Source organism: Rhipicephalus sanguineus, chromosome 8, assembly GCF_013339695.2.
Source record: "Rhipicephalus sanguineus isolate Rsan-2018 chromosome 8, BIME_Rsan_1.4, whole genome shotgun sequence".
NCBI classification, from domain to species: Eukaryota; Metazoa; Arthropoda; class Arachnida; order Ixodida; family Ixodidae; genus Rhipicephalus; species Rhipicephalus sanguineus.
The window spans coordinates 58,584,808-58,645,755 of NC_051183.1; the positions used below are offsets into that span (position 1 = coordinate 58,584,808).

Here is a 60,948-nt window from a genome sequence, read left to right on the forward strand (position 1 = left end):
TAAAAGGCATCCAGGATTTCCACCAGCTGTACTATACCTCGCACTTAACTACACTTAGACCCCTCGTAACCGCGATCACGAACAGATGCGATTAACAAGTCCGGTGCAGCTGCTGGTGCTCACTGATCACAGTGATGATGACCTTGTTCGAGAACTGTAAAAAACCCCTTCTACACATACACACGGGTTCGTGAAACGTGCGTGCGTTCTCCGTCATAACGGACAAGTATAAGCATTAGAACTGTAACTGTGCATGTAACGTACGTGCAGTGCGCCTGCGCGTGCCATTCGGCTGTGTATATATCTAGGGAAACTTTCCTGAATGAAGCTTAGTTGTCACTTACGCCTGCCCTGTGCGTCTGTGTTCCTTCTTTGTCCAGTTCGGATTCGCGCTATCCAGTATTGACGAATATAATCACTACATATCATTTTACCGCGCCTGGTGTTCGTAACACCCATGTGTCTGTTGCAATCGCTACGCAACTGTAAACAACTGGTTATATAATAGATATGCGACTCTTCAACATATGAGTGTGCGTATACCACTTCCATATTTCTCTAGCGTCATTCCCTAGCGTTTCACTCAATGTGTCACCATCCCACGCATGCTTCGCACAACATCGACTCCCACGGTACCTGGGATCTGCCAAATTTTTTTTTGTAATTATCTACTCAGTTAGCAATACTTCTTGAAACACGAGCAAAAATCAGGCATGTAAAACGCGGTCGGCTGAGTCATTGGCCGCGAGATCGAAGAGAGTCGGCACCCAGCGGCGAGCGGAAGAAACCCCGCCGTGTGGATGGCTCCTTGCGTCGTCTGCTAGCCATATGGCGTTCGTATGTGAGCGTACGCCTTGCACCGTCCTCAGAGGGTAGCTCATTCCGTTGTGTTAACACAGTATGATATGCTTGTACGTATGCTTATACGACATATACAAGCATTTCGTCGTCCCATACTTGTATGCACTCCAATAATGAATGCATGCGCGTTTCGGTATGACGCTAGGTGTAATAATCGTGCCGTCCATTCGCCAAAATCATTGCAATGTGGGTCCCACTTTGTAGGTCAAGAACATCACATAGTTCATTTGGCATCCTCCTAAATGAAAGAAACACTGAATGTCGAGGTATGAATGTGGGATTTTAGCGACACCACCTGGTAAAGTGTTGGCCATTTCGAAACCCTTGTGATACCACAAAGCATGAACTAACGTCTGCAAAGGCTGGTTAGCTGTAAAAAAGACATCAAGCCATTCGTTTTTATGCAAACAGAAAAGCAGAGTGCACAAAGTTCTACTTAATCTAATTACGCTGAAATACAGGCTTTTTTTAGCCGCTAGAGCAAGAAGTAAACACTTAATGGGCTCAGCCGCGCAACACTATTTATATTGTGGTATAGGCAGAACACAAGTTGAACTCGTACAAATAAACAAGAAAAAACATCGAGCACAGTGCAGCACACGACTGTGACCGAAGGCCCGCACCCCACTGATTGGCAGATTGCGCTTCTCTCACACGTAATAGTCACGTTAGGCCGGCTTTGTGCATTAACGTGGGAAAGGAGGGCGCATATACCACAATTAGGATGCAGTCAACATGCTTCATTTGCCAACAATCGACTGAAACCGCCTACAGCAAAGCGCCGCTGCGTACATTTGTATACGCACCGCCGACCGCATATCCACACTAACGCGGTGACGGTGCCGCCACCTACAGCCCGATCTCCTGGCGAATAGCAAATAAGAACAGCGGCAAGGACTGCATAATTGCGCGACAGTCTTGACTTTATTATTACGGACGAGTTCGCAACAAACGGTTGTGTGTATACACATTTTTACAGTAATATTGTACAATGAGCCCCATCATGCACTTCACGCCATCTCGAGGAACTCGTCTCTCTGCGGCGTGAATTTGCAGCTAGCGAGGGCGTTAATATAGCCGTTACCGAAGAGCCTTCTACCAACAGAGCCATAGTAGTAATTGCGCGTGAGCGCGTAGCGTACGAAACGGCCACCGCACTGGTCCACGTAATTGTCGCCATCAAAGTCGTGTAAGAGGACGCAGACATGCGACGAGTCACCAGGCGTCGATGCCAACGTCGTCACGTTAATCTCCGTCCAGTCCAGTCGCTTCTCCACTTCGCTTGCGTCATCGATCATGATCATCCGGTCGGGAAGATTGTCCATGGACGCTTGTTTCGCGAAGTGCAGAACGCACGGAAAGTCCAGCCGCAGGGATCTGACAGACATTGGGCAACCTGCACTTCCCACTGTATGGAATCGGCTCTCAGTTCGTAAGCGGCGTAGTGAAAAGTATTCGAAGTTCCGTTATGGACTAGTTCGCCCCGTACTATGGAGGGAAACAGGCTGTCGGAGAGGCAGAGCTGGGACCGCCGGAGTGTTTTAGAAGGCAGGCCGCTCACGAACATCCGGTAGGCAGCGTGTATCGCCGTAGTACGAGCCTCACAGATTTCATAGAAGGCGCGCTGTGTATATCGGCCCTCGTGCTGGGTTGCCAGAAAGAAGTGGTCAACCACGTCGGCAGCTTCCTGGACAACTAGCTGGCTGGCCCTATTGAGCTCGAGTATTATGGTAATCATGACGTCGGGCAGCATCCTGTCGTTAAAACATGTGCGAAAACTGTGGAGAAGAGTTTTCAGCACAGTGACATCATCGGGACCATCGCAACCGGCGCGAGCCTCGACCCAATGGAGGGTGATGCCATTGAGACCAAACATGTTGAGTGCATCGGCGACGTTGCCCATCAGACGCCCCATTACTTCTTTGTCCCATCCCAATCTTGAAAAATGCGGTGCGTCTTCAGGGTAGCCACCCAGCGCCAGCAGGATCTTGATGGTGTTAAAATTCAACGAGTCAACTATCGCCCTCAGCCGACCCAGGCCATAGTGCTCGTCAAAGCTAGGCTGCCGGCTCGTCAGATTCCCGTCCTCGATGCCCACCGACCAGTAGACTACGTAAGGGCAGAATGCAAATGGCATGGTCGCGAATACGTAGTCCCACCGGCTATTCGTGATATTTCGCCAGACGTTGACACGCGTGTTGTTGTACAAACAAAAGACTGGCCTTGAGCTTTCGTTTGACGGCCCGAACGAGTACGGCGCGCTTACATTTAGACGAGGTGGTAGCGTTGACCAGGCCACAGGTGCAATGCAGGCGGAAGGAACGTTCGGCCACGGGCTAGTGCTGGTCAGTGGCACAGCCGTCGTCGTAAAAGGCGTCGATGATACCGTGGACGTGGTGTACTGCGACGTAAAGGAGAACGGTGGTCGTGTTGTCCAGTTGGCGTGAACAAAGAAGGGAACCAAGACAAGCCACGCCGACAGTATCAGGGGGAAGGCGAGAGCAGCGCCCACGACCCAGAGAACGATACACACGCGTTCGTCTTGTAGCTGCGTGTCCTCTGTCGCACCATCCGGATGGCGCTGCCCTGGTTCGTTGCCTCTCGAGACTCGGCTCCTCTGCGGTGAAAGAGCTACGAGCTCGTGAGCCCGCACCGGTGTCGGCGAGGGGCTGAGCGATTCTGGTGATGGCCCATCTATCGGCGACGAGTGACTTGTCGGTGCGTCGCTGTGGTCCGCTTGATCTTGGGGCCTCGTTGCAAGTAGGTCTTGTTGGATCACCCGATGTGGTTCGGAATGTCGCCATAGCTGAAATAGGTATTGGTCTTGCAAGTTAGAGCAGAGCGACACCGCGTACATTCAAGGGGAAATCTTCTTCTTTTGGTCGATCGCTGTCAGGAGCACGTGGTAGTAGGTTCCACGACGGAACGCGCTTTGCCGTGATGATGATAGATTAGATTTCAGAGGCGGGCGATAGTTGAGCGTAAGAGCCAGGATATTGCGTGTAATAACTCCCTTGGTTGCTTGGTTGATTCCTATAGGAATGGCTCAACCCACCATGGGGATCGGCCATGAATCGTGCGGCGGTACGATTGGGAGAAAAAAGGATAATTCTAAAAAGATAATATGTAGCTGGGTGGGGACCTACCTAATTGGCCCGCTGCCTCGCCTCCCAGGACCACAATAAAGTTATTTGTCATGTCATGTAGGCAAGCGAAAATATTTGTTTTGCTTACGGTTTCTAGTATTGAATGCTAAAGAGAGAAAATGAGAGTGAGAGAGTTCAATAAAAGAAATAAATAAATATTAAAAACAAATGAAATAAAGTAAATGAAGAAATAAAATAATATGTACTTGAAATTTTACCATAGCAGTCTTTTTGATTATTTTATGATAGTTAAATACCGCATCACATATGTCCCTGTTGCAGTGACCCAGTGCCGACGCCCCCAGAGAGAGTAATGCCTTTATGGAAAGTTCAAGCCCAAGTTTTCAGAAAGGAGGTTCGAGAAATCTTTGCCTGAGATTTTGATACCTGCGACGTTCTGTGAAAAAAAAAATGCTATATGGCTTCTGTTTGCGTACAATAAAAACATTGAGGGGGCGGAACAAAACCAAGCCTGGGTAAATAAAAATTTAAAGAGCGAATTCTGCATCGCAATTTAGTTAATGTAACTTCTATTGTCCTTGTGCCACACCATGAGCTATACCATGGAAACCTAAGGTGCTGAATATCTGCACCGTTTAGAACTGAAGATTTTGTGTGTTCCTCTCGAATACAAAAATTTCGAAATCGTGCGATATTATTTTGGGAGGAGGGTCTTCGAACCTTCAGGGCCGGGCCCTGAATTGATGCTGTCGCCATTGTGCCCGCTGCTTCATTTATAGTTATTCCAGTATGCAGGCACCCGAACCAAACGGACAATACCACTTATCGGGCATGTAGGTATATAATTCTGATAGGCACCGCCCTTCACTCCATTCAGTCGAACAACTTCCTTTTCTAGAAATGACTATTAATTCGCTTGGTATGTCGGCAGTATTACAAAAATTATTCAAGGCAGCTTGATGCTACAAATCATGCGGGTTTCAGTGGATGCAGTAGAGCCACCTGAGTTGATAAAAAAAGAATTCGTGAGGCAAGCACAAAGAAGTTTCTCTATGAGACAAAACAAAACAAAAAAGTCACACGTTCTTTTCAAGATTCTTGCGATCGGTCCCCTCCCTCCGTCCACTGGGTTTTCGATGAGCTGATGTCGGCTTCTACCAAGAGACCAAGCGACCTGGTGTTTTGGAGCAATCTATTGGCGCTCTTGGCGGCGCGTGTCTCCTGTGTCGGGCGGCACTGTTCTTGTAATTTTTTTTATTTTCTTGTTTTCTTATCTGCTTCTAATGTGTGTGCCTAGTGCCTCTTTCCTTTCCATGGCCTCTCTTTCCAATAATGACATACTATCGAGGCTGTTTTTGGCAGTGATATACACAGCGTACCAGTTACCATAGTGCCGACCAATGGAGGATTATACAGGGTGTTTCAAAAAATGTGTCCAGTATTTTTTAAAAATCACAGAAAGGAGGTATCTGCGTGCTACCTGCGGCGTTACCTTTACTGTGGAAGAGGGCATTTTGAAATGCGTAGAAACATTAATTACGATAGTAATTATAGAAATTAAGAAGATGAACTTTTTCACCTGTGGAAATAAGTGGTCGAGTCAAATGGGCGAATGGAAGCAGTTCCTGAGAATAGCCCATAGCCGCTTTGAAATTTTCGAAAGGCGGCCACTGGTAATCACCGCGGAGCGATGAAATCTGGCTAATTTTGCTGGCGATACCGAAACCTACGCACCAAAAAGCGCGTCTGCCATTGACTGCGGAAACGCCCTCAGTGATGACAATGTTTCCCTCGCACGGGGGGTAGGAGGATCAGCGAGCGCCGTTATCATCCGTTGATCTAGATACGTCGTTTCGTTGCTGAGCGAGCCCCCCTCCCCCCCTCCCCGTGCGAGGGAAACAGTGTCGTCACGGAGGGCGTTTCCTCAGTAAATTGCAGACGCGCTTTCTGGTGCGTAGGTTTCGGTATCGCCAGCAAAATTAGCCAGATTTCATCGCTCCGCGGTTATTACCAGTGGCCGCCTTTCGAAAATTTCAAAGCGTCTATGAGCTATCCTCGGGAACTGCTTCCATTCGCCGATTTGACTCGACCACTTATTTCCACTGGTTAAAAAGTTATTCTTCTTAATTTCTATAATTACTGCCGTAATAAATGTTTCTACGCATCTCAAAATGCCCTCTCCCACAGTAAAGGTAACGCCGCAGGTAGCACGCAGATACCTCCTTTCTGTGATTTTTAAAAAATACTGGACACATTTCTTGAAACACCCTGTATGGTGTGTGAAGAATCCGAAGATAAAACACCTACCTCGAACAATTTTCACGCAAACCTATTGGAGCGGTTGCAAGTAAGAATCCATGATATCATTTTCTCACATGTACTCAATCATAAATCAATTATATAATTTCATTATATATTTGCAAAAATGGTAAACTATTGCCGATTACGTATTTGAACGGATTGTTGGAAGACCACCTTAAGAGTCTGCAGACAAGTTCAGTTATAGCCAATTTATGCTTCTCGTACTCACGAGCTGATGCGATGGCAGGGGTGGGCATTTATTTAGCAACATTAAAACTGGTTGCTTTCGCTTCGACTGCCCAACCTCACGCCAATATTCCGGGCAGAGTTAAAGGGGTACTGACACCTTTTTTCGAAGGCGAGTTTACTCTGCCATGCAAATCTCCTGTATGCAGAGATGGCTCTGAGATGGCTCTGAGCAAGTGTGAAGCTCAGCAAATGCTGATATTTTAATTTGATATTAAAGTCAATTTTTCCATGGCGCACCTACTGACATCAACACGAGCTTGACGTCAGGCTACAGTACAAATTCTGGTGACGTCACGCAGCAGTCTGGCTAGTTGTGATGACGTTATATACCAAAACTTCCAAGATAGCCGCTTGTATGTCATCCACAACTTTCAAAATGGCCGCTTGTGCGTCACCAACAGAACCACGGTGCGGAGCGGCCGTGGAAATGTCACTATATATTGCGCGAGCACGTGACGAGAAGCTCATACCGTGTAGTGACGTCAGGGTACAGTAGGAACCGAAACTAGCTTTTAAAAACGTACTGTGATTACTTTTTCAGGGCGCACCGCTTAGCACTGCCTTTTCCAGGCTCTTGAGAGCTTGACCTTTCATTTGGCGCCAAGAAACGACAAATGAAAATATTCGTGTCAGTACCCCTTTAATGGCAATTATTCTGGCACTCCGCGAACTCCCAACCTATATTTCTTCAGCTGGTGATACTGACCGACTCCTTCTCCGTTTGCGCTACTTTGACATTACCAAAGTCATTGTGCTGCCTGTCAGAAATCTATACATATATACGCAATCTTGTACGTATTGTCCGTTTGATTTGGGTGCCAGCATAGAGTTTCCTAAAATTAACTAAAGGGGACACTGGCGCTGCGATCGTTCAGCCACCAGGGGTATGATGGGTAGTACACAAATTCGCCTAGTCTTCGCACTTGCGGGCTTCGAACGCATTTGTGTCTTTGTTTATTGCTGTGTTTTGGTTTTCTTTCGGATAAAATAATGGATCATTGTGAACTTCGTGAGCAGATTTGAATTGGTGAGCCTAAAAAGTTAAGTGGTGAAGTGGAACTGTTGAACGTTTGTTGAATTTTGTCTTGCGACAAAGCGGATGCAGGCGACGCCCTATCCAAACGGAGCCGAACAGTACGAAGTTTAGACAAATCCGTGTACTACCCATCATTCCCATGCTGGCTGAAGCGCCATGCGTTGCAGCCCCCATAGACACTAGCGCCAGAGTTCCCTCTAGTAAGTATTGTAGGTAACTCTCTGCGTGCCAGGTCACATGAAATGACTAATAACATGTGAAATGACTCAAGCTTTTCATAGAAGAGGAGATCAGTGCGTCAGCCAACCTTCAGTCTTGTTACACAAGAAAGAGTTTCTTTTACTTGATAGCATTTCTTCATAGTTTACCGCCATCCATACATAACCCACATGCAGGGCGCTGCCACTCCCGAGACGAGCGGCGCACCCATGGTTACAGGCACGTTTTCTCATCAGGGCGCGCAACAGTTGTCCCTGCCACAGTCTTCGAGGCCATTCAAGTCGCCATAGATGTCCTCGGAAATTGGAGCACATTTCTCGAATCCATTCTTCATTGGTCTCTCTGCAGCGGCCAAGCGCCGAAAGCGATCGCTACCTGAAGTTGGCGGCGCCAACGCGCGCTTCAAGCGCAATTTTCTCACCCTTCTTCAGGCGATTTCCTCACTCACCTCTCTCCTTGTCACTTCCTACCTGAAGGCCGACATGGAAATCTTGGCCCCAAATGAGGTCAGACAGAAATAAAGCAAGCCAGTTTGGATAAATTAGCAGCAGTTATGATAGCGGTGTTCCGAAGTACAAACGTCTGCGAACAGACTTTCTCAAGAATGAAATTGATCAAACTAAAGTGGCGTTGAAGACTACTCGATTAATTCCTCCACGATTTTCAGCGCCTGCCGGTGAGCAACCTTGATTTAGACATTTGCATGTTGGGTAAGAATGTTCATCACCAAAAGTCGCATTGAAAGAGAGAGGGAAATAACTTCTACTTTGGTAGCCGGCAGATTAGTGGGGGGAGAGGGCAATTCCACCTGTCTGGCGGCCAGCAACCCTTGCGCTCTGGCAAATAAACAGTTTTTTTCTTTTTTCCTAATAACTTATGTTTATAAATTGCAAGCTTGTGACATGCGTGCTGAGAGTAAACGTCATCTTTAGTCCACTTTTATACATTATTGTCAATTAGCTGAATGTTTTCTCTTTGCATACAACCCCGCCCCCGCTCCCCCCGATTCGCCGTCGGGCCCCCGCCGTATCGGCTTCCTGCAACACGGCACTCCACCTTAAAAATTGGCCGGTCCATGTCATAAGGAATTCCGATAATGAAAAATACTTGATAGCAAGGGTACCATTTGAAATACCCAGACCCTCCTTTGAGAGCGTCCTCAGCCCACGCGACGATTGTCATTCAGGTTATCTGTGAAAGTTACGTGTGTCTACCTGTCTTCTACGCTGCGTTTGGCGGGCGCAAAGGCTGGGCGAGTCGAGAAGGCTGGTCGATCCACATGCACTGTCGTCTCCCGCTACTAGCGTTGGAGTTGTCATGTTTTTATTGTCACGTTCTGTATGGGCCCAGATCTCGAATAGTAATCTTGATCATTTGTAAGTTAGCGCTGGTTTCTTCCAGTTTATTTTTGTGCTCCGTCAAAACGTTCGCGCTGTTTCCCCTTCCTTCGCAACCATGAGCCAACTAGCCCTAGCTAGCTGGAGGTCATGTGCATTTCCTGTGCGCACTGGTAGAGGGGAGGCAGGGGAGGGCGGTGTATCCACCCTCATCACCTATGAGGGGCGAACCTAACAGGCGGCGTCCCTCTAATCACCCTTAGGTGATTAGTGGGACGAATAACCTCCTCCCCCCCCCCCCCACCTAATCTGCCCCATACATTTACTCAGCCGGACCTGTCCCGCAGTTGCTTAAAGAGCAGGGTTACGGCCACGCAGGTTTTTTGTGGACAAAGGCGGCCGATGATTCCTGATGTTGCCTTCCAAGAACTGTTGACTACCCATCTTTACTCCATGAAAGCCAGGGAGCAAAGGCAGGTCATTGTCAGAAGCACGTTATAGCTTTATTTTCATTTTGTTTCATCGATTGTGAGGCGTGTCGTTTTTTTTTTTTATTTGACCAACGAGGGTGGGAGAGACGGGAGGCGCCGCCATGACACCTCCCCTCCCCCTTTATTGGTGCACCCTGCGCGGGCCCGTTGTCATGTAATCTCGAGTTTCGGAATCTTGTGTTCAGGGGCAGGCGACAGCCTTCACTCACTGCTACATGCGCTTATATTCACGTCCGCATTTCCTCTGAAAGGGCCGTAGTTCGAATCACGGTACCGGTGTTGTTACCAAAAAAAAAACAATAAGTCATGCGGTGGTGTGGGTACCGAGACAACAACGCGCATGTCCACTTTTTAGTTTTAACCGTGAACTCCGGTAATGCACAGACCAACTTCTAATCAATGCATTCCGTGCTGTGCCGGTAGCTGAGTGTGTATGGTGTTCAGTTAATGACCAGAAGGTTGGTGCTTCGAATTACAGAGCTGGCATTGCTGAGACACCGGAAGTTATACCGTGAACTTGCTGCAAAAGTTCAAGTGCACGTGATGGCACAAAATTTGTGAACCTGGAAAGAAGTAATGAGTAGAACGACTGTTAACAACATTGGGGTCGCCCGATAGGCTTAGAGGTTTGGCGGGCCTCCTTTTTTTCATAAAAAAAAAAGAAAACGTCGTTTTTATAATAAAAGTAGGGGGCACGCAACAGACGACATGGGACCGGAAGGCCAGGCGGTACCACGCCGTGGTTCCCACAAAGGGGTGTGCCCCTTTGTGGGAACCACGGCGCAAATGCTGCGTTTCCATATCTGAGCATCCATATACGCATCACTAATCAAATTTAGGTCGGATTTTCATCAAAGCTATGTCAGGATATCATTTTCAATAAATCGAAAAGTTCAAGGTTTCCAAAGGCTATACACTTACCGTTTTGGTGAGAAATGGTCGAAAAAAACGATTCGATCCAAATGAGAGGAAACTTCGAAAATTCGAAACAATCGAGATTTCCAAAGGCTATGCTTACCGTTTTGGTGAGAAATGATCGAAAAATCGATGTGATAAAAATTGAATGTGCATAATGTACAGACCAACTTTTAAACGCTCTTATCACAACCATTGCAGTAGCCTAGTCAGTAAAGTGTTCAACTCGTAAACGAAAGGGCGGTGGTTCGAATCACGGGGCGATGCTGTTACCCCGCCCCCTGCCAAAAAAAAAGCACTGACTCATGCGGTAGTGTGGGTACCAAGGCGAAAACGCGCGTGTTCACTTTTTTTTTTAACCATGAGCTGCGGTAATGCACAGACCAACTTCAAATCAATGCATCCTGGCCCCGTGCTGGTAGCTCAGTGTGCATGGTGTTCAGTTCATAACCAAAAGGTTGCTGGTTCGAATGACAGAGCTGGCATTGCTGAGACACCGGAAGTTATGCCGTGAACTTGCTGCAAAAGTTCAAGTGCACGTGATGACACACAATTTGTGAACCTGGAAAGAAGTAATGAGTAGAACGACTGTTAAAACTGTGCGGTTGCCCGATAGGCTTAAAGGTTTGGCGGGCCTCCTTTTTTTTCTTAAAAAAACAAAGGAAACGTCGTTTTTTATATTAAAAGTAGGGGGCACGCAACAGACGGCATGGGACAGGAAGGGGCCGAAAGGCCAGGCGGTCCCACGCCGTGGTTCCCACAAAGGGGTGTGCCCCCCCGAGCGATTTAAGCATCGTACAGCCGTAGCACCACCACGAAGCCCGCCCGTACCTAATTTTAACGGAGGTACCCGTTGAGGTGCGCACCCATAAATAACCGAGCGCCAGGTCCGGGTGCTCCTCTGCCTTTCATTAATCCGGTGGCCTCCGGCCGGCACCGGGTATCGAACCCGGTACCTCCCACATTGGAAGCGGACGCTCAACCACTTTGCTACCGCCGTGGTGGGAATGTCGGTGTAAAATGGTCTATATTAATTTTATTGAAGTACGACGAAGCTTTACAAAATAGAAAAATTATGGATTTTAAAGCTGCCAGCACCTTTCTTTGAAACGAGGCCGACAGCGGGATTCGAACCACTGTCTTGCCGGTTACGAAGCGAGCACCATACCTCTCGGCTACGGGAACGCCACAGTAAACAGGGTTTTCAAGTTGGGCTGCATTCTTTCACCACATAGTTTAAAGCAAATGCTGCGTTTCCATATCTGAGCATCCATATAGGCATCACTAATCAAATTTAGGTCGGATTTTCATCAAAGCTATGTCAGGATATCATTTTCAATTAATCGAAAAGTTCAAGGTTTCCAAAGGCTATAGACTTACCGTTTTGGTGAGAAATGGTCGAAAAAACGATTCGATCCAAATGAGAGGAAACTTCGAAAATTCGAAACAATCGCGATTTCCAAAGGCTATGCTTACCGTTTTCGTGAGAAATGGTCGAAAAATCGATGTGATAAAAATTGAATGTGCATAATGTACAGACCAACTTTTAAACGCTCTTATCACAACCATTGCAGTAGCCTAGTCAGTAAGGTGTTCAACTCGCAAACGAAAGGGCGGTGGTTCGAATCACGGGGCGGTGCTCTTACCCCGCCCCCTGCCAAAAAAAAGCACTGACTCATGCGGTAGCGTGGGTACCAAGGCGAAAACGCGCGTGTTCACTTTAACCATGAGCTGCGGTAATGCACAGACCAACTTCAAATCAATGCATCCTGTGCCGTGCTGGTAGGTCAGTGTGCATGGTGTTCAGTTCATAACCAAAGGGTTGTTGGCTCGAATGACAGAGCTGGCATTGCTGAGATACCGGAAGTTATGCCGTGAACTTGCTGCAAAAGTTCAAGTGCTCGTGATGACACACAATTTGTGAACCTGGAAAGAAGTAATGAGTAGAACGACTGTTAAAACTTTGCGGTGGCCCGATAGGCTTAAAGGTTTGGCGGGCCTCCTTTTTTTTCTTAAAAAAAAAGAAAACGTCGTTTTTTATATTAAAAGTAGGGGGCACGCAACAGACGACATGGGACCGGAAGGGGCCGAAAGGCCAGGCGGTCCCACGCCGTGGTTCCCACAAAGGGGTGTGCCCCCCGAGCGATTTAAGCATCGTACAGCCGTAGCACTACCACGAAGCCCGCCCGTACCTAATTTTAACGGAGGTACCCGTTGAGGTGCGTACCCATAAATAACCGAGCGTCAGGTCCGGGTGCTCCTCTGCCTTTTATTAATCCGGTGGCCTCCGGCCGGCACCGGGTATCGAACCCGGTACCTCCCACATTGGAAGCGGACGCCCAACCACTTTGCTACCGCCGTGGTGGGAATGACGGTGTAAAATGGTCTATATTAATTTTATTGAAGTACGACGAAGCTTTACAAAATAGAAAAATTAAGGATTTTAAAGCTGCCGGCAACCTTTCTTCGAAACGAGGCCGACAGCGGGATTCGAACCACTGTCTTGCCGGTTACGAAGCGAGCACCATACCTCTCGGCTACGGGAACGCCACAGTAAACAGTGTTTTCAAGTTGGGTTGCACCCTTTGACCACACTGTTTAAATGAAATGCTTCGTTTCCATATCTGAGCTTCCATACACATATCACTGCACAAATTTAGGCGGAATCTTAATTAGGATGTTATTTTCAATAAATCGAAAAGTTCAAGATTTCCGAAGGGTGTACGTTTAGCCTTTCGGTCGAAAAGGTAAATAAATGAATTTTATCAAATTGCGACAAACATCGAAAATTCGGAATTCGTTAAGGCTATCGGCAAACGCTTGCCATTTTGGTTCGCCCATATATCAATAAAAACGACAAAACGTTTTTAAAACTCATTAAGGATTCTAAAGGCTGCTAACGAAGGCTTTTTGAAAACGAGGCCGACAGCGGGATTCGAACCATGTCCCTCTCAGTTACGAAGCCAACACTTCAACCCTCGGCTACTGGAACAGCACGTCGAACACTGTTTTCAAATTGGTCTGCACATTTCTTTAGCCCGTAATTGAAATGAATGCTGGGTTTCTATATCTAGTCCTTTGCACGCGCATCACTTCACAAGCAATGTTTAGGTGGAATTCTTAAAGGGGTAGTGACAGCAATTTTGGCCTCGCGTTTTTTTTTTTTTTGTTGCAATTCGATTCTGGGGTCCTGTTAGTCATAACACGGCACATCGCTTGCTGCAGCGCGCGACAGATAATTAATTACAGGCTCCTCATTACCGACCAGTGTCAGTTTCGGTTTCAATAACGACACTCCTTCGGGTGCAACTATCACCACCTAGCGGGTGCAGTGCTCGACACGTCAGCACTCAGAACTGTGACGCACTTCCGCACGGTTAGCGAGCAGCCGCCGAGAAGTAGGTTGCTGGAGCAAACGCAGCAAAAAAACGTGGCGGCTATGACGTCATCATAACTTGTTGCAGCGTGGTCACGTTAGGAAAGTAGGGGGTCCCAAAGGGTCCACTTTGAGAGTGTCAGTAGCGCGAGGATGTCGATAGCTCACGGAAACTTCAAAATTCATTTAAAGTAACTTCCAAGCTATATTCGCTGTTGGTATTTTGCAGATGATATACGCATGTTCATTGGAATCGATCCCGCAGGCTATCTCGACCGCGAGATGTGTCAGTAGCCTTTAAGGAAAAGGTAAGGCTATAGGGGGTTATCATTTTCATGAAATTGAAAAAGCCGACCATTCTGTCGGTAATTAGCCAGTTTTTTTTACAGTTTGGATGAATCTTTGAAATATCGAAAAACCGACGAAAACTATAAGTCTCTGGAAACTTCAAAAACGCTCGAAAAATCGATTTGATGAAAATGTGAGAAAGCTTGAACAAAAAAACGAAATATCCGAGCTTTCCAAAGGCTGTAGGCTTAGCGTTTTTGTCAAAATGTTCCAAAAATCAATTCGATGAATACGCGATAAAACTGCAAAAGATCGAAAAAATCCAGATTTCCAAAGGCTATTGCATTACTCTTTTGTCAAAAATGCTGGAAAAAATTGATTTAATGAAAATGCGAAGCAGCTTCAAAAAATCGAAAATTTTTACTTTTCCAAAGGCTTACACTGTTTTCATGGAAAATGCTGGAAAACTCGACCTCATGAAAATTCGAGGAAGCATAAAAAATGGAAAAATTCATTTTTTTTTCGAAGGGCTACTGTCTTACCCTGCTTGGTCAAAAGGCATCCAACATTTATTTTATGTATAAACAAGGTAACTTTGAGACATCGAAAAATGCAGTATTTTTAGCCAAAAGGCCCCCAAAGTTTATTGTATCGAAATGCAATGGAACTTCAAAAAATGTAGAAATTCAGTGTTTCCAAGTGCAATCAGTGGCAATGATTCCGCAGATAACGCCGCTCGCACATCACATCGGGAAGCACACATCATCCAATTCCGCTTTCGAGGACAGACGCCATATGGCAGATTCGACAGCTGGCCCGCAGCCTGACAGCAACGGAGTTTAACATGTGAAACCCAAGGTTTACCAGGCTGCATAATCTGAACCCTCACTACAACTCCGACCTCCATCCGGCCTTCATCGACGCGAAGCTTCGCTTCTGTATTGCCTGTGGTTGGGATTAACACGGTGTGGGTTCGAGCTAGTTGGTACTCCATGATCAACTACTACTTGCGCAAAGTTTCTTGGACAAAAGACGAAACAGAAACAGACAGGCGCAAAACAGACACGGTTGCGCCTGTCCGTGTCTGTTTCGTTCTTTATCCAAGAAAGTTTGCGCAAGAAGTATTTGGTTGGGACTTGCCTTTACGAAACCATGTACAACGCTAATACTAATGACCGACAGTGCGACATGCAATGCTTGCGGCACCGAAGAAAACATCGACCGGTCGCTGTGCCCTTGTCGTCGAATTGCCTCGGAGAGAGAAATACTTTCCAATGCACTGCGACGACGGGACGATCGGTCACTATCCGTACAGGTGCGACTAGAACACCGTTCCATTTCTTGTCGGTCCAAAAAGGTAGTGAAGGCAAAAAGGTAGTGAAAGAAAAGCGGGGAGAAAAGCAGACTCGCGATGAAAAAAAAACACAAATTAATAAAATGATGAATAAAAGGAAGGAGGTAGAGCGGGAGTACTATAGCCTACTCAGGCCACTGGCACGCAAGAAGTTCACTAAGGCCTTTAATTGATTTCCGGTGTGAATACAGTTCGGGTCGGCATTCTAGCATTGACTGGCATGTGCCCAAGCCACGTTAGAAGTGCCATTTAAAAAAATTGGTTTCATTATCGACGAAGAGTTAAGACTGTACCCTCCATAAAACTTGTATTCTGTATTTTTCGGAAATATGGTTTCACTTCGATAAAACAAATCACAGAAACAGTACTGACCAAAAGGTAATCCTAACACTATGGTCAAAAATACCGCTCAAATAAATTTCATCTAAGTCCAACAAAACAACGCAAAGTCGAAAACATCTAGATCTGCTAAAACTATAGTCTTGCCTTTTTGCTGAATAATACAACCAAAGCATAGTTGACGAAAATTTGACGAAATTTTGAAAAACCGAGAAATACAAGTTTTCTAAAAAAATACAAAATTAGGCTTGTCATTGAGTCTGAAAATTGTCCTAAAAATCCTCTTTCATCGAAACACGACGAAACATTGAAAAAGTTGAAGAATAGAAATTTCCAAAGGCTATATATCTTTTTGTCTGAAAATGATCCAAAAATTGAATGAATCAAAATGCGACTAAACCTTGAATATCGTAAAATACAAGACTTCCAGAGCCAAAACGCTAACTATTTCGTCCGTAAATAGATCAATATTCTCAAAGAAATTCTGGAGCACAAACAAACAAGGACGAGAAGAGACTCACAGAAACGTCGATACTGGGCTCCGGAATGGCTGAAATCTGGGCGCAAATTCTGAAATGAGGAGCTTTAGGAGCTTGCTTCCTATGCTCGCGCCTTGTCCGTGTTCGCCGGTGTGTACACTCTCCGGTGATTTCAAGAATGCTCACTAGATGGCGCGCCTTGTCCGTTGTCGCTAGAGTTACTGTATATGCTACCTTTAGGTAGCAGAGTTGCGCATAGGTCTGGCTAGCAACCACAGCTGTGCGGTGAAGTCGCACTCCGTTTTTGCAGGCGACATGCCTGCCATGTCGCCGATTAACATGTCTGGTGTATGGAATACCGGCAATAAACATTGACTGTCGATGATTAATGTTAATTCAGTTCGCTGAGCGGCGGCGCCGAAAAATGCAGAGATTGGCCTGAGCGTCAGCTTCTCTGCAATGTATGGTTGCTAGCGGCGTTTGGAAGACAGATGCGCAACTCTGCTACCTAAAGGTAGCATATACAGTAACTCTAGCTGTCGCCGGCGTGTACAATCTCCAGTGATTTCAAGAATGCTCACTAGATGGCGCGCCGTCGCTCAAGGCGGCGCACACCACGCTCGCGCATGCGCTAGTTAGATAAGTGACCGCTAGAGGGCCGCGCCTCTCGTTTGGCGCTCGCGTTTGGCGCTCGCGTTTCGCGCTTCCTTTCTCTTCGCCGGGAGCTCACTCAGCGAACACTCTTCGTTGCCGCTCTGCAGCATGAACACCCCAGCCAAGGAGTGGTGTTCATGCTGGTGCGTGGCGGGCTCGCCGCCAAAACCCTGCGGTGCGGGAGGCCGAAGCGAAGAGGGCTAATGTATATAAAATAACGTTGTCACGTCTATATATGATGGTAGAGGAATGTGTACGGAGGATCCGTGGGTTACCCGGTCTTCTCCGAGCAGCTCCTCTATCATGATTCACTTCGTGGATATGGCGGTGGTTTTTTTGTTCCATTGTTATGTTTCAACATGGTGACCGCATTAGGTGCCTCACGGAAAGAATGTTTCAGACCAGTCATGTCTGTGCAGCTCATGAACATACTTAAGAAAATAAAAAAGTACGGGACGAAGACAGTCATGTGCGGGCCGGGCCACCAGCAAAAGGTTCGCGGGCAGCATGCGGCCCGCGTGTTTGAGACCCATGTTGCACACTATCACAGCACTATATTGTGACCAGGACACGAGCCTATGTTCGGACACCAGTGGGTGGTCACTCTCGATCACGAAGCCAACATCCGAGCATAGATGAGACTCCAAAAACCGCGGAGAAAGCCCCGTCTGTTATTTTGGAATGCCAGATTCAAACTCGCCACTTTTATGCCCTTTCAGCCACAGCTTGAAAGTCGAGCGTTGCTGATATCCCCGAAATGTACACGTACTTGCCCCCATTTACGCCAGTGGCCCACCATTAGGCTAGCATGGTTAAGGGGCGACTGCCTCTTTGCCATATTACGTGGGAGCTCATAGCGTAACAGAAAAGCCATAAATTCTAAATTCTTAAGCGAGAAGTGCCTAAAAACGAAGCCGTGCGGGTCATCATCACCCGGATTGACCCGCAGGTATGGAGAGGCCTGACAGGACCGGTCAACAGAGAGGAAACGGCAACTTGACTTCTGCCCAAGAGCCGACTCGTGAAACCCTCCATCACGGAATGTTTCATCTACTCCAGTCTCACATCCTTATGCTCATCTGCATTCTGTGCTATATATGGTCGTTCAGTACAATAAAGAAAGTCACAGTTTCGCCGCAAGCACGAACCAATGAATGCGATAGCAACGAATTGTGTTATTATACGAAGTGAGGCTGGCAGCTAACTCATATGGATCCGATCTCGCGTAAATTTAGAAAACTCTGGTGTAAGATAGTACGGCCTCTCCAGGTACAGATGCTCTTTCCGCACAGTCATCGCGTTTAGAGCGCAGCGCGTAGAAGGGTATAAGGGCCGCCTGCTGATGGCTGCTGAGATAGCGCGCGCGCCAGCGATCGGGACCGCGCCCTTAGAATCAAAGATCAAAGTTGCTGCGCGAGCGACACCTTCCCCCTCACCTCACGTCTTTTCATGTTCGTTCAAGACGGGCGGGGCGTTTCCTCTCTGCTTCGACGTCAGGCCTCCCGAGCGGGCTGATATCGCGTGCGGCCCCCGAGCAACGGATATGGGTCGGCTCGTTCGATTTCTGGTTCAGCCGCTTTCGCCGCCCCCAATCGCGCGCTTTTACGCGGGGTAGAACAAACGATGAGGAAGGGACGTCATCAATTTGGACTTTACACGGGACATGACGGTGACAACGACGGCCAAAACCCGTCTTGCGTGTCTATGCCATTGCTATCGCAATGAAAAATATGCCAGGCATGCATTCAAAACGCAGCAGAGTCACAGCGAAAGCTGTAAGAGCGGCTTTCTCTAGAGAACTTTGCAAACTCTCTTGGGGCCACTACTACAAGTACACTTGCAAGGTACCTACTGCGCCTTAAATCATCATAGTTTTTGCGAAGCATGGAAGCATCCGCCTTGTCATTATTCGTCATTCTGCGGAGATTCGAGGTACCCGCTACACATCTGTAAGGCAATTTGTGGATGCTGTGACTGATGACGAAAAATTATGCCTGACATTTTTGCAATGCTTTGGAAGCTTTAAACGACGCACTTGTTACCCAGTTCGCAATGTGTGATGCCTAGTTGTTATTTCGGTATTATAACACGCTATATTTCGTCTGTTAATTCGATTCCTTGCCTGGCATGACGCCTTTACAGGGTCTTTTTGCTAAAGTGTTTCGAGCTCAGGGGTGGCTATTTGGTAGAATACTCGACTGCCACGCAGGGGTCCCGGGTTGAAATCCCAACCGATCCTGGATATTTTCTCTACTTTCGCGCAATAGCGGTTATGGACACCGGCAGCGAAGAACTACACCACCAAAATCGGCTGCTGTTGTTTTCAATCTCCCTTGCAAAGAGCCGCGTACAGAATCCGGAACTTTACGACTTGCACCACTTTATCGAATCAGTACGAAGAGCGATGTTCAAGTGCATCGACGTTGCAGAAAGCGCCGCTTCACTTACCGATTCTTGGGAATCGATCAGCGGAGGCGCAGGCAGCGTGACGTTGATGCTATACTTTCCCTTCTCAATGGGGCAGTTATTGCTCTGCCGGCCTTGTCCAGTACTGGGAGTTGTAAAGCCGCACATTTCATAAGCGCTGCGAAAAGAAATATTTAAAAATTGAGGCATTTTCACACTGATGGTGCCAAGCATGAAGGAATTGCGGAGCTGGGTGGCCTTCTTTGTTTCTCTCTATTTTTATCTTTCTTTCGTCCTCTCTTTCTTTCTTTCTCCCTTTCTTCTTTGTTTATTTCTATTTATTTTCCTCTCTCTCACTCTCCATCCTATTTCTTCCTCTTCTTGCTCTTTCTGTATTTCTTTCTTCCCTCTCTCTCTCTCTATTTCTTTGTCTCGCTTTCTTTGATTATCTCTCTTTCTCGCTCTGCCTTTGTTTCTGTCTACTTCTCTTTCTAATTCCTTCTATGCTAAGCTTTACTGTCTCCCCGCCTCCTATCGTTCCTTCTTAACCTCACGTCTCTCCTTCTCGCACTCAGCTTTCTTTCCCGCCCCCTTGCAAGACTGTGCAATACAAGCCTATGCTATGCTCTGGTAGCGTGCCTGAATAACCGACAGGTTAGGACGCTCGTTTTCAGATCGCGAGTACGTGGGCTAGAACCACGCCTTGAGAAGAATTTTTTTCCGCCAAGAACAGTTCCCTTTCTTTCTACCTCCTCCTTTCTTTTTCACTCTCTTTCTCTCTTTCCCTCTCTCTCAGCACTCGTTGTCTCGCCCATCAGAGTTATTGCATCCCGCGCCCGAGAAATCGGCACAAGTGTTCTGGGAGCTAAGCAGAAGAAGACGACGACAATGAGGAAAAAGAGGACGAAGAGATCGCGTGCCGGTTTATGGTAACGATCATTTATGTTCACCCGCCACAGACCAATTCTCGCCTCAAACAGATCCGCTGTTAAAAATAGAAACTGCGCTTTGACAATATTGCCACGGTATATTGGGTTAGTACTGCACATAGATGGATAGAACGGCGGAGATAATATATGAGAACATAAGAAAGTTGTGACATAAAAGAACAACAAATATATAGTAAAGCTGAACAACCATCACCAATTTGCCTATAGAAGTAGTGTCCTAACAGCATCCAGCTTGCGATGAGCAAAACACTGGCTGTTTGTTGTTTGTTTGTTTTAAATGCGAAGCGTTTCTGCGAACCTCAGGCACTTTGGCCGTTTCTATCTATCTATCTATCTATCTATCTATCTATCTATCTATCTATCTATCTATCTATCTATCTATCTATCTATCTATCTATCTATCTATCTATCTATCTATCTATCTATCTATCTAGCTGCCTACGTTTGGGCGCTCTCCTAATCGTCTCTATAACTCCTAATATACCAATGATGGCATAGCAGGGGATTACTGTATGACGACCACGATTCACTGGTCAGGACCTGAACCAACGCAAAACGCCTCTGGCGTACGTCATGAAATCCTTTCCCTCTGTCGCGTGTGGCACATGCCCGCATACCACAGTTCCTGCTATGCGGGTATGTGCCGCAGCTCATTCACAGTCTCAATCCACACGTCAACGGCGAACACACACACTGAAACGCAAGGCAAGTGAGGGAGCTGAAGACGGAACACCCCTGGACGACGCTCCCTCACGCCAAGGAAACACCACCAGAGGAGGTAATGGAAACCCACTTTTCCAGCTAGACTGATGATTAACTGACAACACACCGTACGAAGTGGTGGCAGACGCGCAGCTGCAATCCCAACTTCCAGGACCGAGTCCCGTGGCTCACTGTGGAGGTAGCGGCAGCCTACCTTTTCAGCTAGACCGACGATTCACTGGCCTCATGGCGCACGATGTGGTGGCGGACGCCTGCTGTCACTCGATCACAAAGACCACCCTCTCTCCTTTTCTGCCCCTCCCTTTCTTAAAAAGGGAAATATAGTTTATACACTGAATCACTGAAGAAGGCTACGAAGAAGATGAAAGATGTCGCGTTAATGCCACTCGAAAACAATGTTGCAGGGAGCGCCGCTACTATGATTACACTTAAAAAAGTCCGAAGGAAGATTCTGCGAGGAATCTCTAGAGCTTCTATACTTACCAGGTTGCTCCAATGTCTTGGCAGACGTCCCTGTAGTACGGAGGGTGCGTCATGTGGATTGCAAACCAAGGATTGTACCTCAGCGTCCGACCAACAAGTGCTGTGAAATCCAGAGCCAAATGTGGCCCCGATGACGCGTAGCTGATTGACAGGTCTGAAATCTGGAAGTATTCGGCAGCTGGCCGAAAAAAAACAAGGAAGCGCCATGTGGGCTGCACAAGCCACGCCCAATTTCATAGACAAATGAACAGCTTTGATACTTTCTCATAACTGAGGATACTTTTGGCGCAAATCGAACCAGGACACATAACACAAAGGAACAGGACGGGCGCCCTCCTGTTCTAAGGACACCACACAGCACTCGTGTGCCTGCCATCTCGTGTCTGTGTGTCGTTTTGGGCTACATCAAAGCTGCTGAGATGATTCACAAACAGGCATAGATAGATAGATAGATAGATAGATAGATAGATAGATAGATAGATAGATAGATAGATAGATAGATAGATAGATAGATAGATAGATAGATAGATAGATAGATAGATAGATAGATAGATAGATAGATAGATAGATAGATAGATAGATAGATAGATAGATAGATAGACAGATAGATAGATAGATAGATAGATAGGGCCTAATTATCTAATAATGTTAGTCATACTAACAACGTTTCAACCCAAATTTGCATTTCGTATATTCAAAGTAAAAAACCATTCGCATGATTGGTTTAGGCATAACTTCTTTTCTTTATTTCTAGCCAACACTTACTCGCAATTTAGCGCCCGAGACTTGCATCACCACGTGAACCACTTGCCTAAAATGCACAGAGCAGTAAGATATCACGCTGCGCTTGTTTGTCTCGCTCCTTTAATCGTGTCCCGTCCCACCGCGCAGTTAGACCAAAAACGAGTCCTCGCCAACTTGCCCAATTTTCTACGAAGATATCACGAGGCGTCGCACACTTGCCTAGATTCGTACATTCACCCTTAAAATATGCTCTGGTAATTTGCGCATGTAGACTGTTAAATACTAAGAGAATAATACTTTCGCTTCTGAAATTAGCACTAAATTTATAAAGTGCGCGGATAATTTTCTTCCAACGTAGCTTCTGCGGCGCACTCTGCATTGTACGATAATTAGGTGAAGATGGTGAAGAAATCTTAATCTCGCTAGGAGCAACTGAGCCGCATATCATTATACAGTTAACGATCGGTCTAACGAGAGCCCATTTTACGAAATTCCCGATTTAACGAATCAATATTCATTACCAGGCAAATACCCATCCTGTTCGGTGTTAAGTGTTGTCATCAATCCGAATTAATTATAGTACCTGGGGTTTTACGTCCCAGAACCCGGGTATGATTATTAGAGACGCCGTAGTGGAGGGCTCCGGAAACTTCGACAATCTGGTGTTCTTTAACGTGCACTGACGTCGCACAATGCACGGACCTCTAGCATTTCGCTTCCATTAAAATGCGACCGCCACGGCCGGGATTGAACCCACGACCTTTGGGGCAGCAGCCGAACACAATAACCACTGTTCCACCGAGGCGGACCGTCAACCCGAATTAACGAACTAATCTGGCCACCCCACCCACTTAAACGAAGTTTTTCCTGAAGTAACTGAGTGAAAAGGCAGTGATTTCCTTGTAATTTTTACCGAGACGAGTTTTTCTTCGAGCGTGTGCTCTGAAGCTATCTCGTTAAAGCATTTATGCGTACTAGTTACTGGCCTAGCTCTTCTTTAACGAGGATGCACGTTAAGCCCATGCGGGTCTGCAGTGGATCTCTTGCCTATCAGATGGTGCGTAAGGCAGCGGTTGTTTTAGTTATTTCACGGTTTTTGCGACAGATAGCACTGATCACCTTCTCGCATCTTTCTCGCTGGCATGTTTGTGTACAGCGCGAGGATCGACAAAGACGGAAAGAACAGAAGGAACACGGACAGCGCTCGTCCGTGTCCCTTCTGTTCTTTCCGTCTTCGTCGACCCTCGCGCTGTACACAAACATGCTACCTCACCAACTAGCTCAACTTTCAATAATATTGCAATATATTTCTCGCTGGACCTGCTCGCACAATCAGTGCATTCGTCCTTCGCGTTATCGCATATGGGTAGCCTTCACGGGACCGTTTTCCTGGCCTGAATCGCCCGGCCATAGTGTCTCATATGTCTGGGCTGCGCTCCAGCGCATTTCAGACGCGCAGCCGTGGGTCGCCGGCAAAAACAATGCCGGGTAGTGGCTTTTACGTGCCGCTACGCTTCATCTTTTTTTCTCGATTTCAACTCTCATCGCGTTACAAACAAATTTCTCGATTTTGCGAAATTACCGATTTAACGAAATAATTCTGGTGCAATCACCACTTCGTTAAATCTAGTTTCAACTGTAACCAGGTGATTGCGGTGGAATGGTGATTATGGCTGTAATCACTGCTGCCACAAGCAAAACGCTTGCTGGCGTGTTTTCACACTGTCTTTGCTTGGGCACATATTGCTAGCATCGGAGATATGCAGTTTATCCTCTTTATCGAAAATTATTTCTTGCCACATTAGCTAAACGGCATCAGCCTGAAAAGGGACCACTCTTTAGTAAGACCACTCCTTATCTAACAAATTATAATCACCATAAGCATCCTCACCCGTTACGATCGCTCATCCGGACGAAATACTTGCCAAGTGGTCTCTAATTTACCGTTTCCTGCGCGAATAGCTTCCATTTTATGGCTTCGAACTTCATAATTTGGTCGCATCCCCTAAAAGTTCTTTCTTCCGTCCTTTTCTACGTATCCATACCACTCGTAGCGATGCCGTTGCTCTAAATGGGCTAACAAAAAGCGAAAACAATCCTGACATGTTGCGGCATCAAGTTCAGAGTACTATTAAAGGGGTCCTGAAACGATTTTTGAAGAGTGCGCCAGCACTTAGGCTACTGTATTATCAAATCATTCGCACCATAACTTAAGCTACGCACTTTGTATTAAATCATCTACTGGATGGTGGCTGTTATAGCCTCCGTCCTACCTCGGTGTTTCCTCAACTCGCCGACAGCGCAGCCATTGATGGCGACAGTAGCGCCTCCAGCAGCCATCGCTTGTGCTTGGTTAAGCTGCATTGTCATGCCAAGAATGCGCTCGAACTATGTATATATTTCAGGCAATATAGTTTAGCTCTGCGCCTTCAGGTGACACAACGATTAACGCCGCTGTAGGGTGCAACGACCTCTGGCCGCTCACATTTTCTCCAGTACGACGATGACCTACTAACGCTAAGAACTACGCGGACAAATTAGAGCTCTGTGACAGCTATCGCCGATAAGCTTGAGTTCCGGAATTGTGCTGGCACCTTTGCGGGTGGCCTTACGGCTGCAGATGTGTGGATACTGCCGTCAACCGGATAGCGAAAGCCCGACTTTACCGACGCGTTCCAGTGACTCCGCTCGCCGGTTGCCTTGCACAAGCGCACGGTATCGCAACTTCACATATCACAAATCACTACACTGGCAGCGCGCAACACAGCAAGGGTGATTCATGGTATCAAAAAATAGTAACCTCGATATCAGCACTGGTCGTGTAGCTAACGCCAGCATGCAGCACGCTGTAACACAGACAGGCGACGATCGGCATCCGGTGGAAGTTGGGAACTGCAGAAGTAAATTGTGATTGCGCATTCTTTTAACGTGACAGCGTTAAGAAGCTCGTTTTGCAGAAATTGAGGTGTCGGCGTCGTTGGTTGTGAGCAAAAAACCGCGCTGCCCGTTAGCGAAAAATGGAGATAGATTCAAACAAATTAAGATGTTCGGCTCGAGTGGGATTCGAACACAGGCCTTCTGCGTGACAGAGCGGCGTCTTACCACGCAGCCACGCCACTGATCCAAAATGCTTCAGAATATACCCTTATACAGATCCCATGCAGTGCAACGAGTCCCATTACAGTTGTAATATTGCATGGCAGAATGGTAGAAGTGCCCCAGGTGCCACACCATGTGGATTTCGCAACGGGTGGTCCATTTAAAGGCCCACCCATTACAAAGCACCCAGGCATAAATAATAATCAGCCAGAGCAGTAACATGGTGTACAGCTGCACGTGTTGCGCTATGGACAGGTAGCGGGTACTTCAACGATTTGCGATATGACGAATTATGGGGTAGTGGGCACTTCGCCACTGTACTTGCAGTAGGCATCAATTCTAGGAGAGTTTCAAACGGCCATTATTTTTGTAAGTTTTCTAATTACAATAAACTATAAAGCCTTCCAACTGCTATGAACAGTGTTTTTTACGAGTTGGAAACGCTCGCAGTGACCTGCATGGAGCATCCAATCAGATCGGTTGCCGGTGTGATGTCACCTCGTTTTCTGTTTCTGCAGCTTGTCTTCATTTCACCAGACTTCCCTTGTGATTGGGCAACATCTTGCGGGTTTCCATTAATGAAAAGTGAATACCTTATCAAAAGAGCCTCTGTTCATAAATATTGTTACGTGAGTGACGAGTCGCTTTTACAAGTCGCTATTCACAAGATATATTTGCAAGAGTGGTTGCAGCGCTGACCAGTCCGGCTCCTAGCTCGAGCAACGAGCGACCTTCGTCCTCTTCGTCGGGCGCACACGCGCGTCGACAATATGAATTCCGGCAGCCCACATGTAGCAATATTAGATCAGCATGATCCCTGTCACGACGCACAATAATCGGTAAGGGTAATAATAGTTCGAAAAAAATGATGCAATTACCTGAGCACGAATTCACGTCAGGGTGCAAGGTAATAGTTAATGTCCCTGAGATCAAGCAGAGAACACAGAAAGGAGCGAGAATACAAAAATGCGCCGTAATCGCCATTTAGAAGCCTAGTTCGCGCTTTAAAACGCAATTACTTGCCTCATTTTTATTGCGAAACTGCCCGTCTGGCGTTCCATGTTTCTTTTCTCAGTAACTGCGTTAATAATAAGTGGACGGGTATATATCGAAGGAATGGAACAAAAAGCTTCAAAAAGCGCACGAAAGCCTCGAGGGCCTTACTTACACGCAACGCTTGCCTGGCAAAAGACACCGCTGATTTCAAGCGTACGACTGCGCAAGTCTCTTCGGAGGGTGTATGTAAAATACGTTCCGACACTCGCCTCTGGTTTGTTTTGCTCATCAGAAAGTCGTGCAGCCCACTTTACCGTTAAATCCCGTCAAAGTATGCAACCACAATAATTTGATATTTGTATACAGTAATATGCTTGTTGGATTTGCCAAGAAACCATGAGGTATCGTATGTAGATTAATACTCGATAATGACTGCACAAGCGAAACGCATGGCACAGTTTCAAAGCACACGCGGGAATGGCGCCGAAATTTTGTATTGCGTGAAAGACTTTCCTGCATACGTGTATACATTGTACAGCCAACATGCGCATTCATGTATATGTGTGGGAAAATCTTTTAACATAAAGATTTCAGCATAACAATGAAGATAGTTGCGAGTTGTCGCCTGCCCTGTTGTGCATGTACTTACCTGTCTCATACCTAATTTGCGCTCTTCAGTTTACCATAATGAACCAGCTATCCCAGCAACGGATTCTCTTAAGTTCACAGGGCTATTTGTCTCTAAATCTAGTGCCACAAATCCCAATACAGAACGATAATCTACCGATAACGCTAAGATAATTTATTAACTTCTTACAACATACTCGTTTATCGCTAGAAGTGACGTCACCTAGAAATGATAGCTCCAGCAGCGCACACCCCATTGTTCCTCTTGTCACGCTTCAGTCACGTCCAGACACAGCAAGGAAGCACGGTTCTTTCGATTACGTTAGGTTATTGAGAGAACACGTGTCTTCGTGCGCCATCGCCTTGGACGCCGGGCATCGAAAAGCTCGGCCGAATCGGGGTGAGTTCCTCGCCACGACGTTGACAAGAGCACGCCCGTCCGCACTACCGCAGTGGCCGTGTGCCCAGAGGTGAAAGAAAAGCTGCTGGTTCGTGTGGTTGGCGTGCAGAATGGTGTCGTCTCCGACAGATTTGGCCAGCCTCTTTCTGTAACAAAAAAAAAGTCTCGATCGATTGCCTGACGAATGCATCCTGCCAGTCCCCCACTGACTATAAATGGCACGCAGTGCGCTTTATATGATATAAGTCACGGGTCTTAAGCTTACCCCAGCTAGCGGGCCGCAGGCGTGACATTTAGTGCCGCGAGGGCCGGGACAGTGACCAAGGTAGAAGCGGGGGGGGGGTTAACTCTGTACAAAAAACCAGCTCACGTTATCATTTGAAAGACCTTGCCCATACCTTATATATGGTCAACGGGGTTATTGGCCCCAGGATTCCAACACGATATCGATACGGATCTGAAATGTTCCTGAAATATGGACGCCGATTCTGAAATAGAGTTGTTCTTTGACGGTTATGTATCAACACATGGTGACCGCAGGGGGTGCCTCTCGATAAACCTCTCGGCAGGTGGTGCCTCTGTATCTCATGAACATACTTATGAAGTAAACATAGAAAATATGGGACGAACACAGTAATGTGTGGGCCACGTGTTTGAGAACCCTGAATTATATGTCGTTCATTTTGCCAGGCACTGACTAATTGACAATCAGAGTACATTATTTGACAAAGTAGTCTGATCTGACTTGGATGCAGCCACCGCCAGAGGCGTTCGCTGTATCCAAGTTCACTGCGCGTTCGCGCCGAGAGATCCTATATACGGCGCCAAGCAGCGTGTCTGAGTTGCGTTGTGGTGAAACACGCTGGCTCCCTTGTCGCGGCCGGTGCGCTAGGGTAGTAGTCAAACCGTGTAGACAACTCGACATCCTTGCATAAAACAAGACATGCGACAGAGTCAAATCTCTGCAAACCGATGTTCTCGTGTTTTCCCAAAGCAAGCAAAATGGAGCTTTCGCTAGACAAACCCCGTTTAAGCAGGGATACTGCTTTTCAAAAATGTTTAGTTTTTATTTATTGATCGATTTTGATGAAACGTGATTAGTTTATGTATATTTGTGTGCAAATTTCAAATATGCGATTATTTTTCTTGTATAATAAGTAGTTTTTAAAATGCAAAATATTTGATGTACCTTTTGAGGAGCAAGATTTTTCCTAAACTGAAAGACTTGCAAACTTAATCAGCGCATCACGATAATCTGGAACCAGAACTGTGTGCAGTGCAACAAAAATGCATGTCCTAAACCCATTTCAACAAAACGTATGTTCGACACTCGCGAGTGAACCAGTTTCAAGCTGGGATTTCACTCGCGAATGTTAAACATGCGAGATAACTTTTGTTCTACTGAGTTAAGAACATCCATTTTTGTCGCACTGCACACAGTTTTGATTCCAGATTATCGTGATGTGCTGATTTACTTTGTAACTCTCTCATTTTAGAAAAAATCTTGCGCCCCAAACGGCACATGAAAGATTTTGTATTTTAAATATTACTTATTATACTAGAAAAATAACTGCACATTTGAAATTCGCAAACAAATATAGATAAACTCAGAAAGTTTCATCTAAAGCGGTCAAGAAATTAAAAAAATATATATTTAAAGTGCCATGTCCCTCACGGCTGAATTTTTAGTACGTTGCAGCCTTGCAAACATACGCGTGGCGTGATCAGGAGTCGCATTGTACCTGTATAGCTGGAATAGCGGCTCCAGGATCACGACCTCAGCCGCCACCTCGGCGCTCAAAGGCTCGCTGACGTTGATCCACGTCGTAAAGCAGCGCGACAGCTTGTCCAGAATTCGCGCTGACGGTGCTGCCTGCGAGAGTGCCTCCGGTTTCCAATCCGCGAGCATGGCTCGCAGCAGCGGCTTCGCTAAAGCGGGCACCAGGAACGGTTCCACGCTGGACGAAACATTCACCAGCAGACCCAGAAGTCCCGGGGCAACTAAGAGCAAGCGTCGCCGATTGCTCTCGACTAACCGAGCCTGAAAAGTTTGAGATGAAATGGTTATCCTAGCCTAAGATCGTGAGTGTTAAAGCTAGTTGGTATTTCATACTCAACAATACTAAGTGCAAAATCTTTCAGAGAAGAGTCGGCAACAAACACGCATAATGCTCGTCCCTTGCTTGTTACCTTAAATGCCTCATCAAACACGAAAATTGACCGTCGTCGGCGTCGGGGACATGTAATGCAAAAAATCATCACTTGATGACGCCTCCATAAGACGTCATTATGACGTCACAGACCGCCATCATCAGTGACGTCTCTAAACGTCAATGTGACGTCACGTCGCACAATGACGTTATCCCATGACATCGTAGCTCGGTGAAAGGTGGGCCGATCACGGAGGCAGTGTAAAACCAACTGAGGTGCCTCCGATCATAGAGGCAGTTAGGTGCAGAAAGTTAGGTGCAGAAAGATTTCGGAGGGTGGCGGGACAGGGTAAATGCAATCGACTGCGAAGCAAAAGAAGATGGCGTTCACCTTCGAGTCGTCTTAAATGAATGCATAGGACACTGCGAGCTTGTTTCCGTCTGTCTGAAATCTGTCGCGCTAAGTGTTGTTGAGATTATGCTAGCCTTCTTTACCGGCGTCTAATTATGTTTATAGTATAATTATAATGCAGCGAACACCAGCGCTCATCGCGCATGTCCTAGCACGGCAGCCGGTTTCCATAACTCTGACCAGCTTATTTCAACACCGTGTCAAAGTATTTTCTTGGAGCAGCGGACAAGTGGCGAAGGTTTTTAAGCGAAGCTTTCATAACTCGCAGATTTCGGCGCGGTACGCAAAAAAACCGTTGCCCGCGAACAAAAGGAGTGCTGTCATCGAAGGCTCGCCGATAACAGGCGTATTTGTACGCGCCATTTTCCAATAACTGATGCTCCATTGATCGTGGGCTTGTGTGCGATCAGTCGTTTCTGATATGGCAATCTCATCTTTCATTGAGATGACGTGTCATTTCATGTTCATGGTCGTTGTTGTTGCCTGTTAGGAGATGAAGGGTCAATTCCCGGTATGGAGTAAGAAAAAAAAAAAAGAAGGAAAACAAGAAAGCGAAGTAGTTATAGGAACGCACACGCCAAGCTTTGTTTGCCGTATTTTTCCGAAAGAGCAAGGGCTTCTGAATTTTACCCTATTACAGCGAGCCAATGTTTACATATGCTCCTGAAGATTACTCACAAATGTACAGACACAAATACCTGCATTTCAAGTAACGCCTTATTTCTCAGCGCCCTCTTTTGTATTATTCAAGTGTGAGTTACATCATTCCCAGTATAAATAAATATAATGAATACGCCAAGTCAGTTATCCTGAATCCCGCGAAGCGAAGGGGGGGGGGGTGCGAAAAGGAAGCAGCAATTATTAACGCGACAATTATCTCTACATTGGTAGGCCAGGTGCTACTCACCTGGGAAGCGAAAAGGTCCATATCTTTCGCAGAACCATAGTAGGAGTCCACGAGGGTGACTTGAAGGTCATCGTTTCTATCTTGCGATGAAATACCACCAGGGAGAGCAAGTTCCTCGAAATCCGGTGCTTCTTCGGTCATCATGTATTGGGTAAACTCGTGCATAGCCTGCAATCACAGTGGTTGTGATACTAAGCATCATCATCAGTCTGACGGTGCCCACTGCAGGCATCTTTCATATTTAGTCAATAAACCCAATACTGTGCTTCATGCGGTCACGTCATCCATGCAAAACTCGTAATCTCATCTGCCCACCAATCCCTTCGGCCTTACTCCAAAAGGGACCCTGCAACTCCTTTTCAGTATGGTCAGAAAACGCTGCCGATCGGTAGTCGAGGCCCCTAAGCACACGCGGCCCAAACATTATAGCGCAGCACGCGGCCTCGAATTTACAACGAATTCTCAAAGTCAGCTGTAAATCGTTCTCTCTTCTCTCGACAAATGATGGCGTCAATCCAAATAATCCTGCCATAAACCCAAATTCCACGGCCATTAATTGATTTGAGCATCGTGTGCTGCATAGTTACGACGGCCGCCGCGGGATGCCGCCTCATGCCCGCTCGCGCGTTTGCGGTCACACTGAAAGTAAGCAGCGCTTTTGAAGAAAAAAACAATACAAAGTGCCCAAGGTTATGACGCCCAAGGTTGACGGGGGGTTGTCTGCCTTGTGCTTTCCCCGCGATGTCCGCTCTGAAGTCACAGAGCGCACGAAGGTCACTTCGCTCGCTGCAGCAGCCGCGTTTGCGAAAGGAGCGCGCTGTTCAAATAGAAATAAGTAACTGTGACAGTTCGCGCTCGTCCTGTGTGTACCTGTTCGTTCGTTTCGCGCGTCCTGCTTTATGTGTGAGCAGTGCGCTTCAAGTGTCGAGCTGTGACGCACGATAGTTCGCGCTCGTCCTGTTCTGTTCTAACTGTTTTGCTGTGGAGAGGTTGAGGTCCATATTGCCTCGGCTACTCCATATCACGAAGTTATGCAGCGAAAAAAAAAAGAATAATACTGAACGGTACCTAAACATGAACAATCCGAAAAAAAATCGTACCAATACACAGTTTGCTTGCAGCAGTTCACACTGTCACAAACTGTTCACCCGCACACCTTCCTTTTCTACTAACAGTATATGCACTAACACATTTCATATAAATCAATCCCTGGCTGTCTATCACAGGCGCTTATCCAGTCCGGTCTCCACTAAAAAATCGGTTCTTTTCGTGCGTCCTTTGCGCTTGAGCGACGCGCTGGAAATTTCGAGCTGGTTTCCGTTCTTCGTGTTACATTCCAATTTGTTGCTATCGCATTCATTGCTTCACCGTTGCGGCGATACTGTGACTTTTTTCTTGTCCCTTAAGGTTACAACTATCATTTTCCTTTTCATACGCCGCGGTGGTGTAGTGGTTATGGTGCTCGACTGCTGACCCAAAGGTCGCGGGATCGGATCCCGCCCGCGCTCGCCGCATTTTCGATGGAGGCTAAATTGCTCGAGGCTTGTGTACTTATATTAAGGTGCAAGTTAAAGAATCCCAGGTAGTCGAAGTTTCCGGAGCACTCCACTACGGTGTCCCTCAATGTTCATATCGTGGTTTTGGGACGTTAAACACCGTCAATTATTATTTTCTTTTCCATGGCCTCGCTGTGTCGTCCTTTATTTAAGTTGGACCTTCTTCGTAAGCCTCCAGGTTTCTGCTCCGTGGATGAGTACTCGTAAGATGCAGCTGTTACATACCTTCTTCTTGAAGGATAGTGGTAAACTACCATTCATGATTTGAGAATGCCTGCCAAATGCGCCCCCCCCCCCCGCCTTCTTATTCTTCTAGTTACTTCAGCGGCATGTTCTGGCTCCGTGTCACCACGTTCCCGCGTAACAAGTTTCAAGTCGCACTTCAGGCTTACTTTACGCGAACGACTCACATTGTACAAGGGTTCCTTCCTTGACTTTTTTTTATAACCACCGGTTCCAGAAGCAGGCATTTCTCAGTAGTGTGTAACGATTAGCAGGTGTAAAAAAGCCACAGTTTTACCGCAAGGGCGAAGCAATGAATGCGATAGCAGGGTGATTCCACGTAAGATCGAACAAACGATGGCTGGTCGACCTCTCAAATTTATTTCAAAATTTTATATATTATTGCCTGATGAGTGGAAAGAAGAGATCCGCAATTTGTTTTGCCGCCAAAAATTTTTTCGAACCACAAGAAATCGATAATGACGAAGAGGTGGAGTGGAGCGCTCATCCGCTCTGCTGTTTTGGCCAACTTTCGTTATGAATTGCACAAAATATATTAAAGTTAGGTTGCTGAAATTTATTTACCTACATATATGCATGTTTTTGCTTCTGCTCAGGTATTTTTAGTTTTTATGTGTAGTGTAGATGTTTTTATAAAAAACATCAAATATGGCCCAATCGGCAAAATTTTCTTTACTTTGAAGGTCTTTATCTCAAAAAAGCCTTGTAGCAGAGCGACAAAAATTCTGCAGTACGTTTTTCGCATGGTTATCTACCAAACTGCCAAATCTTGTATTTATATAACTTTTCAGTAAAGAGATATGATCGGGCTAACTTCAAGAAAACACCGAACAATGAAAACTTCTGACGACAATTAAAAAAAAAACCCATTTTTCAAATTTCTTAAACTTTGTCCACTTATTCTGCTCCACTTCAGCTTTCACAATCATTAAAAACATGTTGCATAATGTCGTTGCACTAATAGTTACGGCCCCTCCAATGAGACCCTTTGGCAAGGATAGGCAATTCCGACTTCTTGCCCAGCAAGTGTATAAAATGCAGGCAGGATTGAATTTGTTTTTATTAAAAGGTCAGCAGGTACCTAGAAAGGTGCCGCCGGCACTGAAGACGTTAATTTTGAAATTATTTGGTCACTGCAGCAGCCACGAGCGCGGAGCTACCGAGTAGGCGCGCGCGCACCCGAGATGCTCGTTGTAAGAGACGGCGCAGTGAGAGCTCGTTCTCGCGTCCTCAGACCGATTGAGTTCGAAACAGCAACACCTCTCCGGTGACTTGAACGCACGTGCACTGGAGCTTCGCTATTCTATCCGCCCTCTGTTCGCATCTCAGCTAGGCGCTGATAACACGGCGGAGATGGAAGCAAGATAAAAACTCTATAAGGGAGCTATGAGCGCTCGCTTCACGCACGCTGCTGCCACAGAAACTGCGCTGCGCCAGTTGCGATCAGTGGAAAGCATGAACGTGGCGCTCCAGTGGCAAAGCAAAATATGAATTGTCAAAGGAAAGAAAAGCAAAACTATCGGTAACCGGATGCGCTTGTCTATGTTAGATGTCGGCAGCAGACGGCGTGAACTGGCCGCGCGTTCGGTGCGCTGTTCACACTTCATTCGGCGCGGATAGTTCTTGTGCTTTGCTCTTACTCTACTCCTCCTGTGCGTCTCATGACGAGAAAGTATAGCTCTGAATGAGTCTATTGTGGAGACTACCTTTCGAAGCACAAGAAGCTTAAAGGAGTACTGACACGAATTTTAAAGTAATTCGGATTGTTGCTCTAAATAAAAATACTGGTGTCGAGAAACCTAAAACGACTATTGTCGTGCCTGGGGATGCATCCTATATATTTTAATTAGCGCCACCTTAAAAAGACACTTTCGGTTTCGATATCGAGGGGTTGGCTTCTCAGTGTCGTTTCATAGCAGTGTGACGTCACAGAGATACAGAAATTCGCGACGTACTAGCGGGAAATCCGTCATCTGCTCGTGGTGCAATAGACAACGATGAGTGAATTGTCGTCCAGTGACCCTGACAGTGATTTCTATGATTTAGGCTGCATGCAGGACGCAGAACTCGCGAACTCGGAGGAACTGTCTTGACTCGTCGGGATAATGTCCTTGCAGTGTGGCTGGCTTGCATATGCTCAGCGACGAAAACTTCAAAGTCAAATTAAAATATTTTATGCGTGTTCTCCGACTCCAGTGTGTGGACAGCGTGGACACTGCATACGAACGAAGCAAAAAATGTCCCTTTTGCGATGTCTCAAAATCGGGTCAGTACTCCTTTAATTATTGCAAAGAAGCCAAAATTTCGCAGAGTTACCGACATAGACATAAATGCTTTGAAGGAACGTTTAACGCCCGAAAGATCAGTGACTGTCAGTGAGACGGACTACTTGTGCTACGCGTGCTTTTGCTGCCACTGCAATGAAAGATCATCACGGAACGCACAGTTTAACGATGACATTCTTATGCCCCCTGAAAAAGAAATCGACGCAATTAACCAGATCATTGCGACTACCGGTGCACGTGCGTTCAAGTCACCCGAGAGGTGTTGCTGTTTCGAACTCAATCGGTCTGAGGACGCGAAAACGAGCTCTCACTGCGCCGTCTCTTACAACGAGCATCTCGGGTGCGCTCGCGCCTGGTCGATAGCCCCGCGCTCGTGGCCGCTGCAGTGACCAAATATTTTCAAAATTAACGTCTTCAATGCCGGTGACACCTTTTCTGGTACCTGCTGGCCTTTTAATAAAATGAAATTCAATCCTTCTTCAAAATTGGCTAGCGCGAAAATCGACAAGGACTAAGAAGGAACACTGATATACAGGACAGGCGCTAGTGTTCATCAGTGTTCCTTCTTAGTCCTTGTCGATTTTCGCGCTAGCCAATTTTGAAGATTATGAACCAACTAGCCCAACAACGTATACTATTAAAAATTCAATCCTACCTGCATTTTATACACTTGCTGGGCAAGAAGTCCGAATTGCCCATCCTTGCAAAGGGTCTCATTGGAGGGGCCGTAACTATTAGTGCAACGACATTATGCAAGATGTTTTTAATGACTGTGAAAGCTGGTGTGGAGGAGAATAAGTGGACAAAGTTTAAGAAATTTGAAAAATGGGGTTTTTTTTTTTAATTGTCGTCAGAAGTTTTCATTGTTCGGTGTTTTCTTGAAGTTAGCCCGATCATATCTCTTTACTGAAAAGTTATATAAATACAAGATTTGGCAGTTTGGTAGATAAGCATGCGAAGAACATAATGCAGAATTTTTGTCGCTCTGCTACAAGGCTTTTTTGAGATAAAGACCTTCAAAGTAAAGAAAATTTTGCCGATTGGGCCATTTTTGAGGTTTTTTATAAAAACATCTACACTACACATAAAAACTAAAAATACCTGAGCAGAAGCACAAACATGCATATATTTAGGTAAATAAATTTCAGCTACCTAACTTTAATATATTTTGTGCAATCCATAACGAAAGTTGGCCAAAACAGCAGAGCGGATGAGCGCTCCACTCCACCTCTTCGTCATTATTGATTTCCTGTGGTTCGAAAAAATTTTTGGCGGCAAAACAAATTGCGGATCTCTTCTTTCCACTCATCAGGCAATAATATATAAAATTTTGAAATAAATTTGAGAGGTCGACCAGCCATCGTTTGTTCGATCTTACGTGGAATCACCCAGCAACAAATTGTAGTGTTACACGAAGTGAGGCTGGCAGCTGCTGTTTTGTATCCGATCTCGTGTAACTACAAAACGCTGGTGTAAGAGAAAACGGCCGCTCCAGGGAGATATGCTCTCCGCATAGTCACTTCGCGTTGAGAGCGCAGCACGCAGAAGCGTATACGAGCCGCCCGCTGTGATGGCTTTCGAGATAGCGCGCGCGCCAGCAATCGCGACCGCGCCCTTAGCTCCAAAGTTCAAAGTGGCTTCTCGCGCGACAACCCCCCCCCTCCCCCGCCCCTACCTCGCGTCTTTTTTTCATGGTCGTTAAAGACGGGCGAGGAGTTTCCAGTCTGCTTCGACGGCAGGCCTCCCGAGCGGGGTGGTGTTATCGCATGCACCCTCCGAGCGACGGAAAAGGTCCGACTCGTTTGATTTCTGCTTCGGTCGCGTTCGTCGCCCCCGCTCGCGCGCTTTTAGCCGCGGTAGAATATACAATGCGCGGAGGGATCTTTTCAATTTGTACTTCATACCGAAAGGACATGACGGCGACGGCAACGGCGACAACACGTCGAGACTGTTCATATAATTGCTATCACAATAAAAGTTTTAACAGCATAGCTGGAAGCCACGAACACAGTGGGGTCACGAGCCCTACTGCGCGGGCCCACATCTGCGAGGCCTAGGAGGTTTCCATCGATACGTTCATCGCAACGCACAGAATCACAAAGTGAGAAAGCCCACATCCTGACGCACCCCATGCAGGCGAGTAGAAAGTACCGAAAATTCTGGCACTGCAGCCGCCAGAATAATAAACGAAACAATGTTTTCTTTTAAGTGCACAATGTATGCATAACTTATTTTAAATGCGAATGCATTTCTTAGTCGGGCTATGTCAGGCGTCCGGCGTTGTCCGCGCGCCTCTCCGCACTCACTCCCTCTCTCATAGCAACAGCTGCGGGCACGCGCGCTTATCCTCGCCCCTAGCAACCGGAGCAGGTGGTGTGGGCGGAGTAGCGGAGAGTGAGTGAAGAGGAGGAGCGCGCTCTGGCGTGTGAGGGCGCTCGCATCGCGGGAGCTCGGCGGAGCTCCCGCGTGTGTGGAGAGGGTGTAGGAGAGGGTAGGTGCAGTGCTTCGCCGCTCCTTGTCTCGCCGTTCGCTCTCTCTCCTCCCTGTGCCACCGCGTCAATGCAGTGCGTTCGAAACGCGTTTGTAGCGTTTGTGCTGCCTTGGCACAGCCTGAAAACAATGCGTTCTAAACGCGTTTGTGCTGCATTTAATGCGGTGGCAACATCCCTGGGGTGATTACGAACGCACGTAGGAAGCGTTCGTTGAAAGAGGCGCCCAAAAGGGAGACACTTGAGCGCGTCGATTTGTCGCCATTAAAATTACTACGCCGTGTACTCTCGGCGCAAGAAATGCATTCGCATTTCCTTACGATTCCCTTCGGGGAGCTGGGAGCATTTTTTTAACGTTGTAAAACATTTTGTGTATGCATGTAGCAAAAAGCATGTGTAAATACATGTAGAGCTTTTTTGATATGTATGTAGAAATAAGCACGTGTTGATTATTTAGATCATCTTAAATGTGATATGTAGGGGGGAAAATATGCCTATGTAAAATGAACCAAATATTTTGTGCCTAACAAAATGTATAATATGAAATATGACTCATGCAGACTGTATTAGTTATCAGGAGGTCAAGATCTCGTCAGGCATCTTCGCCTTTATTCTTTGCCTTCCATAGAGAAATTTTGTATTTTCTTCTCGAAAATAAACAATTTTAATGGCCCAAAACAAAGGACTTCGCAGCAATCAAGCAGATTTGGATTCTTCGTCCCGTCTGCGCTATAGCTCCCGTCATGACCAACCAACTAGCCGAAGTGTCTACTCTTTAAGTTACATTTCGTCGTACGGCAGGACTCCGGGAGCAGGGACGCATTTCAATCATGCATTTACAACCCAGCTCACAAAAGCTGCCGGTCTCTGATGGAGCGAGCTATGTGTCGCAATAAATGTCGAAAAACGACATGCCTTTCGTCTTCGAGTGGCCTTAGGCAAATACATAAGGAACCCTGCGAGTTTCTTCGGAAGATCTCTATTCCTTTGCCTGACCTCTATTAACATTCGTGAAGATTCAACGAGTGCACTCAACGAAAAGCACTTTCCATAAATGAAGCTTCAGCAGAACATACAATCTATGCCACAGCGGGGCGATGCACCTTATACAGTACAAACATAGGCGTGCGCACAGGGGGGGGGGGGGGGGGCGGAGGGGCGGCTGCCCCCCTAATCACCTGAGAGGGGGGGGACGCAAAATCTGCCCCGTACATTCACCCTTCTAGTCACCTAAGAGGGGGCAGCGCAAAATCTGCCTCATACATTGACTTAGTAGGGTGGATGGGCTGCTGTGATGAACCTTTGCCCCCCCCCCCCTAATGGGGAACCCTGCGCACGCCTATGAGTACACATACTCACGAGGCGTGCGTCGCGACCGAGCTGAGACACTGATCTTTCGAGATCGTCTACCGCCTGTTCGAGGACTTGCTTGGCTGCGGTCAACGCAGCGTCTTCGAAGACGTCCGCCATGATGGTCAGGCAAGCGTGAACGCGTGGTGCGGAAGCGTCACCATATAGATGGCTCAGCAAAGGATTTGCCTGCGGGAGAAGTATTACAGAGGAATTTACAGGAAGTGCTTGTGTACCGTTTTGACTTTATCACTCTTACACTAATGTTTATAAATACAATGTACAGGTTCCAGCCCAGTTGGTAATCCATTAATGCTTTTTTAGCGCAAACATTCGAGACAAGGCACGAAACAATTGCGATACACATGCGCAAACTACCAACTAAATATTTGTTGTTCGGATAGATATTTATAATGGTAGCTACGCACCTGCGCTACTACGCTTCCACAAATCACGACACCCTAAAGCGATAACTAGTGAACTAACACAATAAAAACATCAGTTACATTCAAAACCAAAAGCTCGTACATATTAATTCACCTGCTGCTCTCACATGCTGCACCTAGAAAGCAATATTCTTTCTTAGACCTCGCGCCGACCAAAGAACGTGGCAAATAATGGGAGCAACAGAAAAGGCCAAGGTCGATCACCAGTGTATCAGCGTGCCGTCCATTGTCCTAAGAAAGAATTGCGATTTATAGGTGTAGCATGTGATAGCGACGGGTGAATTGTTATGTACAAGTTTTTTTAGTTTTGAATATAACTGATGCTTTTTGTCGTCTTGCAAGCTCACTAGTTGTCACTTTACGGTGTCGTGATTTGTGGAAACGGTGTGGCGCAGACGCGCAGTTGCCATTATGAATAAGTGTCTGGACATTAAATACTCAGTTGGAAATTGAGGCCCGTGTGTCGCATTTTTTTTGTCACTTGTCTCGGAAGCTTGCCCTAAAGAAGCCTTATAAACGCACTGAAACTGCTGAAACCATGCTGGCGCCGTCGCCGTGCCGCTCCCGACACGACGGCGCATGTGCCACCAGTGTGACAGGTGTAGGAGTTGAGGTAAAGCGCTATTCGCGCGAGGTAACGTATGCCCTCGACTAGGAGGTACAACACCCGAGGAGTGCAGGCTCAGTCTTCATTCTACAGCACTTGCGCAAATGTTTCGATTTTACATGATTATTTTGTTGCGGAAGCAACAAGCTAACACTTACTTGTTATCTGTATTACTTTATGCGAGTTCTTTCAGATACTACGTTTGAAGTTACAGAAAACTACCAGAATATGTGCCACAAATGCCTGATCTTCTATGACTACCTATATGTAAAAGGGCGTGCATTTTTAGGTGACATAAGCTCTCACAGGCAAAAAAGGAAGTATAACATTGGAATAATTATATCTTTGTAGATATAATCATAGGACTGATGTTAACCCAACGTTGGAAGCCTGAAATTTCAGGGGTTCATAATACACAAGACGAACTGTCATGCTCTCAGCAAGCACTCCTGCATTATGTGTTTGTGCTTAACCGTCACGTCAGTATATAGTGCGCGAGGGAGGTAATGAAAAAGCACTCACTTCCAGTTCCCCCAAGCATTAGCCTTAATAATCAACATCATTCACAGCTTTCAGGTAAAGCAGGTGGAAACTACTGCATTTTGCCATTCAATTTCGCTTTTCTGGCTTCTTGCAGCTCCATACGCTGTATAACCAACGTGGGAGGACGGCAGAATGTAATGGAAATCGAAGACGATGTAATAAAATAGATATGCGGAGAATATGTTTAAAGCAATGGAACACGGTAACAATGTTAATACGAATGGGATAATACATTGCATGAAATATGTTTGAAGTTTATATGAATGCGTCACCAATATATCGCGCAAATCCTATACTCTCAGAAACTATCGAGTAAAAAGGTCGTCTTTTTGTTCCACAACAATAATAATCATCTGGCTTGCTTGCTTGTGTTTTCTTTCTCGAAAGCTCGGCACTCGCCACTTTCCTATCAAGAATGCTATGTCACGCTGATAATGCGTATGCCGTTCGTGACTAGGAAATGACGGGTGCGCGGCGATAGATGACGATTACAGTGGTGGGACAAACAGAAACCCTTTTTACTCTTCCTTTTTTATTTGAGTGCATTTCCATTGTAAATGATAATGAACGCACGCCAGTCGCCTTCTGTCCTAATGATTTTAAAGCGAAAGCCTTAGATACCTCATCAAACGAGAAAATTGACCGTCGGCGGCATCGGCGCCCCGCGCCGGCGGCGTCGCCACGAGTGATGCAAGAAAATTATCACGTGATGGGCATCATAATGGCGCTACATATTATCAAAACTCGTAATTGATGTCATAACATCACATCGTCGTTTTGTCAAAAGTGCGCCAATGACGGAGGCAGTGCAAAACCAGGTGATGCGCAGAGAGCGTGCAATGTCTCCGATTCTGTAGACAGTGTAAAACCACGTTAAACGCTGAAAGCTTTCAGAGAAATAACGGGGAAGGATCGATACGTCAACTAAGCTGAATATATTTTTCGCCTTCTAGTCCCCTTAGGTGAATGCATCAGAGATCCTCTGTGTTATTTCATAAATGTAATACACTAGTTAGACTACACACCAGTGCTGTTCAAGGTGCACTACAGTGAAGCAAGAAAGCCCACCTGTGGTCCCAGAAAAGGCGCAAAATAAAGGGCTTTCCAGGCCCGCTGGTAGGCGCGAAGATCGGCGTCTGAGCGGCCCAGGTTGTCCGGCAAGTGGCAGCGCGCAGCGAGCGAAACCCACTGGCAGGCACGTCTGAACCACCCCTTGGAGACCAAGGACGATCGCAGACCACGGTCTCGAAAACCGAACGGAGGTTTGCTCTTCGCCTTGCCAACATTTCGTAAAAAAGTCGCCCTGCGTGATACGACGAGCACCTTTTACGAAAATTCAAGAGCCCTTACCTATAAGAAAAATGAGGGCATGCGTATAGCGTCGCGCCTGACGTGCTTGTTTTTTTCCTTTCTCTCTTTCTTTCTTTCGTTTTATTTTTTCGATATTTTTGTCTTTCTATCGCATTGTGCAATGCTCCCTCTCAACTGTTTCCTTCCTCCATGCCGGTAATTAGACCTTCATCCACATGCGTAGCCGCGCAACGCTCCTGTTGCTGCAGGCAAGAACGCATGTCATGCGTTCATCTCCAAGCAACAATGAAAGTTTGCAATGCGAAATAACAAGTCACCTCGATAAAATATCAAATTACCAGATCAGAAAGGTCTGATCGCTGACATGCGCGCGATCGAGAGAACATCAGTCATTGGAAAACGGCGCAGACAAACACGCATGTAACCGGCGCACTTTCGAAGGCTGCTTTTCTATACGCTCTCTGGCGCCGGGGTTTTCGCGTACAATGCTGCCGCCTCCGGCGAAATCGTTAACTGATAACAGGCTTCGCTTGAATAAGTCCTTCTTGTTCGTTCGTGCCTTCGTCCGCAATACTTTCACTACGGACGGGATGCGCAGCAAGCCAAAACCCGCAAGCTACATATAAAACCGGAGCTCGGTCCATAACCACACTCACCCACATTCTCTGGGAATGCCGGGAAACCCCCCCCCCCCTCTCGTGATCTCCTTGGCACTCTCCAACCTGAGGAGTGGGAGGAGGTTTTGACTTCCACCAGCCTGGAAGTCTAGCGCCAGGCCATAAAGAGGGCCCAGGGCGCCAGGTTCAACCTGGCGCATCACCTACCTCCATAAAGATTGAAGAAAATAAAGTTGTGTTCTTTCTCTCTCTCCAACTTCCTTGAACAAATATTTCACCAGCGCACGTGATTATAAGTGGCGAACATTCTTAGAGCAGGATGCTACGGCGACCGTTGCACTCGCATTTGGATTCGTGAGAAGCTGTCGTCTACTCAGCATCCTTAGTATTATAGATAAATTCACGCACTTCGTAATCAAGTTGCTAAAAAATATGGCAGCATAGAGGAAAGCTCACTAAAGAGAAATCCATTCTTTCGCGGCGCGAAACTACGGCAGAAATCCATATGCATTTCTCGCGGAGACTTTCTAGTGGCGTAGAACTTCGTTCAGGCACGGTATTCGAACGGGACACTAAGGTATTCCTGCGGCGGTCGCTTTGACCTCTGAACTAAGTACATAGTCAGCAGATGGCTGCGGGAAAGCGATCTACAACTCGAAACAAGGAGCATTCGGTACGACAATATGTGTATTCGTGGTAACTTCGCGTTTCAAGCGAGTGGACGGCGCTTTTAATATTTGCCGTGATTCAAGAAATGTTTCAATGATTCAATAAGTGTGTCATTAAAGGGACACTAAAGACAAATATTAGGTCGACGTTGATTGTTGAAATAGCGGTCCAGAAACCTCGTAGGGCTACTTTTGTGCCAAGGAAAGGCTTATTTTGAAATGAAATTACGTTATAGTGGTCCGCATCGTGTTAGCGCACTTCAAATCACCCGCCTGAAAGCGGTATTTCTCACGTCACTGTTGCCGTGCCCAACGTTGCGCGCCCTTACTGCGCGGCGGCGTGCACTATTCGGGCATCAGGCAACATCATATGCATGCGGCATTTTGTCGAACTTTCTGTCAGAGCGACTTTCACGAGCGTGCAAAACGCACACGGCAGTACGCGATACCGAAACTACCACTGAGACGTGACCGCGTGAGCGAAGCAGGGCGCCAGGCGAAGTGCAGTTCGGTGAAAACGGAACATTTGAACCACGCGCGCCGTTCCCCATGGCTACGCCAAAGAGGTTCTTTTTTCCATGAATCAAACAGAAACGAACAAGCAGCATTTTATTACGTCTCTTGATGCACGGGAGGTTCTTTTTTTATTGCATCTACTTTGATTACGAGTGATTAATTGTAGTCGGACTCTCTCACGTCATCGGGATAATTTCCAAAATGTCCCGCTCGTGGCGCTCATCATGTGATACATTTAGCTTAATTTCTTGGTAAGTAGGGCACTGCTGTTGAAAATATTGCCGTTTCAGACGTTGTCATACATTGAGCTTTCACTCTAACATAAACTGTTATTTGCCTTTAGAGTTCCTTTAAACCTCAATATCAGGGGCGTAGGCAAAAAAGTTTTCGGGGGGGGGGGGGCGGGTGCACGGGCCCGGTGTGTCCCCCCTCCCTGGGCACGCCAGTGCTCAATATCGCTTGCTGGCATATCCATTAGAAATTACCTGTCTCAACTGTACTGTTTTAGTTTTAGTACGTTGCAACGGTGCTTACCTTTTTACAAAGCCGGCATAGTCGCGTATGGAAGCGTTGACCTTTCTGCTGAAGAATTCCTCGGACGCCTTGACCAGCGCTATCGGCGCACGGGACGGGCACTCCAACAGTGACGTATTCTCGCAGTCACTATAGAAAGAAGATTAGGGGAACCACACCCTAAATAGCAAAGTTAGCAGACATACATCGCATCAGTCACTGCAGTTACCGCCGCCCATATTTCTTTGTACTGCATGTATACCGTCGCTAGCACTTTAATAGAGTCCTTATTCTTATTCCATCTTTTTTTTTTCTGCACATAAAACCTGTCGTGAAAGCTAGCGCGCCGTGTACTACTCGTTCAACCGCAGCGTGCACGTGGCAGTGGCGCCACACACGACAACTACCAGACACAATAAATTCAAACCCATGTTACATAAAAGGCTGATGGTTTGGGCTGGTTCGTACTAGATGATGTAAAGGTAAAGCGCGAAGGAACGGAAGCCGTGAACACCCGTCTTTTGTCCACTTTCGTCCACGTCGTCCATTTCTTCACGTTTTTACTGGCACGAGCACCGTGTGACGCACTTGTTCCTCTTTCAAGTACTTACGGTCGAGCAATTCAGGTTTCTCGAATATTTAGAAAGATTCCTCTAAAAAATAAGACTGCTACAAAATCAATAGTTCCGGTTGAAGCTAAGAGTTATATTGGATACATATGATACCGGCGCGTAAGTTCACTTAATAAGATGACCAATTGGCTGCGAGAAAAATATTGAAAATTATATGAATGACTTCATTGATAGAGCAGACGGTATTTTTGTGAGCAGCTGGGAACGTTTCAGCTCCTGGTGGAGTGGGTCTCAAGCACGCGCTTCTTTCTATGTGGCCTCCGAGATCCGCTTCGGAGCCAAAAACTGGAATACGCCAGGCCACACGAACGCCGACGTGCGAGTACCATTACTATATACACAACTAAAAAGTCAAAATTTAGGGTCGCCTCCATTTTTTTTATTCGTGAGCCTCTATCACAACTTTATTAGACAGAGATTGTGCAGAACGTATTACGGAGAGAACATTTGTAGCAATACAAAATAAATAAATGGTAAGTAGTTCAGTTTGACGGCTCTCCTAACGCACAGATATATGTGGACATGTAAACTTCGAGGGTTACATATGGTTGCCAAGAAAACCACGAAGCGGTAAAAAAAACGGTAAAAAGCTAAACAGCCAATCAACGTTCACTAGGAGAAGTCCTCACAATCTATCTAGCTCTAGGATGATGACTACAATGGCAGCACCTTGTTTTCGTCATCATCAGCAGACCGAAGACGCCCACTGCAGCGCAAACGCCTCCCCCATGTTACTCCAATGAACCCGGTCCTGTGTTTGCTGCGGCCACCATATACCCAGACTTCGATTTCACCTGCCCGCTTGATGTTATGCCTCCCCCTCACGCCCTTGCCTTCAAGTGGAATCCAGTCTGTTACGCTTAATGACCAGCGGTTATCTTGCCTTCTCGCTGTATGACCTACCTATGCACATTGCTTCTTCTTGATTTCGACTTTGATGCCCTTAACACACCTTCGCTCGCTGGCGAGCGAAGGTCCTTGACTATGTTGACTATGGTCCTTGACTATGTTATATAAACGAAAAACTGCACACTCGGTACGAGACGTGCTACGTTGAATGTACGAAGGCTTACCTGTCGAAGTCGCTGGTGCTGACGGTGGGTTGATCTCCACTGAGGCACAGCTTAAGCATGTCCAAGTGCTCATCGCGTGTGTCACCGCGGTGTTGATTCCGACGCGCTACTCCGGCACCGGCCACAACGCCATCCCCTGGGGTGGTCAGTACCAGCGATCGATCCAGCAGGGCATCCACCATGGCATCCATAAGTCTGGCGCGGCCATCTTCGTAGACGGAGCGATCGTGCCGGGCGCAGGCGTGAACGTAGAAATCGTCGCAGGGATCTGACACCTCGACAGGATGCGCGGCCATGTAGGTGTCGAGCCACGAACACCCAGCTGTTACACATAGCCGCCAAGCGCCGGAGCGACCGCCGACCTTTCGTGGATCTGCGAAGTCAAACTAGAAGCCAAGATGTCGTCTTTCGTTTTGCTTTACACTCAAAGGACCCCTAAACAACCTATAAAAATATAGAAAAAAAGCGAGCGCGTTATTCACTCCCGGCCTTTTTCGTCTTTTCGGCACACCTTATGAAGCCGGTAGGGTCTTTCACATGACGTCATTAGGGTACAAGCTCTCGATTGGCAGATTGGGTTATCTACCAAAATTGCAGCGCGCAAGGATTGGCCACACAAAATCGCATATTGTGGGGCTGTGAAGGCTTTCCTCCCCCCACCCTTATGAAAATGAACTTTGCGAGTCTAATGTGCAACTAATGCACACCTAATGTGTCATTAGATTGACATTAGACCTGCAAAGCCTAATGTCCTTTAGCATCACGTGTGCATTAGACACTCAAATGACAATATGCACCAGCATTTCTGATGACAGAAGTAAGCAGATTTTCCATTGCGTATCCTAATGCCAAAGCACATGACAGCTAAGAAATATATATTAAGCGTTTATCACCACTAAAAATTCTATATCCTAATACTAATCGTAACAATTGCGAGGATTTTACGTCCCAAAACCACCATACGACAGTGGCGTAGCCAGGGGGTGGCACATCGGGCCCGTGCCCCAACCACCCTCCCCCTCCCCACCCCTCGAAATTTTTTTTTTGTCATGGCATACAGAGCCCAAAATGACATTCGACCACATCTGCCTGCCCGGCCCCCACTTCAGATCAACGAGGTGCACCTCCCCCGCCCCCCCCCCCCCCAAAAAAAAAAAAACAATTTCTGCCTATGCGACATGGGAGACCTGAGCCCGGGCCGTTAATCTGCCGGACAAACAATAAAGTTCTTTCATCATCATCATCATGCCCCTGCGATACGATTATGAGGCACGCCGTAGTGGAAGGCTCCGAAAATTTCGACCACTTGGGATTCAATTCAATTTCTTACAGGTCTCAACATTCACGTTTTGTCTTTGAGAAATCTCAAACGCCAAACAGTTTGTATTGCAATAAATATTTCAATCATGTTTCAGTAGGAGATATAACATTGAGCCCTAATAAGCATTGAGCACCTTAAGCACTAATAATAATAATAATAATAATAATAATAATAATAATAATAATAATAATAATAATAATAATAATAATAATAATAATAATAATAATGCTGGGATATTCCGTGCCAAAAGCACGATGTGGAGGCATGCTCTATTGGGGCATTCCGGATTAATTTCGACCACCTTAGGCGGATAAAACTTCAATATATATATATATATATATATTGAAGTTTTATATCCGCCGGATATATTGAAGCGTTTACTAATTAACTAATTTTCATAGTGTCGCTCGCGTGCGGTGAAGCGATGCCCCGAACAGTTACACAGAAGTGTCGGTTTTCCATTTGCCCGGAGGATGGGGGTTGGAATAATAGAACTACAGTGCACTGTAATACAACTGCGGACACTGAGGGAAGCACGAGAGATGAATCAGTCGGATCGTTGCAGTCAGAATTTGGAAGTGTATCATCAGCTACACGTTTTCAACAAAAATACACCTGGGAGCAGTGGCTACCAACGTAGCCTCCCCCACCCCCCACCCCATTCTTCATTCCCCGTCGGCAAGTTCCGGCGAGCGGGGTACAGGGGGTGGGGGGTGGGGCGCCCATGCCTTTCATCCCGCAGCTAACGCTTCTGCTTGCTATTACGCAGAGAAAGTAGAGGAATGGGCACCTGGTCAGATACATCCTTTCTCTTTTATTGTGCAGGAATGCATGCTATTCATACCTATCTACACACGCCTCCAACCCTGAAACAAATCTGTGTTCCGCGCTTGTAGTATGCAAAAGCATTGCCTTTGAGATCTGTACAAAGGTGGCTAGACTACGTGTATTTTGCAGGGACTCAGTGATGACCGTCGCCTCGGGAGTTAGCAAAATTTTCTCTAATATGCCAAGAACAAAAAGTATAGTTTGAAAACTAAATACAATGAGTGATCAAATAGTGCAGACGCACCTAAACTTGTGTGCAAAGCCATAAATACATTTAATTTGCAATACGAAAACATCTTGTATGATAACACGACACTGCTGCCACCTATCTTTTCTTTTTAGTCGAGCCTGTTAGTCAGCAGTTGCAACAGGCCTCGTTGTACTACAGGTGCTTCCCGCGAGCACATGTGCTCTTCAGTGACATATTACCGTGTTGATAGATATTGTGTGCGTTTACTGTGTGCTTATCGTACTTCACATTCGTCTACTGGATATTTTGCGCGTTTCCGAACGTCCTCCCGCATTGATCAAGTGGGGGATGATGCATCGTCGTTCGTCGCCACTCAGAACAGCCTCATCGGACGCGCAGCTTTGTCTCCGCGCTCAAAAGTGCTTTCTTGCTTCGTTTATCGATTACCCACGTTAATCGCGTGATTCAGTATCGAGTGTACCTCCAAAGACAATCCACTTCCCAGTGTTGTGACAAGCGGCGACTGCGGTTGTACAGGAGCGGAAGCGTGAGCCTTTTGACGAGCGACTGTGAAGAATGCAAAGCCAGTGCCAAACTTCGGTAAGTTGAAGAAAGTCGCTGAACTAAGTAACTTGGTTATTCATTGCGTAAGGACTGTTGTGCAGGAACCGATAGCCCGGGCGGCGTGTTGGCACAGCGAGGATGAGAACGAGAGACCCGATAGACAGGTATGTTTGGTGCTTTGAGCGCACTTGCATTTACATCACCGTAAAAGCCGGTCGCCGATTGCGTTGATTACATGTTTGAAGGATGCGCGTTGCGGCTACGCGATCCTATCCTTCGATCATGCAAGCCTCGTGTCATTGCGCTGTTATTCCTTGGATGTTTACTGTACGAGATCATCGCTTGAGAGTATTTCTACAATCCCTTGTCGCCGTGAAGAAGTGTCTGCCTTTAAACATACGGGTCGTCCCTTAGCGTTTTCACGGTGGTGATATAAGAGAAGTTGACCAAACTCGGTAATAATGCGCAAACGTGTCCCAACACTGCGCACGTAGATAGAAAAACACACAGCCCTGTCACGCACACGCGATGATGGATATGTTTTTGTGGTTGCGTTCCCGAGTCCTTTTGTCGGAAATCCATGTAATTGCTCCGTGGTTAGGATTTCAACGTAGCTGCATCATAAATGTTTTAAGGGAGCTCACTTTAAGTAAAGGTATTTGAGTGAATTTCGTTATGTACTGGTACTAAGTGTACACTCCAACAACTGCGTGCTTAATTTAAAGAAGCACATGTTTATATGAAATAATGTTAGTAGAAAAATATGTCAGTTCGATTAAGTTAAGCTAACTCATGCCACTCTTTGGTGCAGTATTTGTGTTTGAGAAAAGTACGTGAACTTCTTTTCTGCCATTATATATTTTTTCTTTGCTGCTTGAAGCACACCAGTTTCTCTATCACGAATAATTTAGACTGTGCTCATGTAGTGAGAATGTTGCTTGATTGTGGGTTGGTTTAAGTCGTTGTATTTTCACGCTTTCTTTTTTACATCAGCATGGTACCGATATTGCCCTCGTACTTGTATGAGGACTCATAACCAAGGTGTAGTATTCAGTGATTTAGTATTTATTTAGCTTTGTAAAGTCAAGAATTAAAAGAAAGAGATCTAAATTCTTATATATTCATATGTTTCCAGAAGTTCTCAGAAAGTTGCAGAATGTTATTGGTTTTGTGAAGGGCTTACATAACTAAAAAAATCAGATAGCTCAAGTGAACAAGACAAACTAAATGTGAATTCGCTTTAGAGTACCAAAAATGTGTTTCCTAAATTGACGCAATACATATGTATGGCTCGTTCCCACCTTGCACCATGTGCTCATGTACCACGCAGTCTTTGCAAATGTTTTTGTCATGTGGATCACCCATATGCATGTTCTGGGTCGTGCTTATTACGTACATGTGTGAATGTTGGACATGCAGTGCCACTCTTTCGATAGTTGGAAGAAGTGGCTAGTCCACTAATACCTGTTCTGATTGTGCCCTGATCCCTTCATTCAAGGATCAACTTTTTTAATGTATCAATATACACTTGCCTGAAGACATGTTTGGTACTCGCTATCTGTGTGTGGTAGGGTTTGTTTTGTGTGAAAATAATCTTTTGTGGTATCTGTCATGTATGTATCAGCGATGACAGCTGTTCACGGCACCGACACAGAGGACATATTGCAGTGCAAGATAGGAGCGGTCTTCCTGCAAGCCCAGACAAGCCATATTGAGTGGTAGGAATCTCTTTTCATCACTACAATGGGACAGTTTTGGCACGTAGCACATCTCGAGATATAGCATATACTGGCCCTTAGCTTAGGTGTGGGAAACCTATCTCCTGCACTTTAGTGCAGTGCATATTATTTAGTTTGTATCCATTGAACATGGAACATGAAATAGTTTGTATTATTTAGTTTGTAATCCTTGAACATGGATTGACGCCAGACCCAACGTTTTGACACTTGAAGTTGTCTTCATAAAGGGAGCAACTGGTGCTTCTTGACATTGCTGTCTTGTCGAAGGCAAGTCTACTTGTTGAAAAGTTGGCTGAAGCGACATAACCTCTTTGAGGACTTCAAGCGTCCTCCATCTTCCACCGAACATCTGTTTTGTTTGGATTGCCATGAAACTGTGAGGGGAAATCTTACTTATAATGATGTTGTTATGTGTATTGTTGTGATGCTAGCTTTTACATTCAGAAGTTTCGAGGGCCATTGCAAAATAACATTGAGAAAGAAATGAAATCTGAAGCCACAATAGACAATGCGAGAAGTTTTGTAGCGCTGATATAGGTTTTCATGCTCCCCATTGGTTGCAGGTAGCATCTTGAAAAATCCTAAAATTTTGTCAGTTTTGTGTGTAAATCACAGAAATGAAAAAGAAGACTGTCATAATTATGGAACTCTGTTTGCTAACTATGAAAATACAAGTATTGCATTATTCAAGAAATCAGTGGATTTCTAGTGATTTTTTTTTTGCCATGTAGTTTGGAGCAGAGTGAGAAAACTTAAAAAAAATGTTATCAAGGGTTGACATCTGGCCTTCTTGGTAAGACATATCCTTAGGTTTAGCATAGAGACCTGTGAAGATGGCACAAGAAGGAGAAACATGCACAGGTGCTAAATTTCAACAATTACTTATTTGCACGTGGATCACACTTATGCATTAACAAAAAGAAAACAAAACTCAGGCATGGATAGGTACAGCTGCATCAAAGAAAAATAGTTCTTTCTTTGTTAAAGATAGTGATGGCACACTAACACAATCTCAGCTAACATTATTAATAGTTGCTGATTCAATGATCAATGTAGTAGTTTGTCAATGTGCCTATGCACAATGAAACTCTTATCAAAGTGTAAAGCAACCACATGTGCTCCAATGTGCAGCTGACCAGTCATCGCTGCCTTTCTTTACGTTGTTTCAGCGTTCCCTGAGCTTTTTTTTTTTGAGACACTACCTCATTTGCCCTACATAACGCTTACCACATGATAGGGGTATCTGGTAAACGGCACCTTCTTTGCAGGGCACGTAATGTGTCCTGTGATTCTTAATGCAGCCAGCCGTCCTGGTGAGTATCTGGGTTGCTGCTTTTGCTTAGCTTAGAATCATGATTTGAGGCCATGAGCACAATGCTGATGTTTACCCAAGCACCAACCGTTTTTATGTTGTCGGATATCCCTTGCAAATATAGCTTAGTGGCAAAAATTCGTCGTCCATCAAGATTAGTCTTTTTTTTTCTTGCCTGGCAAATGCAAGGTGGTTTTCTGAGTAGGGCTTCTGCAACCGGTACAAAGAGGGGCAGGATATCCTGCTGGCATCCGGTGAGTTCTTGCAATGAAGGCTCATCCAAAAGAAATGGGAACAGGATTTTTTAGTGCAATATACAAGCACAGGGGTTTTAAGATATGAGGATTACTACCTCTTTATAGATTACCACAAATCTGTCGAATCTGAAGCCACTAACATCGTAACACTTGCACGTGATTACTTACACCCAATGGTGCTTACTCTCGAGCATCGGGCGAGTATTGTACTATCAGGTTCTTGAATGTACGATTTAATATGCATAAAAACTGCATGCGCTAGTCATACGAACTGAGGGGAAACAAGCCATTCTTACCTTTTAGTTCCTCCCACTCAATAATGGTAAAAAGGTGCATTGTCTGACGCTGCCTCGATAACGCCTTAAAAAATCCTGTTCCCATTTCTTGTGGACGAGCCTGAATTATATCCTGCTTGTGGATGCAAGCAGGATATCCTGCTCCCCGTGCTGTACCGGTTGCAGAAGCCCACTCAGAAAACCACCTTACAGTTGCCAGGCCAAAACAACGCCGAATCTTGATCGCCGAAATATGTTTCCGCTATGCCACATCTGCACAGGATATCCGACAACATAAACGGTTGTTGCTGAGACAAACATCAGCGTTGTGATCCCGGCTTTAAATAAGCATACTAAACTATGCAAAAGCATCAACCCCGTTGCTCAAAGGAGGCTTGGCTGGAATACGAATTGCAGGACACGTTACATGCTTTGCAAAGAAGGCATCATTTATCAGATACCCCTATTATGGGGTAAGCATTATCTAGGGAAAATGGGCCATTGTCTCAAAGGAAGGCTCAGGGAACACTGCAACAATGTAAAAAGAGGCAGCAGTTGCTGGTTAGCCACACAGTGATAATACTGTACTGTACATTGGATTGATTATTGAATCAGCAATTATTCATTATCTTTGCCAAGATTGTGTTAGTGTGCCGTCACTATATTTAACAAAGAAAGAACTATTTTTCCTGGGTGCAGCTGTGCCTGCACATGCCTGAATTTTTCTTTCCTTAAAACTATAAATATGTACGGATCTGAGTCCAAATAAATTACTTGAAAGTTAGCACCTTTGTGTGTCCCTCCTCGTCCTGCCTTCACATGTCTCTGCGATAAACATTAATGTTTCAATATTATGTGTAACCACACGTTCTTGCATAGATGACGTCGTCTACAGGCACTGACAAAAGCAAAAGAAGGCAATGAAACATATATTCTACCGCTATGTTATGAAGTGATGCAACATTGATAATTGACTTTCATGCAAAGCTGTAGGGCACACTTTCACAGCGTATTCTATTGCTCTATTTTTCTATGTTGTGGGCCTTAATAGTCCCTGTTCTGACCTTACTGCTATGTACAGGTTTATGGTGTTTTTATAGGTTGTGGTGCAACCATGTTTTAAGCAATGTCGTGCAACATGGGAGTACCCATTTTCTTCTAACAAAGCATTGTTGTCAGATGATCGATAAGCCTGAGAGTTTGATAATCTGAATCGGAGATAGCCTTCATTAGAAGGCATCGGATACTCATATGTTTCATCACATTTTTTGGAACATTATCACCCCACAATCTATAAAGATACCAGGAATCTGTGCATATTGCACAGTTCACGACACAGGTTGAGGCCTACCACAGAAAGAGAAGTGTAATGCACTGTGTAATGGTGCCTTGAATAGCCTTGTTTGACAGGGAACATTAATTGTCGAGTGAATTCATGCTATTGTGGAAGGGTGTACGTTTTAGCAATACTTGTAACTGGGCATTTTGGTACATACTCAGGAGGGAACAGGAGCGCGAGCTAATACACGGACAGCGCTCCTCTCTTCTTTCTGTGTCGGTGTCTTAGCTCGTGATCCTCTTTCCTCCTGGGTGTTCGTTTGATTACTCCATTTTGCTGTTTGCACATGCACTGTAGATGATGTTATCTCTGTGCGAACACTTGGGTTCAGATGATATTTTAAGCGTCTGCGTGATTTCTAAAAAAAAAGTTAGTTGTGAGTTTAGCGCTGCTATGTGCTCTTTCCTTTAGTAGCTGTGATATCCTGTCAGGATGTTCAACAAGTACCGATGCACTCCAATGTGGATTCTGCTGTTTTTCTAAAAGACAAGTGATCAATTTCATAACTATGCAATATTTGCTAGCTAACATTCATAGAACTTTTGTCGCCTCTTCAAGGTACATAATGAATGTACCTTTAGCTATCGAATAATATCGAGTCACCAGGGGTAATAATACAAAAATGCTTTGGCTTGCTTTCTCTAATGCCTTGTTTTCAAAATATTTGTAGAAATGACCCATAGCTTGTTACAGCATGCATATCGGTAAAATATATGTAGGTTCTTACAGAACCCACCATTTCATGATTCTTTTCACTAGAATTTAGCATTTCTCTAGCTGTATCACCAAGACTCAGCTCCACATTCCACTTGCCTATTGCTCAGATTCACCTTGCACAAGCTGAGCATGAGCTACAAATTGTTCTGTGATAGTTTTGTTTAAAACAAAGGAGGTGGAATAGGCTCACTGATGCATGCAGCAGTAGAAGTTAAACCAAAAATCAACAGCCTGCCCCCAAGGAAACAAGACAAGGAAGATTCCACGAAGACAAGACTGAAGAGCTACCACTTTCAAGATTCAGCACCGAAGATTAAACTCATACACATGTTAGCAGCAAGAAATCAATGTAACATGAACAGTAGTTTTTTTTTTTGTCCGCTACTCTGGGTTGGGGTCCCGTTCTCCTTCCCCTCCAAAATTTAACTTGGCTCTGCCCTGTTCATTTTTCTTTTCTCATTGGCATTGCCTGCTATATTATTATGGTGCAGGCCAGAGGTTTTATTCTTTTTTTTTCTTTTTCATACCTCACAATAAAGAAAGTCATGCATGGAGTACCATTTGAGTAGCGAAAGGACGTTATTATGAAATGTTACATCAAAGAAGCTAACAGAGCTAATTGGTCTGTCTATAATAGCTGGCCAATCTACGAAACCACAGCCCTCTGAAGTGATGTATAGTGGTTTGTTTTTTTATGTTTTTGATCAAAGCAGCATGAAGCCAAGGCTATGTAGTTGGACATTGATACAGATGGATTATTCAGTTAAAATGGTAACAATTATACCACTGTTTTGGAAAAAAAGGCATCAATCATAAATTGCAAGATCTGTTCACATGCTGCCCTAAGCTGTATGCTTCAGTGCCAAACTAATATTAACACTTTCACTTGCAGGTTTCAAATACAGCAACTGTACCACCACGACAGTGCAGCACAAGAGACCCTATCGTCAGTGCTGAGCCAGAAATTAAATAGAAAAGCGCTTTCTCCTGAAATCTTTCGTCTGGTCTTATTTCGTTTGTTTGTGATTGTAAAAGAGCGCTTTCATAGGAAATACAAAATTTAACTAACTAGCCCCATTTATTGTCCTATTGAAACTAAATAGCTTGACAATTTAACGCTCGTTTACAAATGCATGTATCATAGACATGCAAGATTATTGATTGGCTTCGAAAGACTGTTACGTGTAAAGAACAATGGTGATCTAGTCATTGCTCGAAATGGTCTGCTGGCATTTATGTGACAATCCTCTAAAGCATGCACACTTTCGTATTATTAACCACAAAAATATTTATTGACCTGTGTGCAGCAAACATGCTGTTGCTGGCATAAGGCCTAAGTCTGCAATATGGTGTTTAATGTCAACCTAATGCATATGTTCAGTTGCGTTTCACTAGACAACGGCCATTAGAAACTCACACGTCAGTACTCCATATACTAACGCTAGACAATCGTCATCAGAAACTCTAACGTCATGACTCTATAGACTAACGGTGGCCAATTACTATTAGACTCGCATTAGGTGTGCATTAGAAAGCGCATTAGACTGGCATTAGACAGTGTAATGATTATGATGTCTAAAGACATTAGTCTGTTTATTAATACTCATTAAATTTTTTCATAAGGGCAGAACGAGCTCGCTCACGGTCACCGTGGGAGGAACTTATTAAAACTCCCATTAGGGAAACGCATCTCGCTATTGCTGCCTGAGCCGAAAAGGTCGCTGCCCACGTTGAGCCACTCTGAGGACCGCGCCATGTACAGTCGCCCATTTTTTTAACCTGAACACGCGAGCGTCGACGGCCGAGTTGATAAGCGCCGTACAACGGAGCGCAGTGGCGAAATGAACGAGAATACGCGCATGCGCGCTATGAGCAGTCGTGGGCAACTGCCGTCTGCTAGGCTTTTCCGCAGACGGCAGCTGTCCAAGATTGTTCATTGCGCGCATGCGCGTATTCTCGTTCATTTCGCCGCTGCACTCCGTTGTACGGCGCTTATCAACTTGGCGGTCGATGCTCCCGCGTTCAGGTTAAAAAAATGGGCGACTATACGTAAATAAAGTTGATTCCTACTCCTCTGGATCGGCCCACATACGAGGTTTACCAGTTCTGAATACTCTCCTACCATCCTTTGTAGTGAAGTTGGACGCCCGTTCTGCCTCGTCTCGCATGACTATCGCGCGCTATCAACTGATTTTACTTTGTTTTGTGTGTTTTCGAGTGCGCAAGCGGTGATAACAGCGTGTAGTAGAAAAGCGCGAAATCTTGATAGGCTCAACCTTCAGTTCTGACATTGTCCTCGTGTTTTATCGAGAAATAAGTGGAGAGGAGGAGATAGTGTTTATAGAAAGGGTATCGAAGCCGAGAAAAATTCGCTCTCTCGTCCTTGAACTTGGTGTGATTTAGGGGCCCTTTATAAGGACGCTAAAACGAAAAAAGATTTCTTCGCAGTTTTGATTTGGTCAAGACGAATCAGATCTACGTTTTTCGTTTGCTGCAGCGTATTGAAACTAATAATTCACACACTCCAAGCGATCGTATGTCTAATGACACATACTATTTTAGGAAACAAATACGCCAGCTCCCTAAGATCCGTACTATGAGAAGCAGAAATTAAATTTTCAAGTAGTTGCGCTTATTATTAAAATCTCAACAAATGTTCATTGGGATGTTTCACTCAAATTGTTTCACAATGAACTAAAGAGTATTTAATTGATTACCGTCTGTGTTTTCTATAACCTTGTTTTCATTATTGTAAGCTTATAACCTGCTTTATGTAGTACCTGCAAGTGCGGCTGATTTTGTATTTGTAATGTTATGTTTTCTAATGTGTTTTCTGATGTCAAACTGTACAAGGGAGCCGAGGCCTTCGTCAGATTTTTCACCCTTGAGCCACAGTTTCCTGCTTTGCATGCAAACGAAATGAACTTCACTGCACTTATCCTATCAGCAAATTACTCTTTCACGATACCACAAACACCACGCCTGCTGAGAGAACACGCTTGGTAAGCGAGCAAACGCGCAGAAAGAAAGTATGGGTGGCCACGACACCTTGAAGTTCCCGCACCAGTCGCCGTGACGTCACAGATTTTGACAGCGTCTACTAGGGCATACGTAGTTGACGACCAGTAAAAATGCAGTAAATTGTCTTCTGAGGAAGCCACAGACTTAAAATACCAAGTTTCAAGAACCTTCGTTGAGCCAATGTGGCCAAAATACGACATAAAATACTTCGAAATTCGTGACGTCCCCATCCAATGTTTCGACGGGAAATTTTAAAGTGAAGCTTATGACAGTACTGTTTTCATCTATTATACACCTATTGTGGTGAAATAACGACAGTAGAGCTTTCGGACTATAATCTACCAGCATAAACTAATTTATTGTTTAACTTTAGTGTCCCTCTAAGGTCAACGCCTTAGATTCCTCAGAAAACACGAAAATTGACTGTCGGCGTCATCACGAGTGAAGCAAAAAAAAATCATCATACGATGACGACACTATATGACGCCATCGTGACGTCACTGTGACGTCCAATAACGTGGCGTTGCATGATGACGTCCTCACTCGAAATCATCGTTAGGTCTAACGTGGGCCGATCCCGGAGGCACTACAAAACCACGTGACGTGCAGAAAGCTCGCAATGCCTATTTCGGAGGAATTGCAGAACCACGTAAGGTGAAAGAGTTTTGGGGAGCACCAATACAATCGAATGAGAAGAAGAAAGTGGCTTTCGCCTTCGAGTCATCTCAGGCTAGTGCATTAGGAACCGTGTAAATTTTCTTATTAGCTATTTCCTAACATCGGTCGTGATTTCTAACAAGCTATATTATGGTTCGTGAATTTACGCAATGTCCCCACAGGCGTCCAAGTGCGGCATTGCGTGAGGGAGGTTACAGAAGGTCTACAAAGCGAAAAGAAACTAGTGTTACATCATACACATGTTCACCAGTATGAAGTTGAATGTTACAGAGTAGTTAGTAAGCGATAAAGGTCGCATATCGTTTACAGAATCCCGGCTGCAGTAAAATATTACGTAAATGGACAGGTAGGTCAATTCAAGACACCTTCACGGTAACACATTTACGTTATCAAAGGAGCGCGTACATGATGTCTTACAATAATCAGAATAATAATTTTACAAGTGAACTCATCGCTTGCAGAACCATCCGTTGAAGCTTCGTGAAAAAAGGAAATGTGGGGCCTGGTGACATCTTCTACGTCAACTACTAACAACTGTGCTTCAATAAATGAGGAAAATGGCGCCAAGGGAGACGATTCACAAACGAATAAGCACACAAGACAGCGCTTGTTTTGTGTGTTTCTTCGCTTGTGAATCGTCTTTCTTAGCACTGTTTTGACAAATGACAATATGTGTAACTCAATATAGTCGGTCACAGCCTAAGAAAAAAATGTGCCTCCGCCCACGGAACCGCGGAGGGCCTGCCGTCGACCTGCGAAAAGGCAGTCGTGCTAGCCGGTTCCGCTCGAACCGCAAGTACTTGTTCTGGGCTAATATTTATACTACGCATATTAAGACTCAAAGGTTCGTCGTTACTGTTTGAAGCAATAAAGGACTCAAAAGCCAAATACAATAGTTTTTTAACATTTCAAGTAGACGCGCGAATCCAGTTCAGAATGCCGTCACGATCAACAATTCGAACGCGGCAGTGCTACGAGCCGCGGGAGCCACAAAATTTCAAGAAACAATCCTTTCTCCTCTCCGTGCCTTTCGGCATTCCTCAACCCCTCAGCGTTCGTCGTGACGTCAACGTGTCGTCTGCTTGTTATCTACAACACCTATTATGGCTGCTCGCTTGTACGCACGCTCGCCCCTCTTCCTCCTCGCACGGTGAGGAGGAGCACTCAGCCAGGAGGAAAGACGAGCCGACGAACGGAGCGTAGCGAAGGAAAGAGCGAAACGTGCGAGGGCGTCTTTTGTATCATCAAACGCGTGTAACTCCGCTATTACCGCACCGTTTCGAAAAATTCTCACGGCTACTTGCTCGCAGCAGAGTCGTGTAGCAACACCACAACTAAATTTCGACGTCTGGGTGCCTTGGGGGCCCTTTAAGCTGGAATGAATCCGCGACGGTTACCAGGATGTTCGTGTTTGCTACCTAAAACCAGCGAGACAAACGTGTTCCCGTATGGGAAATTCAACTATCTGAGTACTGAAGAGTGCATGATGTCACGAAAATGACTAAGCACTATTGGATACAGCATTTATGCAAATTCTCCGTGGGAGGCACAGCGACTGCTCTTGGCGGAGCTGCCATTTTTTTCTGAGGCTATAGCCGACTATAGGCCAATGAACCATACTTTTGCTTGAATAAGTGCCTCACTGGGGGACGTTCGGACGCGTCCTATAGTAATGCATGGGCACGTTCCCTAATATGCAAAAACTCACAGGGTTCCTTAAGCATTCACCTAAAACGACTCAACGGCGAAAGCCATCTTCACCTATTCTTTCTCAGTCGATGTATTGATCCTCCCATGCCTCTTTGCGACAGCTTTAATTCAGGCACGTAACGTGGTTTTGCACTGCCTCCAGTATCGGAGAGATTGCAAGCTTTCTGCACCTCACCTGGTTATGCACAGCCTCCGTGATCGGCATACTTTTGACCAAGCGACGATGTCGCGCAATGACGTCATTATGTGACGTCATGGTGACGTTACAATATACGACATTCTGTGGCGTCATGATGATGTCGTACGGTGACGTCAACACGTGATGATCGTGTCGACGCCGCCGACGGTAAACTATCGCGTTTGATGAGGCATCTAAGGCTTTCGCCTTAATAGTGATGAAACCCTCGTCTCACCAGAATTGGGTATTCTCCGCTCTCACTGTCATCGCCGTCGTACCCAGTGCGATCCCGCAACGCAGCAGCCGTGCGTGCTCTCGCCTGTGCTGGCGCCATCAACCAAAAGTAGAACAGCACCGAGTCGACAATGGCCAGGAGAATGATGACGATGCAGCCCACGAGCACGATGGTGCGCTTGCCTTCCTTGTTTTGGACTTGGGTGATGGGTCCAATGCTGGACATGGCCGTGCTAGCCATCTGAGCACAGTGGATTTGAGGATTAGAATGTGAAATGTTATACAAGAACCATAGGCGTGCGCAGGGTTCCCCATTTCAGGGGAGGGGGGCGAAGGTTCGTCGCAGCGCCCCTCCCCTCCCAATTATGTCAATGTATGGCGCTAGCATTGCGCCCCCCCCCCAAGTCGCAGCGCCCCCTCCCCTATTATGTCAACGTGTGGGGCTGACTTTGCGCCCCCCCCCCCTCTTAGGTGAAAGGGGGGCGGCCGCCCCCCTGCCCCTCTCCCCGTGCGCACGCCTATGACAAGAACAGAAATTCAACGCGTTCACTGCCTGGCCTGTTGGTGTACCACTGTGAAATTATAATTCACGACGCAACAGTAGACACGGACGAACACTAGACTGAAACAACGCGAGCGCGAATTCACAAATGGTTTATTATAAACAAGAACGACACTTAAATACATCATCGTCGCAACCACACCTGGGGTAACCAAACACATATGTCACTCAGGCCTCTATCTATTTATCGGACAAAGAATTTGCCGCCTTGCGCAGCACGTGTCGCTAAGGCTTCTGACACTGCTTTTTGTTATTCATATATTAAAATGTG

The 60,948-nt window shown here is 45.9% G+C and overlaps 1 protein-coding gene and 1 long non-coding RNA gene across 2 annotated transcripts; one reads left to right on the forward strand and one right to left on the reverse strand.

The window, feature by feature from the left end:
- Window positions 1-27,149: 27,149 nt before the first annotated feature.
- On the reverse strand, window positions 27,150-46,172 carry LOC119402764 (uncharacterized). Its single transcript, XM_037669841.2, has 7 exons — window positions 45,753-46,172; window positions 44,069-44,197; window positions 41,491-41,725; window positions 38,836-39,015; window positions 30,904-31,071; window positions 29,177-29,475; window positions 27,150-27,580 (listed from the first exon to the last, which is right to left on the reverse strand). Exons 1-7 carry the CDS (start codon window positions 46,046-46,048, stop codon window positions 27,352-27,354), a joined length of 1,536 nt encoding a protein of 511 aa, XP_037525769.1. The 5' UTR covers window positions 46,049-46,172; the 3' UTR covers window positions 27,150-27,351.
- Window positions 46,173-48,397: 2,225 nt separating this feature from the next.
- Window positions 48,398-55,868, forward strand: LOC119401976 (uncharacterized). The gene is made up of 4 exons (XR_005185588.2): window positions 48,398-48,691; window positions 48,757-48,819; window positions 50,280-50,373; window positions 55,187-55,868. It is a non-coding gene; the product is annotated as an uncharacterized LOC119401976 (long non-coding RNA).
- Window positions 55,869-60,948: the final 5,080 nt, after the last annotated feature.

Excerpts from the sequence above, each read along its gene's own strand:
- LOC119402764 (XM_037669841.2), bottom strand. The coding sequence starts at position 46,048 with ATGGCCGCGCATCCTGTCGAGGTGTCAGATCCCTGCGACGATTTCTAC. Across the intron at positions 39,016-41,490 it reads CGCCTTTTCTGGGACCACAG|GCAAATCCTTTGCTGAGCCA; the intron begins GTGGGCTTTCTT and ends CTTCTCCCGCAG. Across the intron at positions 29,476-30,903 it reads TGGACCTTTTCGCTTCCCAG|GCTCGGTTAGTCGAGAGCAA; the intron begins GTGAGTAGCACC and ends CAAACTTTTCAG.